Source organism: Helianthus annuus, chromosome 3 (genome assembly GCF_002127325.2).
Source record: "Helianthus annuus cultivar XRQ/B chromosome 3, HanXRQr2.0-SUNRISE, whole genome shotgun sequence".
In the NCBI taxonomy this organism is placed as follows: domain Eukaryota; kingdom Viridiplantae; phylum Streptophyta; class Magnoliopsida; order Asterales; family Asteraceae; genus Helianthus; species Helianthus annuus.
Window position 1 is genome coordinate 157,601,823 of NC_035435.2, and position 72,089 is coordinate 157,673,911.

The 72,089-nt window shown below is 36.7% G+C and overlaps 2 protein-coding genes and 4 long non-coding RNA genes across 7 annotated transcripts; 3 read left to right on the forward strand and 3 right to left on the reverse strand.

Annotated features, from left to right (window-relative positions):
• Positions 1–4,857: 4,857 nt before the first annotated feature.
• Positions 4,858–21,531, reverse strand: LOC110928143. Its single transcript, XR_002586168.1, has 3 exons — positions 21,429–21,531; positions 5,398–5,443; positions 4,858–5,090 (listed from the first exon to the last, which is right to left on the reverse strand). It is a non-coding gene; the product is annotated as an uncharacterized LOC110928143 (long non-coding RNA).
• Positions 21,532–22,626: 1,095 nt separating this feature from the next.
• Positions 22,627–23,467, reverse strand: LOC110928145. The gene is made up of 2 exons (XR_002586169.2): positions 23,157–23,467; positions 22,627–23,060 (listed from the first exon to the last, which is right to left on the reverse strand). It is a non-coding gene; the product is annotated as an uncharacterized LOC110928145 (long non-coding RNA).
• A 331-nt stretch (positions 23,468–23,798) lies between these two features.
• On the forward strand, positions 23,799–25,323 carry LOC110930228 (putative pentatricopeptide repeat-containing protein At1g12700, mitochondrial). Its single transcript, XM_022173494.2, has 2 exons — positions 23,799–24,949; positions 25,036–25,323. Exon 1 carries the CDS (start codon positions 24,195–24,197, stop codon positions 24,939–24,941), a length of 747 nt encoding a protein of 248 aa, XP_022029186.1. The 5' UTR covers positions 23,799–24,194; the 3' UTR covers positions 24,942–24,949; positions 25,036–25,323.
• An 8,095-nt stretch (positions 25,324–33,418) lies between these two features.
• Positions 33,419–35,671, forward strand: LOC110930229. Its single transcript, XR_002587720.2, has 4 exons — positions 33,419–33,750; positions 33,834–34,779; positions 35,137–35,208; positions 35,419–35,671. It is a non-coding gene; the product is annotated as an uncharacterized LOC110930229 (long non-coding RNA).
• An 882-nt stretch (positions 35,672–36,553) lies between these two features.
• LOC110930230 (lysine-specific demethylase JMJ706) lies at positions 36,554–43,058 on the reverse strand. Of its 2 annotated transcripts, none has more exons than XM_022173495.2 (11): positions 42,628–43,058; positions 41,487–41,841; positions 41,248–41,404; positions 40,944–41,163; positions 40,460–40,513; positions 40,293–40,372; positions 39,941–40,218; positions 39,069–39,458; positions 38,279–38,589; positions 38,035–38,193; positions 36,554–37,239 (listed from the first exon to the last, which is right to left on the reverse strand). In XM_022173495.2, the coding sequence occupies exons 1-11, from the start codon at positions 42,628–42,630 to the stop codon at positions 36,934–36,936; spliced, it is 2,313 nt and encodes a 770-aa protein (XP_022029187.1). In that variant the 5' UTR covers positions 42,631–43,058; the 3' UTR covers positions 36,554–36,933. The 2 variants fall into 2 exon arrangements, with proteins under 2 accessions (XP_022029187.1, XP_022029188.1); XM_022173496.2 differs by having other exon boundaries at positions 36,592–37,239; positions 38,035–38,190; positions 42,628–43,057.
• Positions 43,059–48,463: 5,405 nt separating this feature from the next.
• On the forward strand, positions 48,464–50,784 carry LOC110928146. The gene is made up of 2 exons (XR_002586170.2): positions 48,464–49,956; positions 50,516–50,784. It is a non-coding gene; the product is annotated as an uncharacterized LOC110928146 (long non-coding RNA).
• The last annotated feature ends 21,305 nt before the right edge of the window (positions 50,785–72,089 follow it).

Here is a 72,089-nt window from a genome sequence, read left to right on the forward strand (position 1 = left end):
ATTTTCATGTGCTAATAATTAAGGAAATAATAGTTTTATAGAAAATGGTCAAAAATACTTGCCACACACTGCGATTGCTTCCAAGACAAGGCCAATGTTGAGAAACGTGGCGAGACAATATTACCCCAATTAGAGGTTTTTTTTTTACGTAGTTAATATCGAATGCTATTGATTATGATTTTTTATTGATGTTTGCTTTTTGTCTTCTGGTTTTTAATTGGTTTTCTTTTGATCTCAACGTGATAGAAACTCAACTCAAAAACGATGAAGACTCTTGATTGTACAAAAAAGGGTTATGCTGGTATGTCAACTCGCCAAGATAGAAACTATGTACTCTTATAGTGTTAAAAGAAGGCATTACATTGCTTTTATTTTTGAAATTTGAACATGCATATATATATATATATACACTACATTTATATATAGACAAGACACTGCACTCTGCACAGAACAGAAGGCTCATACGCTCTGCGAGAGTCAAAAGAGTCAAGATGGCAAAATTTACGGGTCAGGCGGGGTTGGTAACGGGTCAACAGGTTCCGGTTCAAGCTGGTCATTATGGTAGAAGTCAACATAACTAAGTCAAGTTGTTTTGACCCACATACTTTTTGTCCTTTATTTTATCTTTTTTATAAATAATGCATCATTTTCATACATATCTCGATTGAAATTTTCTTGATTCTTTGTTTCTTTTCAGAATGTTCGAATAACACCATCACCAATGGAGACCACATTCTTATACAACTCCACTGACAAAAGGCTGCTGAAAGATTTTGGGGGTATAGAATTTTGAGTTTAGGGAAGTCAGGACTTGATTTTTGGTTATATTGCTAGATGTCATTTTTTTTGTGTATAACATCTGTTGATTGATATGGGTTTAGCTAAAGCTTGAATCTTTTAGAAAATTTGATGATTAAATGCTGCTGATTTTCTGTGAAGAGAGTTTTGGTTTTTTTTTTTCCTTTTTTTTTTTTTTTGCGTTTTATTGGTGTTGAGAGGCCGCGGAAAGTGTTATAAATGATGAAAAGAGATCTTTATCTAGCATTCGACAAACCTGCGCACGCTTCACCAAAACTAGTTACATTTTTATAAATAAAAAATAATAATTCAGTTATGCCTGGTAACGCTACCGAACCGATGTTGTAAACGATTGATGTCGTAACGAATGACGCATTGTTTTAGGCCCCCCGCCGCAACGCGGGGGTGCTTAATACTAGTTCTATCTAATGAGTTTATTGTTCAACATATTTGTATTTTTTTATAGTAGCAGTCACATTTCATCGACTTTATATATGAATTCCGGTTTGATATCTACAAAGTGGATATGACAGCGTTGATCAGAAGCAATGTTTTGTAAAAATCAGTCCTGTATTAGAACTCGTCTCCATATTACTCAAAACATTACTGAATTCTGCAGTGGATGTCCCCCAGAATCCCCATACTTGTTTAGTTTTTGCACATTCTTCCTGCCCAACGGTTGTGGGTAATCACATTCATTTCTATTTCTACATATGTACCCATACGCATTATGAATCTGCAAATGCTTGTTAGTTGCCGAGTTCGATCAGACCTGAGCTAGGGAAAAAAGGAAGGAAGTAAATCATGATTGTGATTATCATAATGGTGATGCGAACCGATGGGCTCGAGAAGCAAGAAACTAGGTTGCCGAGAGGGCATAAAAAGCAAAGAATATATGATTCTTATTGGCAGGTACAAGAAATCAAGGATCATGAAGCGGTCAGTCAGTGCATTGCGAGGTGTTAGTGTTTCTATAAACCTAACGCCTAATGATAGAATAAAAACCATGGATTTGGTGACCTAACTCTCTGTTTCTCTTCTTCTTGATTTGTTCGTATAAGATCAGAGTTCAATAGTTTGGGTTGGGTTATTCGGGTTTTTGTGTATGATATAGCATCCGACATTCAATTCGTATCACAATGCTAGGGTTTTTTTTTTTATTTTATTGTGGGTGGGGGTAGCTTGTTTGTGTGCCGTGCTGATATGGCACTTCTATGTGTGGTTTTGACTTTGGAGTTGAAGTCTCATTGGAAATAGCCACTCTATCCCTAGGATAGAGGTAAGGCTTGCCTACATTCCATCATTCCAGACCATACCAATAAGACCAAGCGGTATGGGGGCCGACTTAGGCCCGGCGAAGCCCGGCGCCGACCCCCCACACCGCCCCCTCGCCCCATCGTGTGAAACCCGGCTCCCAAGACGATGATGACGGGCTGCTTTCTTTCTCTCTCTCTCATCTTTGTCTCTCCTCTCTCTCTATCTCTCTCTAAAATCAAATAAAGTTTTATATTGGGGTAATCACGAAAATAGCCAAAATTTGGTCAATTTTCAAAAATAGCCAGTTGACAGCCCTTAAAATGCCGTTTCACGAATTCCAACCCAGCTCAAGACATAGGGTAAGAACTTTCTTCAAAGGCCAATCACATTTTGCCACGTATTAAGTGTCAAACATCTCCTATCACCTTTTGTCACCTTTCTCTCTCCTGTTTCTCTCTCCACTGTCATCTCCCATCACCTTTTGTCACCTTTGTAGTCAAGACAGTAGAGGGAAAAGAACTTCACCTTCCTCCTCCTCCATGTCTCCATATCTCTTCAAACTTCACCGAGCACCACCACCACCCTCACCTCCCACCACCGTCCTGCAACCTCCCACCACCCTCACCGAGCACCACCAACCTGCAACCAACCACCACCCTCACCGAGCACCACCTCCCTCCACCCATCACAACCCACCACAACCGTGTCAGTGAACGTGCACCTCTGTTCAGCCATATCAGAGGTGTTTCGAGTTCCTTCAACATATCAGAGGTTCCGACTCACACTGTTCCGACTCACAACCACTTACACCACCACCAACTTTCTTGTCCGATCATCTTCACCAACGTTCATCACTGTCGCGATACATCGTCTTCTCCACTTCATCATTCATTATCACATTAACCTCCATCACCAAACATCTGTCAATCTTCGTTCACCACCATTATTCTCCGCTCATCGCTACAACTCCGTCACATCCAACACCACCTTCGTTCAACACCTCCTGAACGACCACCGTGCAACATCATCATCATTCACCTTCTCCGATGCAACCTCCGGTCCGATGCAACCTCCGGTTACCATCACCATCATCCACCTCCTCCGATCACCACTCATCGAATCACCATCATACATCAGCCATTCGTTTTTTTTAAACTTGAAGCAACTGATATGTAAGTGAAAGGAATAATTTAATTGCTTTTAAAAGGACATGGTAATATGTAAGTGAAAGTAATAATTTAATTGCTTTTAAAAGTGGTGGGTGTTGAGAAGAAAGACAAAAGTTTTGTTGGTGACAGATTCTAGTGTCAGGAAAGAACTAAAGAAGACAGGGACTGAACAGTCAAAGAAGACAGGTGGACACGTGGCAAAAGCTAAGTGGTTGCCGAGGAAACCTCTTATAAGCCCTGTCAGAATTTGTGAAAAGGCTCGTGGAGCCGTTTCAGTTGGCCATTTTTGAAAAGTTGACCAAATGTTGGCTATTCTCGTGATTAGCCCTTTTATATTTTTTTAATTGTTGTGGGGCCCCATCCTCCACCCCCTAGGTCCATCCCTTGCAAGCCCCTCCTACGTGGCGGCCCATCCTCATGGGGATGAGCCTCCCCACACCCACTAGTCTAACTTTCGCTATGAGTGAGAAATCACCGGGTATGTTGTTTTTGGTTATGATTTCAAACTATATTATTTAATGTAATTAAAACTGTTTATTGAGAATTACAATCTTGTTGTATGCCAATGAGGTAGTGGTGAAGAGCGAATACGGGTGGTGCCGGTTCGACTTGGATGGGAGGCGAGGTTTTACCGATTATTTCACTGTCATGCCTTCGGGCGGGTGGAGGTCAAGTTTCCGTGCATCTGGGGAGAGCCAAGGCGCTGGTGGCGGTCGAGTAGTCGACCTTGTCCACAGCGTCTGGTGTCACAGTGGTTGACACGTCGTTCCTTGCCGTTAAAAAAACAAGCAAATATATATTGCAATCCTTATAAACCATTCAATACAGAGAATTTGGAAATCTATATTATTTATTATTATGTGTTTATATGGGATGAAATTTATATATTTTAATGAATTTTATTTCAAGAATATGTCTGAATAATAAAATTATGAAATCAACTATTTGGCTAATGTCTCCAAATATGAAAAATAATCATAGTTATGAAATTTGATTTTTGGAGATCAAGAAGGTGGTGTTCAATGACACCATGAGCCTTCAGGATAAATGACATTAATACGAGATCACAAGTCATGAGAAAATTATACTCACTATTTTGAGACTTTGAGTGGAGGATTAAACGGGGTATTGAACCTCAAAAGAATATATGTAGTACTATTAAATTAGTAAACGAGGTCTTGAACCTCAGGGATATATTTAGTACTATTAAATGGATATTGATGATAGTTTACTGTCTGCAATTTTTTTTTTAATTATTAAGAGATTTAGTTACAATAAGATCATAAAGTTGAAACGGGCTTATCACAGTAAGTGATAACTTAGCAATGTTGTAAAGCTTTTGTATATGAGTTTTAGATAAGGTTACCTCTTTTGAATAAACTAACGTAAAGAGCAAGAATGTTAGAAAAGTTATTATTGATGAATTGTAAAAACTATCATCAAACTGAAGATGTAACATTCTACCATACCAGTACTAGTACTGTAACGCCCAACATTTTTCTTTTAAATTATCTAAATAACAACGTACTTTTTCTATCGAAATTTGGGCATGATCCGTTTGTAAAAGGAGTGGTCCCCTGTTTTTCATAATCAAAATATCTTTAACATGCACTACATTTCAAAAGACATAATATACTACATCAAAACGGACCTTGTTTCACATACGAAACCATCAAGCTAAGGTACTTACAACCGACTAAGTTTTTAAAAGGCAAACAAGATAAAACTTAAGTTTTTAACTACTAAACATAAACTAAAGAGACAAAACATATTGACATTGTCTTATTTACAAAAGTTGCGGAACGCATGACGGGCTTGAAGTGTGTTCGAACCGGGCGAAGCTTGTTAGCTAAACTTGAGATTTACCTACATTGCCACAACAAAATAAACTTTATTAGAACTAAAATTCTTTCCTTTAATTCAAGTATCCATCTTCGGACTTATAGCCATTATGACATCCGCAAACTTGTAAATTACTACATACTTTCATTCTTGCACACAAATATGTTCCAAATGGAACTTCATACCATTCCTTCTATTCTTGCATTCTAATTCTTCGACCCATTCATAAAAAGGGTCCACACAAATACCTTTTTCATACTTGATTCATTTCGACACATCTAATGTTAAACACAACAATATAATCACATCATGAATTGTACAAGTAGCGTACCTCGATCTTGAATCCCTTGTTGCTTCGCTTGACTTGAACTCTCTTCCTTAACACCTATACATAACCGTTCATACTTTTAATTTATGTCTCATACCCGTTTACACACACCAATGGATAAGACATCATAAACTTACACTTACTTCAAAATACATTCAATTCATATGGAGTTTATAACTAACAATGCTGAAATCTTTGTTAAGGCATTTCATCAAACACTTGGTGTGCACTACATCAACAATGCACATAGTACAAGTATTCATAACATATTTTTACTTATACACCATCTAGCCTAACAAGACTCAATCAAATTCATATTTTTCATTCATCATACATTAACTTATCTAATTTCTCTATCTCAATTCATGATCATAAAACAATTCTCATCTATTAACATTCATTTAAATCATCATGTTCTTCGTACTTTCACAACAAATTGGTGTAGGGCTTAAATCAACTAAACAATCGAAATCAAGCTAACATTTCAACTATTATGAAATCCTAGCTCTGAATCGCATAAGATTTCAACAAAAATTCATGATTAGGTTAAAACCCACTTTTTTCAAATCATTAAAATCAGAAATTTCTACTTACCAATCGTAGAGCAAGCTTAGATTATTCGATTTTTGAGTTCATGCATCCATTTGGGCTCTTAATTCCCTTTTGATTTTGAGAATTTCATGAAGTTAGGGTTCTTCCCTTTGGTCCCTTGCTCTGGTCGATCCACACAAACACACCGGAATGTGTGTTTGTGTTGGGATTGAACTTTGCCAAAGGAACAGATAATAAAAGCCAAAACTGGATCAGAGCAGTGGATCCAGAATAAGCAGATGTTATGCATACAAGTCTCTCCCCTTGAAAGTGGTTTCAACATCTGCTGACCTCCTATCCACTGGTCATACAAACTGCTGACCTATAACTGCTGATCAAGTCAAAGACTGATGAAGAACTAAAGCTCTGCTGCCCAATCTACTGCCTTGGTTCAAGCACTGCTGATCATGACAAGTATTGCTGGGTTCACAGCAGTGGAAGGATGCAGCAGTAGTTTTGTTTACTTTATGTAATGAAATGTAATATCAGTAGTTAGCATAGCAGTGTTTGTATAGGTCAGAGGTTAGAGTTTGTTAGGAGGTTAGATGTCACTTTCATGGTGACGTCAGCTTAGATGCTCAGTGGTTTGTTGCGTGCCTATAAATAGAACAGTGCTCTGTACTGTTCTATTAGCTCTTTCACCATCTTCTTCCTGCACGAACAAATTACTGAGCTCGGGCTGAGGGGGAGTTTGTAAGCATACATGCAAGTGTAATCAAAGTTTGAAATAAATTTAAGCATTTGATTCTCTGTTGAAAATGTATGTTTGAAAGCATTTCTCCTGTTTGATTGTGAAAAGTTTGCTTCCATTTAATTTCCGTTGCACTACTCTTTCATTGTTCATCTTAATTCAAACACAAATCACAATCAATCCAAACTCAGATCCTAATAGTTTGTGTTTTCCTTTTTCTTTTATTTGTTTTTTTATTAAAACTTCCATCATTTTTAACAAGTTTAGTCCCTCTAATTACTTAGATTGTTTATTTGTTATATAACCTTCCTTCTAATCAAGTTACTAACATATATACTTAACTAGGTTAAATATAACATGACTAGACATTTTAGGTAACATAAATAAATTGCATATTTTGGGGTGTTACAAGTCTACCCCCTTAAAAGAGGTTTCGTCCCCGAAACCTTAATACGTACCAAATAATGTCGGGTAGTGCTCCCTCATTTCATCTTCTAACTCCCATGTAAGATCCGATCCTTTCCGATGTTGCCATTGCACCAAGACTTGCTTTATAGTTTTGTTCCGAAGGTGGGTTACCTTGAAGTCCTTGATAGCTATCGGTCTTTCAACGTAATTCAATCTTTCGTCCAATTCAATATCATCGAGGGGCACGTATGCCGTCTCATCCGCTAAGCACTTTCTCAATTGTGACACATGGAATGTGTCATGTATTCCATCTAAGGTTGGCGGTAATTCCAACCGATATGCTACCTTCCCAAGCCGGGCTAAAATCTTGAAAGGTCCTATGTAACGGGGGCCTAGCTTTCCACGCTTACGGAAACGGATTATACCTTTCCATGGGAAAACCTTTAATAACACGTGATCACCTATCTGGAACTCGATAGGTCGTCTTCTTCGATCTGCGTAGGCCTTTTGTCGATCTTGAGCCGCCTTTAAACGAGCTCGCACAAGATCGATCTTTTCGTTAGTTTTAGCTACTACATCATTGGGCGCAATTTCTCTTTGCCCTACCTCACCCCAACAAATTGGAGTTCTACACTTCCTTCCGTACAACATTTCATACGGTGCCATTTGAATGCTATTATGGTAGCTATTGTTGTATGAAAATTCCACCAATGGCAAGTGGTCATCCCAGCTTCCCCCGAAATCTATCGCACACGCTCGCAGCATGTCGATGAGTGTTTGAATGGTTCGCTCAGACTGACCATCCGTTTGGGGGTGGTAGGCAGTACTGAAATGTAATTTTGTACCCATACTCTCATGAAAACCTTGCCAATATCGAGATGTGAATTGGGTATCTCGATCCGACACAATAGATACAGGGACTCCGTGTCGAGATATTATCTCGTTAACATAGATCCCCGCCATCCTTTCAGAAGAGAAAGTCTCCCGAATGGGTAAGAAGTGCGCGCTCTTGGTGAGGCGGTCCACGATCACCCGTATAGCATCGTGACCTTTCCTTGTCTTAGGAAGCTTGGTCACTAGGTCCATCGTCACTTCTTCCTATTTCCATACCGGAATTTATGACGGTTGCAACTTTCCGTATGGTTTCTGATGTTCTGCCTTTACTTGCAAACAGGTCAAACATTTTGCAGCATACTTGACGATATCCCGTTTCATACCGGGCCACCAATAACTTCTCTTCAAATCCAAATACATTTTTGTAGCTCCTGGATGAACCGAAAATCGGGATTTGTGAGCTTCTTCGAGTAACACGTCTTTTGCTTCACTAAACCAAGGTATCCATATTCGGCCATACATTGATTTAATTCCACTAGGTCCTTCTTCTAATTTATCAAAAAACCCCTTTGTTCTTTCCTTTCTTGAATCCATTTTGCTCAGCGACTTGACTTGGGCTTCCTTAATCATTTCGAGAAATCAAGGTGTAACCACCATTTTCATGGATTTTACTTGAATTGGAGGCGGATAATCCTTTCGGCTCAGGGCGTCGGCCACTACATTTGCCTTGCCCGGATGGTAAAGGATTTCACAATCATAATGTTTAAGAAGTTCTAACCACCTTCGTTGCCTCATATTTAAATCTTTTTGCTCGAAAAAGTATTTAAGGCTTTTGTGGTCAGAATAAATTGTGCTTTTCGTACCGAATAGATAATGCCTCCATATCTTCAAAGCGAACACTACTGCTGCTAATTCTAAGTCATGGGTTGGATAATTACTTTCATGTGTTTTCAATTACCTTGAAGCATAAGCAATGACTCTACCCCTTTGCATTAAAACACATCCTAACCCTTGGTGTGATGCATCAGTAAACACCACCAAGTCTTCCGTTCCATCAGGTAAGGTTAGTACTGGGGAGCTCGAGAACTTTTCCTTCAAAGTTTGAAACGCCTTTTCTTGATCTGTACCCCATGTAAACTTCTCATTCTTCTTGGTTAACTTGGTCAACGGCAGGGCCAATTTAGAAAAGTTTTGAATAAACCTCCTATAATAGCCCGCTAAACCCAAAAGCTTCTCACTTCACTTGGGTTCTTTGGAGGTACCCATTTCATAACAGCTTCCACTTTTGACGGATCCACTAAGATACCATCCACATTAATCACATGACCGAGAAATTGTACTTCTCTAAGCCAGAAAGCACACTTAGAGTATTTCGTGTATAATTTCTCCTTACGGAGCACTTCAAGAATTTCGCGCAAATGGCATGCATGTTCGACTTTACTTCGGGAATAAACCAAGATATCATCAATAAAAACTATAATGAATTTGTCTAACATGGCCCAAAAAACTCGATTCATAAGATCCATGAATGCGGCGGACGCGTTCGTTAATCCAAAGGACATTACTAAGAACTCGTAATGTCCGTATCGCGTTCTAAATGCCGTCTTCGCCACATCCTCATCCCATACCCTTAACTGATGGTATCCGGACCATAAATCAATTTTTGAAAACCAACTTTCCCCTTGTAACTGATCAAAGTGATCATCGATTCGGGGCAACGGATATCGGTTTTTCACTGTCAGCTTATTCAACTCTCGATAGTCGATGCACATGCGCATCGAACCATCTTTCTTTTTGACAAAAAGTACAGGCGCACCCCAGGGCGATACGCTCGGGCGTATAAATCCCTTGTCAAGTAACTCTTGTATCTGAACCATTAACTCCCGCATTTCAGTTGGGGCCAACCTATAAGGAGCTTTGGCTACAGGTTTGGCATCGGGATACAATTCAATCTTAAAATCCACCTCACGTTCTGGTGGAAGCCCTGGCAAATCTTCCGGAAATACATCAAGAAACTCGTTCACAACTTCAACCTCTTCTATCTTAGGGGTATTCTGCTTAGTATCCACCACGTAGGCTAGAAACGCTTTGCTTCCATTTCGCACATACTTGAATGCTTGGACTATAGAACAAAGCTTCGAATTAACATTCCTTTCCCCTTGTATACTCACTCATTTTCCTCCCAGTGTTAACACATGAATTACTTTTTTCTCGCATTGAATTTCGGCATGATGTTTGGCTAGCCAATCCATGCCAACTACAACCTTGAATTCTCCCAAAACCATGGGAATAAGGTCAATGGTAAACTTCTTATCTTCAATGATAATTTCACAATCTCTAGAAACTTCGTGCAACAAATAACTCTTACTATCCGCTATCTCAACTTCTAATGGCACATGCATTCTTTCGATTCTAAAAGCGGGGTGTGACACTAATTCACTTGACACAAACGATCTACTGGCTCCAGTATCAAACAACACATACGTAGGCATCAAGTTCAATAAGAATATACCTGACACAACATTCGGGTGGTCCTTTGCTTCTTCAGGCGAGATCTGAAACATCATCCCCTTAGCTTTTGGGGCTTCCTTCTTTCTTGCTTCCTTATCGGTTTTTTGTTGAAGCTTGGGACATTCAGCCTTAATATGACCCGGTTGGAAACAATTATAGCACGTTCTGGTAGGATTAGGACATCTATAGTATGGATGTCCCTCTTGGCCACAATTGTAACAACCCTTCTTCCCTTTCAAGCACTCCTCCATGTGTAACTTTCCACAAGTTTTGCATTTCAGAATACTACCCTTCGCCTTATGCTTCCTGCCCTAATCTTGAAATTTCTGTTTCTTTGACGGGCTTGAGCTGGGAACATTCTCAGACATTCTCTTCTCACCTCTTTCTGCCTATCTTCTTAGTTCAATCTCCCTATCTCGGGTCAAGTTAATAAGCTCATTCAAGGTTTCACATTTAGCAGGAATTATGAACTCCCGATATTCAGCCTTCAACATACCATGATAGCGGTTTATCTTCATTCTTTCCGTCCCCGCTATTTCTTTACAGAATTTCAGCTTGTCAAGAAAAGTGTTGGTGATTTCATTAATGGTTTCATCTTTTTGACGAAGAGGTAAGAAATCTTCTTGGATCATGTCAATGGCAGATTGCGGACAGTGGTACTTTAGGAAAGGTTCCTTGAACTCTTGCCACGTCAAGTCTTGAACCTTATCTTCACCGATTTCTTTACTATAAGCATCCCACCAATCTTTAGCTTGGAGTTATAAACAACCGGTGGCAAACATTACTTGGTCTTCCTTTTCACAGTGGATCCTTACAAACACCGCCTCCATACTTGCGATCCACCTTTGACATGCTATAGGGTCAATCTCTCTTTTATAGGGTAAAGGATTGCACGCCATAAATTCCTTGTACGTGCATTTGCGAGCCCCCTTCTTTCCTTGTATTTCATCAATCTTCCCTTTCAACTCGTCCATCTTACTTATCATCATCGTTTCTACCACTTCTAGCACATGACTCTCCACTTCTTGGGCTAAACGAGGAATATTTGCCTGCATTGCCTTTCCGGTCTCTTCCGAAATCATAGTTTTCAATTGTTCTTGTTGTGTCGATTCATCCTCATTCGTATCCGCCATCTACACATAAACATCATTCTTTATTTCAAGCATTCATTCATCCTTTCCATCATAATATCATACTAGTAATACATAACTTCCTTTGAAAGCTCAACATTCATACATAATATCATTCTTTAGGGTCTTATTATAACGTTTTCGATACTCCCCGTGTGTTAAAAACATCAAACAGAACAATACATTTGAATTTGGCTGAAAATGGCCCCCATCGTAAGCTACGGTGGCTACCGTAGCTTACGGTGGCGTCTTTTTCCTTACGCCACAAAGCTACTATGTTACGGTGGGAATTCTGTCTCGGGGCCTACCGTAAGCTACGGTAGCCACCGTAGCTTACGGTGACGCCCAGCATACTATGGGTGATTTTTATATTTTTGCAGCCATTTTCCGACCCGTTCTAACCCAAACTGATCTGATCCATCCCACACCCTTCCACATCATCCCGTAACAATTCCATAGCATTTTGTAACTAAATTATTCATAATGTAAAATTCTAAGTTTATAGGTACTTACTTGCTTCGCGCTGCGGAACGAACACACACTTCACACGAGCCTTCGGTTTGAGTTCAAGCATTTGATGCTTAAATCCCTCAAACCTAGGCTCTGATACCAACTTGTAACGCCCAAAATTTTTCTTTTAAATTATCTAAATAACAACGAACTTTTTCTATCGAAATTTGGGCATGACCCGTTCGTAAAAGGAGCGGTCCCCTGTTTTTCATAATCAAAATATCTTTAACATACGCTACATTTCAAAAGACATAATATATTACATCAAAACGGACCTTGTTTCACATAAGAAACCATCAAGCTAAGGTACTTACAACCGACTAAGTTTTTAAAAGGCAAACAAGATAAAACTTAAGTTTTTAACTACTAAACATAAACTAAAGAGACAAAACATATTGACATTGTCTTCTTTACAAAAGTTGCGAAACGCATGACGGGCTTGAAGTGTGTTCGAACCGGGCGAAGCTTGTTAGCTAAACTTGAGATTTACCTACATTGCCACAACAAAATAAACTTCATTAGAACTAAAATTCTTTCCTTTAATTCAAGTATCCATCTTCGGAGTTATAGCCATTATGACATCTGCAAACTTGTAAATTACTACATACTTTCATTCTTGCACATAAATATGTTCCAAATGGAACTTCATACCATTCCTTCTATTCTTGCATTCTAATTCTTTGACCCATTCATTAAAAGGGTCCACACAAATACCTTTTTCATACTTGATTCATTTCGACACATCTAATGTTAAACACAACAATATAATCAAATCATGAATTGTACAAGTAGCGTACCTCGATCTTGAAATCCCTTGTTGCTTCGCTTCGCTTGACTTGAACTCTCTTCCTTAACACCTATACATAACCGTTCATAGTTTTAATTTATGTCTCATACCCGTTTACACACACCAATGGATAAGACATCATAAACTTACACTTACTTCAAAATACATTCAATTCATATGGAGTTTATAACTAACAAGGCTGAAATCTTTGTCAAGGCATTTCATCAAACACTTGGTGTGCACTACATCAACAATGCACATAGTACAAGTATTCATAACATATTTTTACTTATACACCATCTAGCCTAACAAGACTCAATCAAATTCATATTTTTCATTCATCATACATTAACTTATCTAATTTCTCTATCTCAATTCATGATCATAAAACAATTCTCATCTATTAACATTCATTTAAATCATCATGTTCTTCATACTTTCACAACAAATGGGTGTAGGGCTTAAATCAACTAAACAATCGAAATCAAGCTAACATTTCAATTATTATGAAATCCTAGCTCTGAATCACATAAGATTTCAACGAAAATTCATGATTAGGTTAAAACCCACTGTTAGTGCATTATGTCTATTGACTTCGTCTTATATCGAGTCATGTAATGAGATAGGATAGGATAATCAGTGCTCGGGTTGCTAGAAACTGATTTTAGTGGTATTGTTAGTGATTCCGCTTGAAATTGTCAAGTGCCATTTCAAGCGAAATCAAAATCAATTGATTCCGCTTGAAAGTGTCTTGGTCATTTCAAGCGGAACCTCATCAACTATATATAGGGCACATGTCCGTTTCATTTGAAGCGGAATCAGGATTGTGTTTTCGGTAACGAAGTGCTGCCGAATTGTCTCCAGGTGCTGTAATCATTATTATATCAATATACGAGACATTTAAATTGAATCGAGCGTCCGTGTCATTGATTCCGCCTATGATTCGGATAAACAACTCTTCTGATCTACTCGGTCAGGTCGTACAACGATCCTACAAGTGGTATCAGAGCTCAGGAAGAAGAGTTCAGCTTGATTGCATCTATTTTCTGACTTCTACACCTTCTTTTTCAAATTAGACAAGATTTCACGGTCAAAATGGATTGAATTTTTCACAGTACATGCGAAACAGTGTTTTAACAAAGCCTTGAAAGAATCAGACCAAAATTCAGCTTAAAAGTTACAAAAACAGGCCAAAAACTTGATTCCGCTTGAACGAACCTCATGATTCCGCTTGAAAAGTTTAGTTGATTCCGCTTGAAAAGTACTATTCCGCTTGAAAATAACAGGTTATTCCGCTTGAAACAGCTATCTCGCTTGAAAAATCCATCTGATTTCGCTTCAAGTCATATTTCGCTTGAAAAGTGCACCTGATCTCGCTTGAATTCAGTATTCCGCTTGAAAGATTAGTTCTGATTTCGCTTGAAGTTGTCATCTAAGTGATATCGCTTCAAATTCTGATTTCGCTTGAAGTGTCATCCAAGTGATTCAGCTTGAAATTGTCAAGTGCCATTTCAAGCGAAATCAATATTCTTATTTCGCTTGAAAGAGGATTTTTGTGTCAAGATCATTTCACATCAACCGAGTGTCAGTCTATTTCAAGTTGTTTGATATTGTTTGTACTGATTATGTTTGTTTGTTTGTCTCCAGGATCACATCATGGCTGAAGAATTTTTCAATACGTTCTACAATGCGTTTACCTCGGATACAGTGGATGCTTCAGAGGTTACACCAAAAGCGATAACAAAAACCATCAAAGACAACATTGAACATGACAACTTTTATGGAACTTATTCAAAACCTCCGAAGCTGGATAACATTGAGAATTATGTTTGGTGGAAGGAGAGGTTTGTCAATTGGACGAAGGCATATGCACATGAGAGTTGGTTTTGTTTGAAATTTGGATATGATAGCCCAGTAAATGACAAAGGAGAAGAAATTCTAATCAAAGATTTTTCAGAGGAAGACAAAAAGAAATTTTCATACGAACAGAAGATGATTGCTTTGATCCAGCAATCAGTTCGAGATGACATTTTTTCATTGTTAATACATGATGGGTCATCGAAGTCTGTGTGGAAAGCTTTGAAGGCGAAAGCTAAGGGGGGTAAACAAATTCAAAAAAAACAAAATCGCGTTATTAAAAAAAGAATTTGATTTATTTGATAATTTAAAAGGAGAGACAGTGAGGCAAATGACTGAGAGCTTTTGTCATTTAAAGATTGAACTAGAAAGATTTAAAATTGTGAAAACTAGAGAAGAAGTTGTTGATAAAGTAATTGAAGCGTTACCACGAGCTGATCAGTGGCAAACGTTTGTTTTTATCTTGAAAAATGATGCTTTATATGATACGATTTCTCTTGATGTGTTGTTAGAAAAGATTGAGAGTCATGATCTGGAGCTACAAAAGCAAAACAAGATGAGTGGTTCGTCGCATCATCAGAATGTTGGTCTATACTACAAAGGCAATGTACCTTCGGAGAAAGTTATTAGTGCACCAAAGACAGCATTCAGTAGTGAGAAGATGAAGGAACCACAAACAACCTCATCAAGTTACCATTCTGGATATCATTCATCTTCAAAATCAAGTTCTAATGAAGCTGAGGAGATTCTGTGCAACATTGCTCTCAAACTGAAGAATTATCCATCGATGAGCATCAATGCAGCTAAACAACAAATGAGTTTTCTAGCATCTGTTCTGGAATCGTATGAAGGTCTTGTAGCTGGTAAAATTGGAAACTCGGATTTAACCAAAGAAGACTACGACCAGATTGATCCAGAAGAAATGGAGCTCATAGACATTCGCTGGTGTTTGGCAAGTTGCATTCGCAGAGCTCAAAGATATATGGAGATTACCGGGAAGCAATCGTTAGGTGGTCCGTCAACGAAGCTTGGATTCGACAAATCCAAAGTGACCTGCTTCAGATGCAAGCAAAAGGGTCATTTCAAAAGAGAATGTAGAAATTCTGAAGTTGCTGAATCTGAGAGACCTTTCAACGATGACTATTACCGAAAGGCGATTTATCATCGTAGTAAAGAAGAGCCGAAAATGATTGAAGATAAACCCAAGTCAAGGGCTTATGCAGTAATTCATGACGATGAAGGTTTTGACTGGAGTCAGATTTTTCCAGATGAAGATCGTCCTGTAACAACTCATGGCAGAAAAGCATCAAAAGTCCAGCATCATGTTCTTGTTGCTGAAATTCGTGAAAAAAAACAAAGAAAAAGATACAGAGATAAAAGAGAAAACTCGAGAAGAGATTCTAAGTGAGAAAACTGAGAGAGAAAGATTCATTGTGGGATGCAGAATGGAGAAAATGCAGGAAGAATATGAGAATGTTGTTGCGAACAAAAGATGGGATAAGAAACAAGAATGTTTTGTCAACAAACAAGGCGAACCAGTTGTTCCTAGAAGTGACATAGTTCATGATTATGTTCTTCTAGTAATTCCTCGATCCGGCGAATATTATTCTAATGTTGCAAAAGACAAGACATATGTAAAAAGGTTGGATAAAATCATCAGGGATGCTATGACAACAAAACTGAGGAAGAGGAATGAAGAGAGAATGAAGAAGAATGGTGAGTGTATGGTGAACGATTTGAAGAAGGTCGCTGAGGAAGTCAAAGTCGAAGCTGTGAAAGAAGCTGTTACTGAAAAACAGCAGGATCTTGAAGAAGAAATGAAGGAAAAAGAAGAAGGAGAAGTGAAGGATGAGATTTTGGAAGTTGCTGCTGATGTTGGTGTTGATGCTGATGATGAGAAGAAGAGTGATGCTGATCAGAAGCAGATGGAAGCAAACACCGAAGTGCCAATCACTGAGGTAAAATCTGATTCTGAAGTCTTAATCGAAACTGTTGAACAGTGCAAGAAATGCATGGAACCATGCAGTGGTTGTATTGAAAAAGACGAAAAATTCAGAACAAGAAATCTTGAATTCACTAAAATCAAAGAAGTTTTCAAAAATAAATACAAAGAAATGTTAGAAAACGAAAAGGTTTTAAAAGAAAATGATGAAAACCTTTTAGAAAAATGTAAAAAATTAGAAAAAGAAAATGAAGTTTTGAAAGAAAATATTTCGAAAATGACAGAAGAATGTTCACAAAAAGAAAATATTTGCCAAGAAATGAAAAAGGAATATGATTCAATGAAATTGGCTTATCACATTACAAAAGAATTATATGAAAAAGTAAAAAGTGAAATGAAACTTGTTCAATCAAGATTGAAATACTGTTCTGAAACATCAAAGGAACTAAAACGAATGTATGAAATAAAACAACAAGTTGTGAATTCTTATATTGAAGATGTTGCTAAACTTAAGCGCCAGATTGCTGATTTAGAACAGGATAATAACAAGTTAAAAAGTTATCACGCGTCGTCATATGTGCTTGAACGTATTTTCAACATAAAACCGGGTGGGAAAGATTCTGAGCAAAACACAAAAGGTATTGGCTCAGAGTTTCATCAAGTTCCACCACCGGAAAAGTTTGCATTTTATGATGAAGAAAAGGTCGAAAAAGCTTTCAACATGGTAGATCAATTGCCAGATAACATTGACATAACCTATTCCAAATCTGATGATTCTCATGATTCAGAGGTGGTAGGTAAAGTCGTTGAAAGTGTGTTCAAAGAAGAGTCGGTTGATACAGGTAATTCTGAATCACAGGATGAAAATGAAGGTAATTTTCATGATGGATATTTGAAAAACGCAAAATCCGAGAAAAAATTGAATGATGATTCAAAGGGATTGGTTTATACCATGATTGGATCGGACAAATTGTTCTTAGATGTTGTATTCCCGATTCAGAATGTGATTTCAGAAAAGGTTGATAAAGTTTTCAAAATGGTTGAGATTGAGAAATCTGATATTTCAAAGTTTGCTGGTAAAGGTTACAAAGGTTCTTATAATAAACCTGGTTTCAAGAAGAAAAACATGAAGGCTGGGTTGGGTTATAAGAAGAAACAGAATCGAAACAAAAATGAAACGACAAATTATCAGGCAAAGACGAACTTTGTTCAAGGAATATGTTTAGCAGAAGAAAAAGAACTCAAATTGAGACAGTCTAATGATGAGTTCTTAGCTCAAAAGAAAAAGCAACAACCACAGGTCAAAGATATGTCCAAGAGAACATGTTTCAAATGTGATCAAATTGGACATCTTGCACGAAAGTGTCCAAATCTCAAACCTGTTGATGTTGACAAAATGAAATCTGAAAATGTGGAAACACAGAAATCTGAGGATGTGAAACAAAGGTCAACCAGATTTGATTCAAAACAAACTTGGAGGTACAATACAAACAAGTTTGCTTCAAATCAAACTTGGAAGTCAAACCCGAACAGGTTCGATTCAAGACAGACCTGGAATTCTCACACACCCAGATTCAGAACAACGCAAAGTTTGAAAACATCAGTTGATATGACAAAACCCCAACAGTTTTGGAAACAAAATGTTGTTCAAAAACAAAGGTGCTCAAAAAGATTCACATTTTTACAAACGTGGTACTCCAAAAGGTCAAACATGGAGTGTTAAGAAACAAGTGACTTTGGTAAAAGATGAGAAAGTTGAAGTCAAAGTTGAAAAAATCTTTGATGACAAAGATTTTCCGCCATTGAATGAAGTTTATTGTGTTAAAATGCCTAAGGTCAAGCAGGCCTGGGCTAAATTGTTCAAGTAATTGAGTTAGTTGAATGTGCAGGTGCTCAAGAAAAATCAAGACTGTGAAAATGGAAACTGGAGCAGCCTGGCACATGGAGAGGAAGAAGAGGCTGCTGGACCCTGTGTTGGTTGAAACAGGGAGTTTATTTTGTTTGTTTTTCTGTACATAAATAAACAACATTTCAAAACCCTAAAAATTTGAAAAATTAAAAACCAAAAATATGTTTTTAGTTTGTTAAAAAATTTGAAAAACCAAAAATATGTTTGTTTTTAAGTTTTTTTTGTCAAAAATAGAAAATTACAAAAATATGTGTTGATTGAATATGTCGAAACCCTCACGGCGGAACAAACATGATTACTTTCACAAGATTGAAAAACGGTTTTCAAACTGTAAAAGATCAATGTGTTGTAAATCATGGGGGTATTTACTGCTTTTCGTGCAATATGGTTCACAGTTAGCAGAAAATGGATGGCGAGACAAAGCTATCAGTATCAGTTTGTCAAATTTTCTTTAAATGTTTTTGCATTTTAGGGGGAGTATTGTTGTCAGAAAATAACAAAAACATTAGAAAATTTGAAAAAGCCAAAAACATGATAAAATTCGAAAATTGAGTTTTTGCGTAAAAAGAGGAAATGATAGTACATCAGTAGACAGTTACAGTATGCTAAAGAAATGTAATGATTAAATAGCATTAAACAGTCTCACTGATGATATGCCGATAGGTTTTTATACATTTAGTAAACTTTTTTGGGATATAAACCTAAATTCAACTTGCCTATTTCGTGGGGAACACTACTTGGATATATAGGTAACCCCTGAAATCTCGTTTGAAGGACCCCTCTTTCTGACATACTAGGTCTTTATGCTTAGTGATATCTGGGGTATTATCCCGGGACTTCTGATTTTGCGAAAGCAATGGCCTAGTCCCCATATAATACTTTCTGCTTGCTTGAAATATAGCATCGCCCTCAGCATAAAAAATGATGAAACATTGAAAAATGCTAATCATGTGTTGTTGTAAAAAAGATCCTCTAAAGGGGACACACCAAAAGTCAAAGCCGTCATCTCTCTGCTGAACGGAAGTTCTGACCTAAGCTCTCACGGTTTTCGAAATTTAACCCCTTACATATATCATCTAGGTATATTCACCTGTAAGACTGAATAGTGGGATCTGGATACGGGAGTATATTCAAGAGGTGGGACACATGAATGAGTTTAAGTTCTTAAAACACCTAATTCGTATCCTGAATCAGTTGAAGTTTGTGTGAAAATTTAAGTGGATCAGTATATCGACAATCTAAGTGAATTGTTTAATTCTTAATGTGTAACTAAGCTCAACGGTACTTGTGACTTGTCAAAAAACTGATATGATCCTCTGACGCATACTCAAACAAAAATATTGTCTGTAAATATGTTTGTATATATTTCTTTACTGCTTTACATTTTCAGAAAAATACAAAAAGATTTTTTATTCTGCTTTATTTTCGACAACTGATGTCTAAATGCTGAGTTTCAAAATCTAAGTAAGCTGATTGTGTTTCTGAAAATAAAATAAGTTCATTAATTTGAAACTTGAATCTTAAAAACAAAAATAAAAAACAATTTGTGATATCTCCAAGGTCATTAGTTTGGACTTGGATGATTAACTGTGAGGGATTTTGGATACTTAATGTTGCCAAATCTGTAAAGATTGTTGATAGGGGGATTGATTTAGAAAGTTTGAATTGCCAGGTTACGATTCCTGGAAGTCTAAAATGTTGTTACTTATAAACGTATGAGTGTTGCAGATAGTGTACCAGACTACTATCCCGAAAGCATAGTCTAAGGGGGAGTCTGAAGACGAGCTCAAAGCAAGGGGGAGCTTGTAAACCGGAAAGCTAGGTGTCGATCCCTAAAGCACGGAAGCTTGATGAAAGGGGGAGCCTGAAGAAGCTCATCAAGTAAGAGTCAGAGTCAGAGTCAGATTCTGGTAGGATGATAAAGATAGAGCCAAGATGGGATTCTGAACCTGTGAAGAAAAGAGAAAGATTGATAGATGCTTACAGTGTTAGACAATTTGGAAAGAGCATGAAGACTGATCAAGACTGAAGATGTGTCATGATAAAGACTCGACACTGAAGACTTCGTCAGCATCCAAGGGGGAGTCTGTTAGTGCATTATGTCTATTGACTTCATCTTGTATCGAGTCATATAATGAGATAGGATTGGATAATCAGTGCTCGGGTTGCTAGAAACTGATTTTAGTGGTATTGTTAGTGATTCCGCTTGAAATTGTCAAGTGCCATTTCAAGCGAAATCAAAATCAATTGATTCCGCTTGAAAGTGTCTTGGTCATTTCAAGCGGAACCTCATCAACTATATAAAGGGCACATGTCCGTTTCATTTGAAGCGGAATCAGGATTGTGTTTTCGGTAACGAAGTGCTGCCGAATTGTCTCCAGGTGCTGTAATCATTATTATATCAATATACAAGACATTTAAATTGAATCGAGCGTCCGTGTCATTGATTCCGCCTATGATTCTCTATTGACTTCGTCTTGTATCGAGTTATGTAATGAGATAGGATAGGATAATCAGTGCTCGGGTTGCTAGAAACTGATATTAGTGGTATTGTTAGTGATTCCGCTTGAAAGTGTCTTGGTCATTTCAAGCGGAACCTCATCAACTATATATAGGGCACATGTCCGTTTCATTTGAAGCGGAATCAGGATTGTGTTTTCGGTAACGAAGTGCTGCCGAATTGTCTCCAGGTGCTGTAATCATTATTATATCAATATACGAGACATTTAAATTGAATCGAGCGTCCGTGTCATTGATTCCGCCTATGATTCGGATAAACAACTCTTCTGATCGACTCAGTCAGGTCGTACAACGATCCTACACCCACTTTCTTCAAATCATTAAAATCAGAAATTTCTACTTACCAATCGTTGAGCAAGCTTAGATTATTCGATTTTTGAGTTCATGCATCCATTTGGGCTCTTAATTCCCTTTTGATTTTGAGAATTTCATGAAGTTAGGGTTCTTCCCTTTGTTCCCTTGCTCTGGTCGATCCACACAAACACACTAGAATGTGTGTTTGTGTTTTCCTTTTTCTTTTATTTGTTTTTATTAAAACTTCCATCCTTTTTAACAAGTTTAGTCCCTCTAATTACTTAGATTGTTTATTTGTCATATAACCTTCCTTCTAATCAAGTTACTAACATATATATACTTAACTAGGATAAATATAACATGACTAGACATTTTAGGTAACATAAATAAATTGCATATTTTGGGGTGTTACAAGTACGTTCGGATTGTAGCATCCGAACAATCACACATGGAACGCCACATCCGGACCAACGTGTTCAATTAGAATATGTATATTTGTTAGCAGTGGCGGACCTATGATTTTTTTTTCATTGGGGTCCATTTTTTGTGTAAGGATTTTTCACAACCAAACATTAAAATTTTCGGGTCGGTTATCGTAGTCGGGTCGGGGATATGAAATAATGTAGAAGCATTTAGTGGACATGAAACCGCTACATTATATGTTGGAAGTTTTATTTGGTAATCAAGTGTTAAATAAAATCGACATTCAACTTATCATTTTAAAGAAGCAAATTAGAGGGTCAATGTGAACTTAGGATCTATTTGTTGGAACACAAAGGAATTTACCACGACACCATCTTTGCTTTTAATATTATGGGGTCCAATTAATTTATTTTATGGGGTTCTTGAAAATTTGAACATACCGGTTCTACTATTTTCTAAAAAAAATTATTGGGGTCCGTGGACCCGACCCGGACCATATGGGTCCACCCCTGTTTGTTAGTGTGTTACTCTACTTTCATAAACCAAACAGAGTAGAATAAAAGTTGGTGACTTTTTGGTTTAATGACAACAAGTGTTTATCTCTATTAAAATTACATGGTTCGAGTGTTGCAAAGTTAGGTAAATTTTAAATCATGTATAAACTAACGTAAAGAGCAAGAATGTTAAAAAAGTTATTATGATAACTTGCCCTAAACAAGTATGTTGAAATGATGTTAATAATATAAAAAACTATATATGCTAAGCATTATTAATTTGTGTTCAAAATCATATTGGCCATTTTGACCAATATACATAAAGAAAACATTGCAAACCATATTGGCCATTTTGACTAATGATTTCAAAAGTTTGACATTTTATCAAAATTTGTGTTAAAAATCAAAGCTCATCCTAGGTCAAAATATATCAATATAGAGTTTTGAAACGGGCTACCATTTGATTACCACTTTGGTGATTTTCACAGTAGCTCCCAAGAATTATGCATGTGAAAAAGGCTATGGTACTGGGCTTTAAGTAGTTTGTATGCTTCCGTAGTGACATCGGTATCGCTTGAACCATTTGCTCTATTACGATTTTTCATAAGACGGTTGTAAATGTTGTTAAATTGCTTATTTTGGTCTGAATCAACTTCCACTTCCTCGAAAATAAATCTTGACTACTGTATTCACCGTGGTGGCCTGTAGCAACGAAAAACTTTTCATGAATACGCTTCCAAAAAATGGTCGCCACTTGGTCGGTACCTTTGAAAAAAAACATAAATAAAACAATAATTCTAGTTGACAAAAATAATTATACAGATAAAAAAATAGTTTTAGTTAGTAAAAAGTAAAAATTACCGATGTTGGGATATTTGGGAACGTCAAGCCACGCTCGTGATAATGAGAATTCCTCCGTGGATGTCCACCTCTCGATGGTCTTTGAGCAAGCTCTTCTTACGGTTTCTTTCTACGGTGTCTATGTTTGGTGGTAGTCAGTTAAGTTTCGGGATGGTTTGCACCATTAGTGAGATTTATACCACACCCTGTAGCCTCATAATGGAAATAATGGTAGGGTAGAAAATATATTGTTTTATTTTTTATTTTCTTAACAAGTAAGGGTATTATAATTATTTAAAACATACTTAATTAAGATATTTAACATAGGTTAGTGATAAGAATCACGCGAGTACAAAAATTACAACCATCGAAATCAAATGTGTAATTATTGAATCAATGCAAAATATACATTTTTTGCTGAATTTTTCCATGCTATATATTTTTGTACTAGATTTTTTTATGCTATATTTTTTTTTGCACTAGATCTTTTTGTAATAGATTTTTTTTTGTTGTATTTTTAAAAATAAAAAGGGTGCCACATGTCATTTTCACTCCTATTTATAAGGACCAAAATACCCTTCAGTCCTACTTATTAGGAGTTCCACATACCAAACCATAAAAACTGAGTGTAATTAATCAGAAGAAATTATGAAATTAGAGGCGTGTTTCCTCGCATTTCTTACCAAACAGGAGAAGAAGAATACCATCAATTTCCTTCTCCGTTAGAGGCTGCGACAATGATGATGATTCGCACCAATTCTCATCTTCATCACGCTTTCTTCAAACTCAGATGTAATTTCATCACCAATTCTTTAACAACCCCTCTTCGTCTTCCCGATTAGGTTTAGATTTCAGTCCTCACTCCACTTCTTTAGCTTCTCTTCTTCACTCCACTTCCTTTTCAAATAATGGGGATCCTCCTCTGTCTAGGTATCAAAAAGTTACCAGCTTGGATGATGCCTTTAACCTGTTCGATGAAATGATCCAGAGAAAACCCCTCCCATCTGTTATCAAGTTTAATCAGTTGTTGAATGCTGTTTTCTTATAGCAGTTTACTGAATGGGTATTATCCAGAGAAAGAGTTTGAATGGGTATTGCAAGAGTTTGAAAATAGAAGAGGCCATGCATATGTTTCATGAGATAACAAGAAAAGGTTTGAAACCTGATATAGTCAGTTACAGCACCATGTTACAGGGATTGTTTAGGGTTGCACGCTGTGGAGATGCACGAAAGCTCTTTGATGAGATGCGAGCAGCAGGCCAGATTCCAAATGAATACACATATGGAGTAATTTTAGATGGCCTTTGCAACAACCATCAAGTAGGAGAGGCGCTCTCTATGTTTCATTTGGTGGGTGAGAGCAAGCTAAATTATAATGTCGTGGTGTACACAATCCTTATTGAAGGTGCAAGCAAATGTGGGAAGCTTGATACTGCGAAGACTCTTTTCCATGACCTAACTTTAAAAGGTTTGCAGCCTAACGTGCGAACATTTAACATAATGATCAGTGGCCTCTGTAGAGAAGGTCAGCTAAAGGAAGCAAAGCTCTTGTTTCTTAAAATGGATGAGAGTGGCTGCCCACCAGATAGTGTTACCTACAATGTTCTTCTCCAAGGATATCTTAGGAACAAGCGCTTTGATGATGTAGAGATGCTTTTACATGAAATGGATGGAAGGAGTTACTCACTTGATGCTTCGAGTTTATCTTTGTTGATAGATCAAATCGCAGCTGGTTCACTAGATCGACGTATGATTGAGTTGATAGGTAGGCTTGTGCCAAAAGAAATGATGAGCATTCCTGCCTAGATCTGTTGGTAAGTTGTTCACCTATCACAATTTCCGACTTGTCATGCTATTTTATCTGCTTCATCTATCAGATCTGTTGACTATCTCTTCTTAGGAGATTCTGTTGATCCAGGTCAACACATTTTAGAAACCATCATTCTTCCGTTCGCTCCAAAGGTATCACTCGCGTATGTGACTGTTGTAGAAAGTTGCTTTTAGTTTGGTAAGAATCATGATTCACCATGTATCTTGCAACTGTTTGACTTTTCAAGGTTGACTATCCACAAAACAACCTGTTGGACTTTTCAAGGTTGACTATCCACAAAATGTTATATGTAATACATGGGAATCTTGAGGGGATGGTAATGCCATATTATTTATATTGCTTATGCAAATTTAATTCTGAGGTTGTTGATTTTGGGTACAGGGTAAAATGGGAATTTTACATGGGTCAAAACAGGGTTGAGTTGGTTTTCAAAACTTTTTGTTCAATATTATCATCTTTTTTGCTTTTTAAAATATTTGTACGTCTATTATTCTTTTAATGAGTTCAAAACCTTGACATATATGTATTTCGTTAATACTAGAAGTAACATTTCATTGACTTTATATGTTGCTTCCAGTTTTATAACAAAGGGGATATGGTAGCTTTGATCGCAAGCGTCTTTTAGTTTAATCAGCCGTATATTATATTTCAACTTGAGATTACAAACATTTTTGGGCTACTAGTGTAGGCTGCAGCATTGCTTTTGTTGATCAGCCCTAAAGTCGTGCCTCGGTGAATCTGTCCTCATAAACAGAATCACCATATTTGCAGTGTTTTGGTAATTTTTAGTAGAAATAGTAAGAGTAGGATCAGATGGCAAATGACGTGTGCCAGGCAGTCGCCTGACACGAATAAATATTACACCGAGTCAACCAATTAAAACAAAACAGTACCATAATTTTGTAAAAAAAACTAAAATAATGACATGACTATAATTTTACACTAGGGGCAAAATCGTAATTTGACTGAGAGAACAAACAAAAACGATGGTAAACTGTAAATTTGAACTGAGTGCAAAATTGTAATTTGGCTGGGAGGGAAAAAGACAAAACTAATGACAAAACTTTAAATTTAAGCGAGGTAAAATCGTAATTTGGCTGGACCAATAGTGAAGTGTCAGGCAGCTGTCTGACACTATTCCCCTCATGTAAAATGTATAGTACTAGTTATTGCCACGCCCGCATTGCGAGGCACTAAGCCGAATATTTCTATCTCATAACATGTATGTCTGTGTTTCAGTTACGTGTACCTACTACTCACAACACGTTCTCAAAAAAAAATTACATCGAGTCAATCAATTAAAAACACTGTGATACTTTTGCAAAAGAAAAAAAAACAAAGAAACTAAAACGATGGAAAGACTAAATTTTTAAACTGTGGCAAAATTGTAATTGATCAGGACAAATGAGTGTTTGCCAGGCAGCCGCCTAGCACGAATAAAAATTACACAGAGTCTACCAATTAAAACAAAACAATACCATAGTTTTGTCTCAAAAAAAAAACCTAAAACGATGGCATGACTGTAATTTTACACTGGGGTCAAATTCGTAATTTGACAGTGAAAAAAACAAACGATGGCAGAACTTCAAATTTGAACTGAGGGCAAATTCGTAACTTGGCTGGGAGGAAAAAAAAACAAAACTAATGGCAAGATTGTAAATTCATACGTTGCAAAATCGTAATTTAGTTGGACCAATGGAGAAGTGCTGCCTGGCACTATTCCCAAGAAAAAACTAAAACAACGGCATGACTGTAATTATACAGTAGGGGCAAATTTGTAATTTGATAGGAAAAAATAAACAAAACCGATGGCAAAACTGTAAATTTGAACTGAGGCCAAAAACGTAATTTGGCTCTAAGGAAAAAAAAACAAAACGAATGGCAAAACGATAAATTTGACCGGGATTTGGCTGGACCAATGGGGAAGTGCCACGCGGCTGCCTGACACTATTAAAAAAAACTAAAACGATGGCATGACTGTAATTTTACACTGGGGGCAAATTCGTAATTTGACAGGAAAAAAAAACAAAAACTATGACAAAACTATAAATTTGAATTGAGGGCAAAATCGTAATTTGGCTGGGAGGAGAAAAAACAAAATCAATAGCAAAACCGTAAATTTAAACGGAACAAAATCGTAATTTTGGTGGACCAATAGAGAAATGTTAGACAGCTGCCTGACACTATTCCCCTCCATAGGAATTGTAAGATACTAGTTATTGCCCCGCCCGCGTTGCGGGACACTAAGCCGAATATTTTTCTCTCATAACATGTACGTATGTGTTTCAGTTACTTGTACAAACTACTCATAAAACGAACTTAAAAAAAAACTAAAACGATCACATGACTAACTTTTCACTTGGGGGGGGGGGGGATCGTAATATGACACGGGAAAAAAAAAACAAAAACGATGATAAAACTGTAAATTAAACTGGGGATTATCCGCATGGCCGGCCCTAAGGTTGGGCGGGGAGGACCACTGGCCAGGGCCCGATACTTCGAAGGACACGTTATTTTAAAAAAAAAATCAGATATGTAAATGTAAAAATAAATAAATTAATAGGGTATACTCATACAAACACCAACATTGGCCCACTTACAAAACTATTTTTATGGTTTAGATTAGTTATTAGCCCATTGTCATTAGTTTAAACCTATAATGAGTCCAATACCCAATTTCGTTAAAGCCTAAGGGCACGTTTTTTCGAGCTCGAACAAAGTATATGAATTCTTAAGACCGGCCCTGATTATCCGTGTAATTAACTCTTACCAATTTATTACTAACAGGTCTTATGTATCATAATTAAAAAAATATATTAGGTTTTATACTCGTATTAAAATATACCTTCATGACACATCTAAAAAGTATTTTTATTATTTATTTAATATACTTAACAAATCAAATTTTAGATATGTAGAACTGATAACAAATTAACAATTACTTGATTTGAATTTAAGCTCTAAGTTAGTAAGTGGCCTAATAGATAAGAATGGCTAGAAAACATAATTGAATATTTTTGTACTTATATTTAACATTATCTTTCGTTTTCTAATGATATTGTCATAAAATAAATCAACTGATAGATTAGATACATTGTTAATTAATATTTAACTAGTGTTTACCCAGCCGCACATTGTGGTGAAGATGTCGTATGTACACGAAACTGTTATAACAAAATGTATTCAACACGTAAAAAAATCAATAAACCAAATCAAACTACAGTTTAATATGATGTAAAAATAACATAACTTGGGAAAGAAATATGTATGAGATCTCTTGAAACAATTAAGTTAGAATTTTCGTTTACTAATTGTTGGCCATTGTTCAATCTTCTTATCTAGGATTCTAGTACAAAACTATAAATTGTTCAATCTTCTTATCTAGGATTCTAATACAAAACGGCCTGTTTGGTTGACAGGAATCCATAGGATTTCAAGGGAATTGGAATTTAAATTCCATTCCTTTGTTTGTTTGGTTGGACAAATTAGTTGAAGAGAATTGGATTTCAATTCCAACAAAATCCCTCATTTAATAGAATTCAGATTCCTTCTAAATTTCAAAGGAAAGTTTAAAAAACCACGGAAACGTTTCCAAAGTTACGGAAATAGCCCCTTGCCTCTTTCATTTTTGTCTAAAAACCAAAAATAATAAAAAAATCAAAAAAATTCTAAAAAATCCAAAAAAAATAATAAAATAATAAAAAATCCAAAAAATTCTATAAAATAAAAAAATTCTAAAAAATCAAAAAAAAATAAAAAATCGAAACTATTTAAAAAATCAAAAAAATTTCTAAAAAATAAAAAATAATAATAAAAAATTCATAAAATCCTAAAAAATAAAAAAAATCTAAAAAATCAAAAGAATAATAAAAATCTTAAAAAAAACCCAAAAAAAATATAAAAAACCAAAAAAAAATTTAAAAATAAAAAAATCTAAAAAATAACAAAAAATACAAAATATTCTAAAAAATCAAAAAAATAATAAAAAAATCCAAAATATTAAAAAATCCAAAAAATAATAAAAATCCAAAAAATTCTAAAAAATCAAAAAAAAATAATAAAAAATCCAAAATATTCTAAAAAATCAAAAAAACTTCTAAAAATCAAAAAAATAATAAAAAATCTAAAAAAATCCAAAAAATTCTGAAAAATCAAAAAATTCCAAAAATAAAAAAATAATAAAAATCCAAAAAAATCTTAAAAATCAAAAAAATTAATAAAAAATCTAAAAAACCCCAAAAATAAATCTAAAAAGCCAAAAAAAATAAGAAAATCAAAAAAATCTAAAAAATCAAAAAAATTCTAAAAAATAATAAAAAATTCTAAAAATCGAAAAAAATTCTAAAAATCTAAAAAACCCAAAAAAAATTCTAAAAAAACCAAAAAAAAATTTAAAATTAAAAAAAATTAAAAAGTCAAAAAATAATAAAAAAATCCAAAAAATCAAAAAAAATTCAAAAAATAATTTTTTGAATTTTTTTGATTTTATAATTTTTTCGATTTTTTTTTATTTTTTAGAATTTTTTGGATTTTTTAATTATTTTCTAGATTTTTTTATTTTTAGGATTTTTATTATTTTTTAGAATTTTTTTGATTTTTTAAAATATTTTTGACTTTTTAGAATTTTTTGAACTTTTTAATAATTTTTAGAATTTTTTTGATTTTTTAGAATTTTTTGGATTTTTTATTAATTTTTAGATGTTTTTTGAATTTTTAGGATTTTTTTGGATTTTTTATTATTTGTTAATTTTTTTTTTTGATTTTTTAGAAGTTTTTTTTGAACTTTTTTTGATTTTTTAGATTTTTTTTGTTTTAAATTTTTTTATACTTTTGAATTTTTTGGATTTTTTTATAATTTTTTTAGAATTTTTTATAATTTTTTGTGATTTTTTATGATTTTTAGAATTTTTAGAATTTTTATATTTTTTATAATTTTTTGGATTTTTTGGATTTTTTGTATTTTTTATTATTTTTTAGAATATTTTTGATTTTTTAGATTTTTTTTTTTTTGATTTTTTAGAATTTTTTGAACTTTTTATTATTTTTTAGATTTTTTTTATTTTTTAATTTTTTATACTTTTTAATTTTTTGGATTTTTTTTAGATTTTTTTTTTGAATTTTTATGATTTTTAGAATTTTTTTGAATTTTTATAATTTATTATTGGATTTTTTTAAATTTTTATCTAAGATGGTTGTTTTTAAAACTTTTGACAATTGTTTATAACTAGGGGTAATTTTGTCTTTTTAGGTATTTTTAAATTCTAATTCCATTAATACATTTATCAACCAAACACATATATGGATTTCAAAGGAATCCATCAAATTCCAAATCAAATTCCAATTCCCATCGGGATTCCAATTCCAATTCCTACACATTCCGCGAACCAATGCCCCCTTATATCTTGGTTGGATTCCTTAGGGTTGTCTAAGCAAAGGAAGTTGTTGGTGCATGGAATGGTGGGTCATTTGGAGGTCTCGTAATGACACAATTTTTGGCAGTAAGGATCAGCAAAAAGGAAGCATTCTTTATTTCTATTTTTATGTTTTTTTTTTTGTGGACCATAATAGAAATAGGAAAATAGACGTAAGTTGGGTGGGCTGATTACAAAATCCGCTCTTCTTTGTGTAATTTTTTTCGTTCTAAGTTAGCTTTTGGCTAGCCGTTTTATAATATTCCGCTGTTATAAAAAAATTGACCACCCAAGGTTCATTTTGTATTATAAATCATATTAAATATTGCATAATATATTTCGTAAATGACAATGTTGTGGTCGATGATGACGTTGAGGTTGTGGCGGATGAGTAGATTGTAGAGAACGATGACGGTGAGAGCGGGAGACGCTCGACTTAAGGACAGTGAGTCGATGAGCAAACTGTCTAGGCTAGTATGTATAAACATGATTGTATTTTTGTACATAAATATACACACATAATATTATATATATATATATATAATAAATTAAAAAACAATTTGACCCGAACCGAGTCGAGTGAACATTTGCTCATGCTTGGCTTGTTTACAAACCTAACCAAGTTGATCGGTTCGTTTACAACCAAGACGAAAAAACGAACGAACATTTTCTAAGTATTTTCCGAGCGAACGTGACCGGCTTAGGAGTCCTACACATGACAATCAGACAACCTATAAGGTGTAAACACGCAGGTTTTAATATTTATGACAAATTTATAAACTTAAAGAAAATAATATTTATTATATATTTTTTCACCAAGTCCTTAAAGAAAATAATATTTATGAAAAAATAGACTTGGAGAAACGGTTTTAATTTCTACAAAAACCGTTTTTATAATTTTTTCCTTTCATAAAAATTTCTTCAAAAAACTAATTTACCATTTTACTTTATTATTTCATAAGTTAGTATCATTAACAAATTGCTTCTCGAAAATTATTTTATCGAATAAGTTGATTATCTTTAATGTTATTAAATACACAATTATTCATTATTCATTATTATATATATACAATTTACGTATGCTCTTAGCTACAGTTCAAGTTTTCAAGTTATATGACCTACATCTGTCGGTCATAACTTAAGTACATGGTATTCCATTTTTTTACGACAAGATGATTATCTGCTTTGGGGTTACGGAGCCTAGACATGGGGGAACGGACATCCAGCCACCACGTCTCCATCTTTCTGCCCGGCAACAACCGAAGGTGCAGGTGGGTTGGGGTTGGAGTCCGACAGGACGTTTCAGATATTGAGACGGACAGACGGTCAAGTTTTTGAGAAGCGGAAACAGTTAGCAATGTGATACGAGGAGGAATGTGGAGCGAGATGGAAGTGCGGCGGAGGATGACAGATGCTTGGTAATGCGATGATTTGGTGAACAGAGAACCTGGGCTTGGCGATGTCTCACCCTGGAGGTGGGCTGTGCCTTTTAGTCACCACTGGTCCACTGTTGTCGCCGATCGTGATGAAGACGAGTGGAGGAGTCCATTGCCGTCGCCGGTAGCCGTCTGACGATTGTTGATCTCGCCTGAGAACCATAAGCTTCTAATCTTTCTGTCTCCGGTGGGATAAGGACAAGATGATGGGTTAATGTGTCAATTTAAGGTTTGAAATGAAAATGCAAATGCAAATATCTATGTATTGAACACGTGGTTTAAAAGTGAGTTATAGTAAGGGTGTACCTATTGGCACACCAATGGGCCTATATGCACACCAAAAAGTAGTTTTTTGTCCTATATGCACACCCTGCAGTGTTGAGCTGTGGCTAAATTGCGGTGTTTTGGTCTGGTTGAAACAGACAAAGACTGACGGGTCTGTTGACCGGACCAAAACGCCGAGCTTTGGCCGCGTTTTGGTCATGTCAACCAGACACCCAGTCAGTCTTTTGTCTGGTTGACCGGACCAAAACGCGGCCAAAGCTCGGCGTTTTGGTCCGGTCAACAGACCCGTCAGACACCCGTCAGTCTTTGTCTGGTTAACCGGATCAAAACGCCGCGCTTTGACCACAGCTCGACACTGCAAGATATGCATATAAGACAAAAAAACACTTTTTGAGGTGGCTATCTACACACCAAGTGTGTAGATGAGCCTATAGAGATAATCAAATGTTTATTTAAAAAAAAATATAAATAAAAAATTGGATTAACATACAAAGTTTTATTATATTTTTCCGATTATGAATACACCTAACTACAAAATTGCAGACAGATTAATAACCTGACATTGGTACGATGCTTAAAAAGACACAGGAGGCATTACAACTTTAACTTGGGTATAGCCATATAGGTAATTATTCAGTGCATCAAAAAGTGAGTTAAAGCTAAACAATGATCCAGTCATATTGCATAGACTCAAACTAAAAAGGATAACTTGTAAATGGTTTCACAATTATGGACACACACAAGGGCGTAGCTTTCAAGGGGCCGGGAGGGGCGTCCGACCCCCCGAACTTTTCGTTCAGTAGTGTTATGTATGTACGTTTTGTGTAGAATTTTTTAGGTATATACGTTTTCGACCCCCCGGTTTTATAAAAAAAAGTTTACTATATAGAATTTTTAGGTTCGGTGATTTCCGACCCCCCGGTGGAAATTTTCAAGCTTCGCCACTGGACACACAAATAACTTGTGTTCGTTAAGAAAAAGTACATAACTGTTTTTAATTTTGCCCTTGGTATTTCGATGCTGAAATGAAGTTCTATTTAAAACAAGAGTATTTGTTTATGTCGTAAGCTACACGAGTAAAGTACTGTGACGAACCTAACAACATCCGTTGGTAATTATGATAACCGTTACCAGTATATGTCTATTTTAAAGTAAGTTATGGTTCTCGGTTGATGTAAAACACGTTTGATATCACGTAGGCTATACAAGGACTTTGTTTTTTTCTTTTTCGGCAGAGTGTGTCGATACCGAAATGAATCAAACTGATATAGCCGTTCCCGCCGCGAAGCGGCGGGAAATCCCGCTAGTTCAATATATACAATTTGGGTATGTTCTTAGGAACAGTTCCCGTTTTCCGGTTTTCATGACCTACACTTGCCAGTCATAGTTCTTGGCTCATAGCGGCTAGAGAGAGAGAAAGAGCAGAAAGTTCCCGTCGCCGACGTTATGTTGGTCCGTAGGCTAGAGAGCCACCGTCACCGGCGGTGTTTGTCAGTCCAAGGGTTCCTATGGCGTTCTCTAGTGGCATAGCAACTGGATTTTAGGGCACCGTTCGTCGGAGCTCAAGATCATCGCATGCCTTCTGGATTTTGGGGGTTTTCACTGTGGCCAGAATGGTTGGTTGTTGCCGGCGTCGTTCAAGGGCACTTATGGTAGCGACTATTATTTCCTCTCTCTGATCACCTTCTTTGTTTTCTATTGTTGACCGTGGCTATTTTTGGCTTTTCGTTGTTAGGTGTCGATGATGGCTAGGGTTTCCTATGCTGAGACTCTAACCGACTTTAATGGGTGGTGATTGCTTTTATCTATGATTATCAATGACTATGGGTGTCTTCATCTGAGATGTTCTTGATTTGAATTTTGAAACCGTGAGTTCGCTTATGTGTTTACTTTGTTGGCTAGGATTTCTGAAGACCACGTATATTGTATATATATAAATTTGTGACTTGTAGAGTTCCTTTGATAATATAGGAGCTACATCATTTGGTCTATGATTCTGTTTTTGGCATTGATTTTATGCAACCATTGTTTGGCGTTTTGGTTATTGAGTTAGGTAATGATGATTGCGCGGGTGTAAACCGAGATGAGGATTTAACCATGGCGTGGCGTGGCATGTTTGAGAGATGGTAGATATTCATTTGTAACCTCCAATGCAGCCACAATTATCTCCTTCGTTTACACCCTCTGAGTCTATCCATTGGGCTGTATTGATGGTTGTACCCATTGCTTAAAGTTTTGTTTATGGTAAAGTTTTGATGCTTGTACTCATATTTGTGAACCGTGGGTATGTGATATCAGTATTGTATCTACTTCTGGGCTATGATGATGCGTTTTTGTTTGAAGAAACTAAGATTTTAGTGTTTATTGGCGTGGCATATGAGGTCTTTAACCTCTTAGTGTGCAGCCAACACGCGTAAATTCTGTTTCTTCAACATGTCTGAGCCTATATAACTATACTACTGCTGGTGTGCAACATGTGAAGGACCACTTGACTCTTTAATTGAAGAGAGCTTATGTTCTTCTGGTAATGATGGTGTTGAGTGGTTATGGACTAAGCACGGCGTCAGAGAGGGTTTTCGGCCGAGTTGAACTTCCGGCGACCAAACCTAGGGTTCCGGCAAAGTTCCGATGAACCTCCACCAACCGGCGAACTTCCACTTCTTCGCGAACGGAATGCATCTGTATAGTCCTATCTTATATTTTTTTATTGCTTTGCTTCATTAAGCTTCTTCAAGTTCCGTTTTGTATTTCTCAGTTTCATTTTTAATTTCAGTGATGTTATTTATGAGTTTGTGCCTATTTTTGAATTAGGGTTTATTGCCTATTATAGTCTACATTATCATGATGGATTCAATGTTCTTTACATTATGATGAATCAAGTAACAAGCTTTGAATTTAGTGTGTTTGCATTATGATCCACTGATGTTTTCATATATTGTTGGAATTGTATTTTGCACTCTAGGCAGTGTTTCATACATTTACATAGTGTCATTCTGCAGATTGGCTACTGAATGATTGGCTCATTTGTGTATATTTAGGGTGATTTGGGCTACCGAGCGCTTTCTACGGTCGCGGGCGGTGGGGTGACCTTTGGCCATTGGGTTAACCAGGTAGCCAGGAATTTATTCGTTAACATGGAATGCTTTTATGTATTCATAAATTGCTAAAAGTATGTTCGTTCTTAAAGTTAATAATGTTGTTGATACTTGAATTGCTTTTTAATGAAATCTGCATGTATCTACACTTTGATTTCCACATTACACCATTACTATACCCTTTGTAATTCTAATTGTCTTTTTCACAACTACAATTACATGCAGATGTATATGAAGGGGTATGTCTTGATGGTTTATAGTGATTACTTGAAGAAAATGGTCGAGTAACACTCTGCCTTTACAGTCTGTTGTGTTTCATCGGAGCAACAAATCGTAGTACCCGCCGCAACGCCGCGGGGTGCTATTTCTAGTTTGATTAAATTAAAGTATGTATAAAGAAAAGAAGAATATTCCACCCAAGTTGCAATGGGTTATTCTTAGAAGTCTCGAAATAATATATAACCTTTCTTTTATTACACCCTTCTCATATTAAAATTAAGATTCGCTATACAATGAGTTGATCTTAATTGTTTTCATTTCAAAAGTCCCACATAAATAACTTGAGTTACTAAAAATAAAATAGCGAAAATAAATTTATGTTTAAAACCTACCCAAATTATATTTGAATGCTAAAAGGGAAAAAAACATCATTATCTTTTATTGAAAAATACAGATTGTTACAATTATTGACAAGACGGTTCGTTATTCATTCAACTCAACCCAACTTGGCTCGGAATGACCCGTTATCCAATCAACTTAACCCACCGGTCATTTAATCCACCAATCCATGCGTTATTGATTATCTTAACACATTAATTAGCCAGATTCTTAAAACATAAGCGTTTATCAAATTTAAGATGTTAATAGGCATCGTAACATATTAATTAGCTAGATTGTTTTTATTTATACATAATCACTTTCAAAATTAAAATGTTTACTTGTTCCATGATCCAAGTTTTGGCAAAGCTAGTGTGATTCTTACACGATCCTTTCTCTTCTACAACCCAAAGAACCACATTCTTACTTCCCTTCAAACCAAAGAATCAAACTCAAAAAATAATAATAATAATTCGCCATCAGTATGTTAGAATAAAAATTATTTGTTAGAGCAGTTGCAATGGGCTCCGCTCAAGAATCACTCAAGGATGTCATCAAAATTTGATTCACAAGCATCAGAACACATTCAATCAAATTTTATACCCATTTTCATCCCAGCATCTTCATTTCTTTTTGATTCGGCACGTGCATTTGTTTCACGTCGATTACATCCAATAAAGCGTAAAGTACAACCTTTATCAATATGCTTTTAACTTGTAAAGTATCAAGACATTCAAAAAATGGATACTTTGGAACAAAGTGGTTAAAAAATATCTGAATTTTTTATTGCTGGAAAAAGAATGAAAGAAGCAGACTTTGTGACACTTTCCATCTCACAAAAAAATTAATCAACAGTTAATAACAAGATGTACATCAAAAGAAACTGCTAAAATCACGACTACTTTTACCTTCAAATTTTGCAGAAACTGATAGAAAAGAAAAATCTGCTGCCGAATTCTTTAAAATGAACCCGGCCCAAGAAACGTTACATATTCGCCACCGTGCAAATCACACCCCAATTTGAGGTCTGCACAAAAAAAAAATGTACTTTTCTTTCATCTAAAAATTTGTGGGTCAATTCTCTGCTGCTTTCCCTTGTTTGTTAGAAATTAGAAAAAAGTCAACGCTCTAAGAAATCAGTAGTCAACGTGTGAAGTGTAAGTAGTCCGACCCTGTAATTGAAGGGCCTTTAATTTTTAGTCGTTTTGGACCTTTCTCTTGATGCGGTGGTTCCCTTGTGGTTTTTCCAGGTTCATGGTTCAAGTTGCAATCTTTATATTTACTCACAGCTTCTTCATTTCCCGTCTTGTTGTACTTAATTGAGATGTGAGTGGTGGATCCTCTATTTGATACAATTTGATCCGCTTCTTTATAGTGAATAGAACGCTCGGATGCTGAATCATGCCGAGATCTTACTTCGGGTTGTACTCTCTTCAACCGTTTTAGCCCCTGAGGATACAAATGTCGGTCACTAATCGAAAATCTCAAGTGTGTTACAAAAACTAGAATTTGACCCATCTACTTATCATTGTTTATGTTATAATAGTAACGGGTCAAATAGATAACGTTAAAATAAATGGAATGAACAAAACGCCCCTGAGGTTTGGCCACCTTTGCGACTTTCGTCCAAAGGTTTGTTTTTCCGCATCCAATTCGTTAACTTCATCCATTTTTCTCCGTTGAATGAGGGGCATTTTCGGCCTTTTAGACATTTTTATTAAAATAAAGAATACTAAAAGAAATAAAGATCCACCTCTGTTGACTTTCTTCCCACCGAAACCCTTTAATCATCACAAAAAAAATGTCTAAAAAGACGACAATACCCATTGGCGAAGCATAGTGGGGGCGGGAGGGGGCGGCCGACCCCCCGAACTTTTCGCTCAGTAGTGGAGAGTATGTAGTTTTCGGATAGAAATTTTTGGGTATATACGTTTTCGACCTCCCGGTCGGAAATTTCAAGCTTCGCCACTGACAATACCCCTAACTTAACGTTAAAAATGGATGGGGTTAACGAGTTGGATGAAAATGGCAAGATTTTAAACCTTTTGGATCCAGATGCGGAAAAACAAACCTTTAAACGAAAGTCGCAACCAAACCTCAGGGACGAAAGTCGCAACCAAACCTCAGGGACGAAAGTCGCAAAGTAACCAAACGTCCAAACCTCAGGGACGAAAGTCGCAAAAGTAACCAAACCTCAGGGACGAAAATGGCTTTTTACTCAAAAAAAAAAAACAATATCATTACCTGATTTTCAAAACCTGGAGGGACAGAATCATATGCATTTCTGTTCTCTGACTTTGAAGATGCACGGCGTTTGACCCTAAACGTTCCCGAGTCAGAATCATCACTTTCTTGACACGTATTTCTAACCTCCACAGTATAATTACTATCACCATGTACCTGCTAAAACGAAAACCGATCTCATTAGATCCCGAATTCCGTGTGATGTGTGTTCTCCCTAAGCCATTAGAGATTAATCTAATCTTACATGGTTAGTTAAAGATAAACTTTCTGATGAAGAACAGACTGTAGACGCATCCAGAATCTCCGAACCACACCGCTTGTTCAGATCAGGTCCAAAAGAGATTTTGCAATATGGATTATACGCTTCGTGTTCAGTTATCGGATACAATTTAGATAGTAGAATCATGTCAGTGGAAACTTTAGATTGCCGTTGAACCTCATATATAATATCTTTTTCTTGCTCAAACATTTTCGCTACATCCTCCATGTCTAAGATATCGTCCTTTACCGAGATTGTAAATTTGTCTCCACAAGGTAGGTTAAGTAGCTTAAACTCTGAAATGGAAAAGTACATGATATCATAATTTTTTTAAAAAAAAATCACATAAATGCTACCGTGGGACTTTTTGTCAATGTTTTGAAAACCGGACCGGACTGCCCATTCAGACCGGTCCGGTTCACCCTATCGGACCGCTTTTGAGTCGAACCGGCCGGTTGGACCAGGAACCGGCGGTCGGACCGGGGTAACCGGGTGCTCGGACCGGTCGGATTTACCCTATTTATTTTTGTAATATTTACGGCATAACCTGGTTCTTACATCCGATCCGACCGGTTCGACCGGCCCGACCAGTGTAACACTAAGGGGACCAATTCGACGTCCAGTCCGGTCCTAAAAATATTGCTTTTTTTACACATTTACATGTTCATATGGGTCAACTTCCTAAACCCTTTTATTCAAAGATTCAGATTATTTTTTTAATCATATTTAATGCCTTTAAGATTATAATGGATAAAAGAATTGTTTCTAGGCATACCATGGCGAAGGCATACAGGATGTAGATAGCAACCACAGTTAATATACGCCACATAACAGTCGCGTTTGCAAACACTGCAGAGAATAGTTCCATGAGAATGCGTGGAAGCACCCATGTATCCTCTTGATTTCATTAGACACCAACGTATACGGTGTTGAAAACGGATCAAATTCACGAATGCTGCTTTAATGTGTCTATGAGATATTCCATCCTCACAAGATCGATCTTCATATTCCATACTTGAATGGAGAATCATGGATTCTTTGCACAAAAGTTCCTCGTGAGGAAGAAGCGGTATACGGTTTAAAAGTGCGTAACGATGACTAGCGACTGATCCCAACAAGAACCAATCACCGATTGCAAAATTTACAGCCTCGGTGCAATTGAAACCTAAGGTTTTTAGACAATACAAATATTAGAAACAGAAAGTAGTAGATATTTTATATTGGGAAGAGTAAAATGTCATATTCGTCCCCGAGGTTTGACCACTTTCTCGACTTTTGTCCAAAGGTTTGAAATCTCGCCATTTTCATCCGACTCGTTAACTCCATCCATTTCTCCGTTAAATGAGGGGCATTTCCGTCTTTTTAGACATTTTTATTAGAATAAAAAAACACAATAAGTAATAAAGAAGCACCTCTGTTGACTTTCTCGTTTCTCCCCACCCAAACCCTTTAATCAACACAAACTTAAAAGTTAAAAAATAGATGGAGTTAACGAGTTGGATGAAAATGGCAAGATTTCAAACCTTTTGGATCCAAATGCAGAAAAAGTAAAAACAAACCTTTGGACGAAAGTCGCAAAAGTTGCCAAACCTCAGGGACGAAAATGACATTTTAATTTTACTCTATTGGGAATTATGGACATTATACCATGGCTAAATCCCGCATGATATGCTCGTGGGAAGGTTACGATAAATTCTCCAGGTTTTTGAACAGCTTTATAAACCGGAACATTGTGTTGCGATAATATATTTGGAGGAAATAAGGTTGTCTTTCCTAAAAGAACATCGAAAGCACCATCTTCCCCATCTGCTGATAAAATGTCGTTAGTGTACACTTTTTCTCGAACCACCTTTTCGAAATCCAGAGCGGCATGACCGGGAACACCGTACCATGTTTTTGCAGCTCCACAATGATGATAATTCACACTACAAAGTGTAAACATGTAATGAGACAAATGTGGGAGAATTATACAACATAGCAACAAAATTAAATTAAATACCTATATAAGTAATGATCTTCTACATGCCAGGCAAACATGCTAAATAGCATACCAATGTAAAGCATAGGCTCGGTAACTCCCTGAAAAATACAAACGATAGTTAGGAGAATGGATATGCGAAAATTTTCAGAATCAAAGGAAGGAGTTGTATCTATAATTCTGAATACCGGAATCGTTGTTTCAAGCAGACGTAGAGTAGAATGGGACAGTCTTGAGACTTTCTGAATTTAAAAAAGGAACAAAACAATGTGTTGATTAATAAAGATGTGAAGTAAGAGCATTCACATCCAATCCATCAAATTATACATACATTCCACTAAAAAACAACTCCTATATCAATATATTTTCACTAAAAACAAATATTTTTTCTCTCTCCTTTTCAATTAAATAATATTATCATTACATTTTTCTCTCTCCTTCACTCACAACCATTTTCAATATATATTAAAAAAATTATAGTGGGTGAACAGTGTCCCCTCAAATATACAGATGAACAGTAACATTTTCTCTCTCCTCCACTCACAACCACTTTTTATACCCTTTATAATATAAAAACTCCCCCTCACATATTTTGATGGATAGAATGTGAATGCTCTAAGAAACATGTAACAACAATCATTAAAAGTTGAATGACCGAAACAAAATGAAAACCTTTAAATTCCATTTGCTACTTGCAAGTTGATCAGTGGGAGAAGAAGAAAAAGCACTGCCATCAACATCGCAAGCATATTCAACACTTTCTGTCTTTCCACATGCTATCTCATGCCAGAACTCTTTTTCCATATATGAAACAGGAAGATACCCAGTGCTGTAATATCTACGAGCAAATATCTTGTTCGCCAGTTTCTCATAATCACGGAATGTATAATTTCTAATGAATGAAAACCATTACTCAAGCTGAATAAGATACGTATACTAAGAATAATACGTAAAATATCATAAAGGGGGTACCCACCTTCCACTCATGAAGAAGGTGACTTTATCATCAGTATTCCACTCAGCAAGACGAAGAGGTTGCACTCGTGTAGTAAACTTAAAACCAACTTTCTCTCTTGTCAAAACTGTACCAGCAGAAACTGAAGCACTCAAAGGCGAAACAATCTTGCATATACCTGAAAGTACAAACATTCAAGGGGAAAACGTTTAATTAGAGATAATCCTCTAATCTTTATAAATGAATTGAGGAAGTATTACCAAATCTTGAAGCTTCTGAAGCTATCTTTTGGAGATAAACCAAAGGATCCTCAAACTCTTCTTTACTTGGAAAGTATACAGGGCACTCTGGAACCTTATCTGTCCAATCAAGATCGTTTAAATCGAACTTTTCAACTGTGGGTTTTGACGTATTATCTCGCCCACATGAATCCAGATTGCTGAATAATCCATCACTTGAAGATGCAGAACCTCTTAATGCATCTCCTCCACTTCGAGTCATTAGGTTAGACACAAATGCAGCATCGTTCACAGTGCCGGATTTCATCCGCTGAAGCCTCTTATGCTTCAGATATTTTAACGTGTCTTCTCTGGTGAAACAAACCCTTCCTTCCACCTGTCAAAACCATATCATAAGTCAGATATTCCAGGTCACATCTGTCAACACGTCATATGAGTTCTTAATCACAAATTTAAAATAAATCAGTCTTGTTGCCTCGCGGCTCATATCCTCGGTAATTAAACCTAACTTGTCTAGGAACCTCAACTGATTGACAAATCAGAACGTAACCGGAACGAAATTATTAAAATTATAAGCACTTAACTGCCCTCTTTGAACCAATTTCTCTTCGTAGTAGATCCCTACATACGGCTATTACGAGTTACGACTGTTCAACAATTTTGAACTGTTTCATCCTTCAAAGTTCAATTACCACTATGTAACAAAACCTTTGAACTATTCAACAATTTTGGACTGTTTCATCCTTCATAAATTCAATTTTAGCTTAAAAACTCCTTATGTAGACAACTAGAATCCAACCAAACAAAGTCAACCTCCTTTGAACAGTTAACCTAACTAATTCCTAACAGATATCTAACAGAAAAAAAACAAGTGAACAGTATCATCACATAGTAGGTCAATAAAACATTAAAACCTAAAGTAAATATAAAACTCCAATAAAAACTTATAAAAACACATATGGAGTTATAATTAAAGATATATCATACAATTTTGTAGCTAATCAGCCATTACAATGTACAATTACTAGAAAATTAACAAAACGCTAGAGATCTCAGGATGCATTATTCATATATTCCACAACGCATAAGCATCACAGAGTTAGAATTAAAATTAAATTAAAATAAATAATAAAATAAAAACAAAATAATGACGTAATCATACCATCTCATTCCGAACTTTCTCACCGGAAGCCTCCGTCTTCTCTCACTTCACGAACGAAACAGAATAACAGAATCAGTTACACCGCAACAAACTTCAACCGCAAATCACGATCTCGTCACGTATCACCGCCACATTATCTCGAAACCGTCTCTAACGCAAAGATCGGACAGTTTCCACCGGTTAAACCGCCTTAGGCTCTAGAAACAAACAATTTCCACCGGTTAAATAGCTCCTGTGCGTGTGTGTAACTGCTCGTGCCGCGAACTGTTCACCGGAAAGGATGAACGGAACTAATACCGGCAAACAAGCGGTTTACCGGCGACAACAGAGAGGTTTTCCGGCGGTTTTGAGAGAGAAAGAGAGAGGAATAAACAGTAGATGAAATCCGGAAAGAGTATGGCTTTAGGAAACCGAAAAAGAAAGAGAGAGAGAGGATAACTTACATGTGTATATATATAATATTTTTTTGCCAATTGTAGCTTGTATGCACTTTATTTGTTTTTAATAGTTTTATGATTTAATTACAAAAAGAAAAAAGTAAAAATAATAATAAAGGAAATTGGTGGTTAGTTAGGAGCTTGTTCAACCAAACGCACCCTTTGTTGCCGCCTCGTAACGCGTCGTTTTGATGCCTAACGTTTTTTATATTTTTTCTCTACCCAAACTACCCTCCAAGAAAGGGAATGGTTATTGAAAGAGTTGTTTACAATGTACATGTTTTTTCTAACGACGCACGGTTAGAGTATCGTTAACTGGATTAGTAGTTAGTATCATCAAATTAGTATTAAAATCCTCGTTGCCTGGCTTACAATGTAGATGTGATTTAAGAATATTAATTTTGATGACGATTTCTTTTAAGACGATATCATCTTGAGAATTGTAATAACTGCATTTCTATGTAACGCATTCATGATTTAGTGGATTAGTTTTTTTATTGTTCAACATAGCCAAGTAATCCTGGTATACTCATTGGCAACAATCACCCACGCCTATGATCGTAAACAAATACTGGTGACCCGGCCCGTCACTGGTTCCATAGAAAACCCATCGTCCGAATGCCCATTGTGGTAAAACATCTGGCATGCATTGTCACGAGCGAGACTCCAACTTGCGATTTATCTCAAAAAGAGTCATCTGAGTACCGCTAAAGCACTAGCCCCTTTGGTATTTAGGGGGGTGTTTGAGATTGAGGTTGGAAATGACTTATTAACTTATTGAAGCCAATAAGTCATTTGAAAAAGCTTCAAATCATGACTTTTGAAAATGATTTATTAGCTTTTTCAAAAAGCTATTAAGTCAATAAGTCATACGAATATAAACCGGTCATCTGTTAAAATGGATTATACCTTTGTAGTTAAACAAATTCAGTTAAACTCATATTGAGAAGAGATAGCGTATGGAAGGTTGGTTAGTGAGGATGGTGATCTTGACCTTTAAGTCACCTTAATAAGTGCAAAGTTCTTACGAATCACAAGATTACTCAATTCTTTTGGTTGGTTCGTAACGTCTTGAATAACTAGTTATATGATTGGTGACATGTCTCGTGATTATTGATATGTGGTTAGTAGAACTTTTGTATTATAGTGGCTACAATGTACTTTTAAAAAGGTGTACATCATGTTTTGTCCATCTCAAAAATGGTATATTGTCTATAAGTAAGTAGGTTAAGATGAATAAACAATACATTACAACTACACACTCATTATCACATACAAAGAAAGACACCCAATTTAATGTTTCTAACGCCATACAAAGAAAGACACCCAATTTAATGTTTCTAACGCCTTATTAGGACGATTGCTCCGTCTAATCTCACATATGACTTTATTTGTTGTGTGATGTTCGTATTGCGACATTGACTTATCATATGACGTGAGCATAATGATGGTAATGAAATTCCATTTGCATGATGGGCAGTGGCGGACTTAGATGTTGTGGTGGGTGGCAGGCACACCACCCTCTGAAAAAAAAAATTAGCGTATTTTAAAGGCAAAAATCCCTATTGCACTACTAGAAAAGTTAGTTGAAACCCTCGTTCATATTCCTATAAAATAATTCCTAAGTTCGCCACTAACGATGGGACATGTTGTGCTACACAACCATTTGATTCAACATGCTTGTTTAGTTTCAATAAGGGTTAGTTTCAATAAGGGTGTCCGGAGTGGGGGCGGCAAACCCACCCGGCACCGATCTTTCGTCAATCGGCAACCAATGCCAAGCCCTTTGCCGCATGAGTGTTTGACGAAATGGGGTTTGATTCGGTGAAGCATAACCGATTCGGCGAAGGGAGTGAAGAGGAGAGAGAGGGAGGTGTGTGGTGGGGTCCATGTCATCTCAACCTAGGGGTGTTCAGAATTCCTTTCGAATTCGAAAAACTCGAAATTCGTTTAAATTCGATTCGATTATCAAGAATTCGTTTCGATTAAAAGAATTCGAATTCGAATTCGATTCAATTCGAGTCAAGTAAATCAAATACGAATCGAATACGAATTTATAATTCCAAATTCGATTCGATTCGAAATTCGAATAAAAATTATACATTTTTATTTATTATTTTTATATATAATGCATGTATTACTTTTATTAAGCTATACTATAAATTATTATCAATTTTTTTCCAAGTATTAAAATTACCCATTACCAAACCTACTACATGGGTCATAACTAAAACTTAAGTAACAAATCTATCAATAAATTTATAACCCTAAAAATATTAACTTGTAATGTGGAGTGGTTATTCCCGACTTCTCGTTTTGAATTTTAGACTTATGGTACTTTATTTGGAACTTTTTAATGTGATATCTTGCTTTATGACTGCTTTAAAATTTATGTTTCATTTTGATAGTTTTTTACATGTTTTTACAGAATCTGAATTAAATCGAATTTATGCGAATTCGATTCGAATTCGAATTTTAGTCTAATACGAATTGGGTTTTTTATTCGAATACGAATTCGAATCGAATTCGGTAAGTTTTAATCGAATTCGAATCGAATAAAATTCAAGGGAAAATAAAAATTATTCAAATAATTCAAAAATTCGATATTCGATTCGATGAACACCCCTGTCTCAACCAATCACACCTTTTTTTATTTAAAAAGTTTATCACTTCACCAAATGTCTAAACCATTGCCAACACTTTTCACCAAAGTTTAAACACTTTTCACTGATTGACGTGACGCACTCTGATTGGTTGATTTTTTAGTTTGCCAGGTTAAACACCCTAAGTTTCAACGAGATGATCTAAAACATTGGCGTAGCTTAGTGGGGGCGGGAGGGGGCGGCCGACCCCCGCGAACTTTTCACTCAGGAGTGGAGAATATGTAGTTTTTGTATAGAAATTTTGGGTATATACGTTTTTTACCTTCCGGTTTTATAGAAATTTTTGAGTATATATGTTTTCAACTTCCGGTCGGAAATCTCAAGCTTCGTCACTGATCTAAAAGACGGTTACACCAATAGCACCTAGTTTTCCACACAAAAGTATTAAATCTGACGAAAAGAATGCTAGACCACTGTGTGAGATAACAAGACATGTTACTGTTCATAAATCATTAAGTAAAAAAATACGGCCGAAAGAATGACAGCCCACTGTAAAATAACAAGACACGTTAGTTTTTTTAACACGGCCCACTGTAAAATAACAAGACACGTTAGTCTTTTTAACAGTGAATCATTGCTTTTTTTGGATTTATGGATCTAAAGTAGCCACGATTTTCTTTTAGATAGTTAATATATAAAGGTGTTAATATGTACATGGTCTTTAATAAAAGAAAAGGTTTTATATTTAATTAGCCTTCGTACAATTATAATTGTCGATTTAGAATCGATACGATTCAAAAAAGAAAAGATTTTTGTTTTAAGTTTTAGCTTATAAGTTATTTAAATGATTTGTGGCCTAATGATAAGAGGCTTGGTTTTTCCAGTGACGACCCAAGTTTGATCCCCACTTGTGTCACTTTTAGTAGATTAAGGCAATGGAAGATTTGAGTTAGGTTTTGTGCGAGGTTGCAGTTCGAATCTCGAGGCCAGCCGGGTTTTCGTCCCATCATGTGTTACGTCAGAGAGTTCTGCTTTTATGGTGGCACAACGACTGTCAAGTGGCAGCCGACGATATGGTTTTCTGGAGGAACGCCCAAGCCAAACTCTAAAGCCAATGTGAGCCCGGTTACAACATAGTTTGGCGGAAGTGGGGCAACGGGACTCTCCGATTTAGGGGGTGCGGTGGCCAAACACAAGAAAGTCACCATTCGAAAAATAACAGATATTAGGGGGGGGGGGGTACCTTATAATAAGGGGTAGCCCATGCTACGCCTTGATCAAACGACGGTAGTGTAAATTTTTTGAAAAATTTGACCTTTTTTGATGTTTTTTTGATTTCGTTAATCATCTTTTTTTGAAACGTTACCTCTGTAAAGGTTTTCTAGATGATAAATACCGAGTTGATTATCATAAAGTACATTGTTCAAAACAACATGTATAAAATATGATGCATGTCTTCATTATTATTTAAATTTTTTATTGCCGTTTAAGAATCGATGTGATTCAAAAAAGAAAAGATTTTTGTTGTAAGTTTTAGCCTAAAAGTTATTTTAATAGATACTTGAGATTATGAGCTGATTACTTCAAAGTACATTGTAGAAAACATGTATATATCTTTATTATTATTTAGTGACTTTTTATAACTAATTTTTATATATTGTAATATATATTAAAAAAGGTTAGTTGCGATGTTGGTTGATAGTTTCGCTTTAGGAAAGCTAGAAAATCAATAACATAATAAAAAGTTAGGTGCTAACAAATGCACTAGTGGATATGCAAGACTCTTGTTGTATAGTGGTAAGGAGATTTGAGTTCTTTAATGGAAACTTAAGTTCAATTCATACTTTTGTAATTTAGGTGGATTAGGCAATTATGGATAGAGCCTAGCCTTCTTGTATAGGTGTTCTATCCAGAGCTCACTGGGGTTTTCGTCCCACTATATGTTATGCCAGAGAATTCTACTTTTGTGGTATCACGACTATCAAGTGACAGTCGACAATATGGTTTTCCAGAGGACGCCCAAGCCAAACTCTGAAGCCAGCGTGGATCCAGTTAAGACAACATGGTCTGGCTGGAGTGGGACAGCGAGGCTCTCTAATTTAAAGAGTGCGGTAGCCTAATAAAAGAAAGTCGCCTTTCCAAAAAAAAAAAAAAAAAAAAACCCTTGAGGAGTCTATGCAGGCTACTAGTACTCTACTATAAGGCGATTGATAAATTTCATGGAAATGGTTTAGATAGTATGAGAAACAACTGTTATGTTAGTTTTTTTTTATCATCCAATCTATTGATTCAACTTAACTTACTTAATGAGTTAATTCAAAGTCAGTTGTATTTGGCTTCACCCCTGTCAAAATAATAATTTGAATTGATTAAAGTTTATTTTTAAGTACGTGATATTAGTTTGCACATGGAGGGTTGACTTGCACTAGTTATTTTTTATTTATCAACGCTAATAATATGCTCATCTATAAAATATTAGTTCCTCTATAATTTATTTCACAAATGGATTATAAATTTCTTATTTTATTTTGAAAGTTGAGTTTATTTCGATTATATTATGAAAAAAAAAAAAACTTGAGCAAGTTGGTATCTCAATAATTCATGGTAGACAAAAGTGCACAAAATATTTTAAGCTCTTATATGGGAATTTATATACTCTTAAAGAGAAAGGTCGGTGCCACCGACCAAAAAGACAAAACTACCCTCCAGCGCTTCCCCCTTTGTTATTCACTGTGTTTCATTCGTGGCCTTCAATATCTAGGTTTCTTCCATGGTATTCTTTTCGATATATAGAGATCTTATGTCGGTTATGGAATCTAAGCGCCGATTTGATTCTTTTTATTCTGCGTCAATCTGTTGCTCCGACATCAATTCTCCGGCTCTACAGCATCCAAGTAAGTTTAGTTTTAGTTGGTAACTGATACCCAAATGCTCAGTTATAGCTTAGTTTTGGTTTTTATTGAGTAATTATACTACGGTCATGATATATCATCCTGTTGTTTCTAGGGTTAAGGTTTCTTCTTGAAGCTTTGGGGACGTTAATTTAGGGTTTCTTATCGAAAATCATGAAGAGAACGTTCGTATGCAGTGAAGTCACTAATTTAGGGGTTTAATCAAAGTATCGAACAAAGAACTGAACAATGAAGATAAAAAAATTATTTACAAAATAAGTTTGAAAGATGAAACCTGGCACCAGATTAGGTCTATTTATGTAGTTTCTTACACTATGCGTAGTCGTTTAAGGGGAGCTCTCAACTTCTTACCAACTTTTTTCCTCATAAGTAAAAGTTTAAGTAGTGTGAGAAACATGATTTGATTGTGAGTTGACCCCACACCCCAAGCTCTTCGCGCCCGTTAAAGCCGCAACACCCCCACCCCACAATAATGTCCCAGGCGCGGTGTGTGGCACCTTGAATAGGTGAGGTGGCGGCAGGCGGCAGGCGCTAGCCAACTACACAGTCTTAAGGTATGTTTGTTCTACAGTTAATAATGTAGTTCAATCATTCACTTCAGTCTTAAGAGTTCACTTTAGTCTTAAGAAGACACAATGTAAAAATACACGGGGCTGAGCCATGATGAGGTGAGGGGTTCAGCTAACCTACTAAGAACAATTTTTAACAACCGAGTTGGGTTTGCTTTTTGAAGTAGTTTTTGATTTTCGGAACTGCTAAAATTATATCCTTTGCTCTGTCATGATCTAGCTAATGTCGTTCTTTGCAAGTACATCATCATGGAATCTATAAATTCAAGGAACAATTTCAATATTATGGCAAAGCTATTCATTGTTACTATAGTCGGCATATTACTGACCATTCCAACAACAGAGTCCACTTTCAGAGAAGTGTTTAGCAAATTAAATTTCCGTGAAGAACCAGGGTTACTTCAGTTTCAGCCACACAACACACCTAATTCTGAGGACAATGGATGCAATCTTATCTTGACATATCAAACCTATATATTAAGTATTAACTCGAGATCATGAAGGACTTCTGCAGGATTATAGGAGGACATGCGAAAGTAATTATCCTTTTGTTGGATTAGAAACAAGGGTGGGCAGCTGGTTACCTGGTCGGGCAACTAAAAAAAGGATCGCAGACCATCAGACAATACATCATGCGTTTAATCAAGAAGATCAACATTCTGCAGACGTAGGAGGCAATGGGTAGTTAGTTTTGCCTTTGTTTCATGACCTGGGTACTGGGAGTAAAACTGTGGGAATCATTGACTTTGTCACGCCTGTGCCAAAAGAAAGTAATGTTGAAGATAAACAAATACACAATCTACTAAAGGTTAGTGTTTTTTCGTTAATCTTACTTGCATGTACAGTATAATCATATTAATGGATATGAGTCCCAACATATTTTCACATTTGAATTAGACACCACAAAAGTTTACCCAAGCTAAAATATAATAAGAGTTCTCAAGGCTCCTATTTACCTGCAATTTTTTGACTCCCTGAGAACTTCTTAAAACAACTTAAATAGCCCCTAATTAAAGTTTGGATTAATTTTGAAAAGGGTCTCATTGATGAGGTATAATTTTACATCATTCATTATTTTTTTTTTCCTGTTGTGACAGTTTGAAATAAACCATTTAACAAGTGTGGTATAGTAGTATAAAATATTTAGAAGGTTTTATTTTATTTCGGACAATTGTAACTGCTATTTATTATGATTCCGTTTCATTAATCGACGATAAGTCACCATGTATGTAATAACTGAACATGCCCCTCTACACAAAGGTATTGTTTATAGATACTCTATAATCTATACTAATGTACATAATACATATGTTGACATTGCATTTTGGTTATTTTATTTACATGGTAAAAGAATGTATATTTTTCAGGTGGAATTAGCAAAGATATTTTTCAAAGATGGAACGTTTCGATTCAACGGTATTAATTTGAGTTAGTTTGCGTTTAAACCCGCCGCATTGGTGATATGTACGTTTTCTTTATCTTTAATTTGGTCTAACTTTCGATGTAAATTTTGCTTGGTTACCACATATGCACGTTTTAAGTTGGTGTACATTTCAACATAGATTTTGTTCGGGTAAAATGTAATACGTTTTCATTCGACCGTGTAAATTCCAGTTATCGCACGTTTCATCGTAAATTTAGTTGGAACAAGTCGGGTACGCCGCCGCAACGCGCGGCAGGTAAAATTACTAGTTATTAACTAATAATCAAAGGTGATTATTTTTTAATTATAAAATTCTAATTCATATGTGATTATTTTGTAATTATAAAATTCTAATTCATATGGTTGTAGACATATAGTATTATAGTTAATATTTCGGTCATGTAATGAATTATGCAACATGAGTCGGTGGTCTCTCTGCAAGCAGTCTCTCTATCCTTAGGGATGGAAGCAAAGTCTGTCTACATCCCACCCTTCCCAGACCCTATAAGTAGCTTTGCTATTTGTGAGATATACTAGGTATGGTGGTTGTTGTTGTTGTAATGAATTATGCAACATTGCGATTCCAGGTAAATTAAAATTTTGAAAATTTAGGTAAAGTTATATAATCGTAAGATAGTTACTTACAAGATTAATAATAATATCTAGCTCTATACAACAAAAATAAAAAGTTTAACATATATATAATAAATCTGAACTATTATAGTTCTTATTTTGTTGTGTGCATCGATCTCTCCTTTCTTGTTCTTTTATTTAGGGTTCAAAATTATCAAAATTATTATGGGTAGTGCTAGATTTGTAATTGATATCGTGAATGAGTATAGTGCTTCTCAAGATGTTGACGATTAGATAACAAATCTCGGGCTTGATCTAAGGAAATAGGAAACGATGTACTCAAGTGAGTGTAGCCATATATTGATTGTAGGTCATAAATGGAGATGGTGGTAGTGTTGTTGAAAAATAAGAGGTTACTGATAATTGTTGATGATAGTGGTTTATGGTGATTCTTAGGAACATTTAAAGAGTCTCATGAGCATTCATGCACACCACAACTCTTCTAATATTAATTAAAAAAATATCAAAAGTAAATATAACAAAAAGTTACATCACACTTATTCTATATGTTATAATACTTGTTCTCATGATATTGTTACAATGGTAAGGAGGTATGAACATGTTATGGAGGTATGACGTTCAAACCTCGACATAATCTGATGTATTCTTAGATACGTGATTTACCTCTCTAATGTTGGTTGCAGGGGCGGACCTTTAGTTATGTGGGGCGTAGCCCGGGCTACGGCTCAAGTTTTTACTAGTAGTGTTAAATTTTTTATTTTTTTTCGATTTTTATACATATGACACCCCTGAACAAGTACGAGGACACCCCTCAATTTTTTTTTTTTTACAAAATAATAAGATGTTGGTAAGCCCAAATAAGTAAATAATAACACATTAGGTAAGCCCAAATAAGTAAATAATACACGTTTGCTAAGCCCAAATAAGTAAAGAATAGCCCAAAATTGAATGATTATTGATTTGGGCAATTGGGCGGCATGTTTTTTTAATATTGTATGATTGCACGATAAAAAAAAATTTGGGATACCCCTGAGTTAATGTTCTAGTTCCGCCACTGGTTGATTGTGAGACAGGTCAGTGAGAGATGCCAAGTGGTAGTCGGTAGCGTACACCATATGTTATAACACACTTGATATCACAACTTGAAAACATATGGAACTCGTATTTCTATGTATAAGAAAAGCCAAAATATTTCTTTGTATAACAAAGCCAAAGCTCACATAAAAGGCTACATACGTTAGTATTGGCCTAGTGGCAAAGGTGCATATCCGGTGTTGTGTTCTAGCCTCATTTAAAGCGTGTAGTAGTTTTGGATTGGAGCAAGGAATATATTAGGTCTGTTAAAATAATATAGGTAAATAAAGTTCAAAACTTTTTATACAATTTACCGTTGTTTTAAATGGCTAAAGGGCATTATAAATTTTAATTTCTTATATTACAAAGAAGAGAAAATGATGGTGCATTGATATACAATATACATACCAAAGACTTTCTCTTTAGTCAATTAGTTTTATTGTCTTCCATGGATATTGTTAATGCAACAAATAATAGATCAAACGTAGTAGCGAAGGTGGTTAGGCAGAAGGGTTAAAGGGTTTAACCTTGCCTAACGCAGGTCGTGGGGTCCCCCCACGTTTGCAAGACGTGGAAGGAGGTTCACTAGTTTGTTTTTGTTGTTTGAGGATCCTATTCTGAAGTGTGTTCAGAAAAGGATGAAGAAACAAAGAGAATAAGCGTGAGTTGGATGAGAGCAACTTGCATGAAGCAAGTACACGATGTGAAGGACCGGATTTTAAGGAAACAAGTCTGATCGGAATGTCTCCACTCAGTAAATGAAGTGTCAATTATATAGGAGAAGATGTCTCCCAAAGAAGAGTGCTTTTGACTAGTGACCTCACTTGCAGTGAGGGGCTTACCCTTTCGGGGGTTGAAGCCTTTTGTCCCCCGGATAATAGCATGTGTTCTGCTGACATGCATTGCTTTTACGGCTGGTGGGTTGGTGAAGCAATCCAGGGATGTGACTGGTTACTGTTCACGTATTGCTTTTCCCCACCTCACAGCTTTTTAACCTTTGAACCATCTAACCTTTCGGACGTGTGTGTACTTAAGTCATTTTATTTGATCTTGGGCTACCCCCGTCATCAGCCCCCCAAGTCAGAGGTTTTTGGGGAATGAGCTCAAAGACTTCTGACTTTTATACATCTATTTTATTGCCTGAAGGTTTTAAGGGTTCAATGCTTGAAGGCTTGGAAGGTTGTCGGCAGTTAATGTTTAAATTTTGAATAACTGACAACTGATTTGATTGACATATGGCAGTTCATAGGGTGGCGGTTTTTGCAGGAGTTACTGTTTTACCATTATTACCCCTACATTAGGTTGTTTTCTTTTTTATATTTACATTTTCTCATTTACTTTCCTCATAACTTCATCAAGTTCCTCTCTGCAATTCCCTTCCTTTTTTCCAAGGTTAGTCTCGGTCTCCTTTGTATTTCCTTACATTCTACATATTTTCTTTGCAAAAATGGGTGCTCGTAAGGATTTGGTAAAATCCTTTTCCCGATTAACACAAGAGGAGGTAGACTTATTTTGTATGGAATATGGTATCGATAGAAAGTTTAAACCCGCTGCCCCTGCTTGTGATGTTCCCGTTGATAAACCGACTTCTGGTTCGATTGCTCTTTATTGTCGCCACTTTGAGTTTTCGAACCTTCGTTATCCCTTTTCTCTCTTTGTTTTGAATTTGTTGGAGTATTATCGGGTTTCCTTTGGGCAGGTTCATCCGAAGGGCATGGATAGGGTTTTACATTTTGAGGTTTTGTGCCGTGCCCTCGGATATGATCCTTCATTATTGCTTTTTCGCCGTTTTTTCCGTTTGGCCAAAAATGACGATTGGTTTACCTTTGAAACTTTCAAGGTTGATTCTTGCCTTATTTCGTCTATGGTTACAACACTTGGGACTTGGAAGGATCGTTTTTTCTGGGTTTCCGATACTATTGTTCCGTTTAAAATGGTGTGGAGGCACCCAGATGCCGTTCTCAATGATCTGGAGCCCTCTGAATCGGAGTTGAATGATGTTTTTCTCAAAGCCATCCGGGAGTGCCCTTCGAGGGTTCGTCCCTTTCCTGAACATTTACTAGTTCATTTAGGTGTTAGTAAAATCTGGGGAAATGCCGATCGGGATCCGGTTCTAATGAGAGGTGGCATGGGTATGCATTTTCCTTTTTTGCTCTCTTTTGCTTTTTCTTGACTTATGCCTTATGTGTTTTTGTTTTGTTATTTGCAGTTATGTCTGCCCTGGATTTCATTAAGAGTGACGACACCTCTGATGTTGTGTTTGGGGATGCTCCCTCCATTCCGAGTGAAAATGTTGTTGTTAGAACTGCTGAGCAAAGGTTTGAGGGCTCTGGTTATGTTAGTGCTTCCAATGTCAAAGGGTTTTCTAAACCTAGTGCTCCCAAGTCCTCCACCCGTCGATCTACCCGCCGTTTGTTGAAGGCTGCTCCTCAATCCACTTCTACTGAACCAGTGGAATTGAGTGATGATGTTGAGATTTCTGAGGATCAAGGTGTTGAGGCAGGTGTTGAAAAGGAGAAAGGATTGGTTGTTCATGGCAAGAAAGCTTCAGGCAAAAAGGTTGTTATGACTCCCATTCAGGGTTCTTCGAGCAGGGATGTTGAAGGGTTGGATCCCGAAGAGGTCTATGTGCCTGGTTGGTCGGTGAAGAATGATGACAGCTTTAAAGATGCTGTTGTTTGTGAAGATGCTCTGAGTCATCTTGCTCATCCTTCGGTTCACAATACTATTGCTGGGATGGATGATGACTTAATGTTATCTCGTATGATTTTGAGCACCTGTAACCTTGCTTCTATGCTTCCTCAAGGGATTGCTCGTTTTTGTAAGAGAATGCAGGAATATGAGGAATTTTCTAAGAAGAAGGATAAAATGAAATCCTCCATGGCTGTGATGAAAAAAGAGATAGCTGGTTTTGCTGAGAAGGAAGAAACTTGGTCGAAAAAGGTTGAAGATTTGTCGAAGCAGCATGAGATTGAGATGGGTAACTTGAAGAAAAGCTTTGAGGCTGATCGGTTGAAGCTTAAGGCTGATAGGGAAGCCTTATTTGTTCAGCAACGGGTTTTTGATGAGGAAAAGGAGGGGTTGAAGGCTTCGGTTGCTCGGTCTACCCTTGATAATAAATGGTTAATTGAGCAGGGTTTCCAACAGGTTGTTACATACCTTCTTCATTCCAAGGAGTTTAATCCTGCCCTTGGTGAAGTTTATACTAAGTTGCTCAACCTGGGGAAACACAAAGGCCTTATCGCTGGTTATAAGCTTCATGAATCCGACCAACCTTTGGAGAAGTCTCCTTTGTTCCGTCCCGTGGCTTCCGATGTTTTCAAAGGCTCCGTTGAGCAGATGGAGAAGCTGACCTACCCTTACATTCATCAAGTTTCTGCTTGTTTTGGTAAGCCTCTTGCTATGTTGCAGGACTTGAAGCCGGAAGGCCTTAATGAAAAGGTCTGTGCTGAGATATTGGGCTCACTTTCGAAGAAAAGATCCTATTCAGGAGATAGTGATGACACTCTTTCAAGTGTGCCGGATGTTTCGAAGGATGCGAGCTTGGAGGCTTCAGCGGTGGGTGGTGATGGTGGTGCAAAGGCTAAGAAGTCCAAGAAGGCAAAGAAGGCCAAAGCTGAAGGTTCTGGGGTCTCCAAGCCTTCTGCCGCTGTTTAATAGTTATTCGTAGCTTTCTTAGCAAAACAATTCATGTTTTGTAATGTTACTTTAAACAATATTAGGTTTCCAGAAACCCTTAAGGTTCCTGTTGGTTGTGTGTTAGGCCTGTATGGCCGTTTGAACAATAGTTAAACTTGCAAGTTACTAGGACTTGCCTTAACTCTTATTTGAAAGTCTTTCATGGCTTTATTTGCTATGGTATGATGTTTAATTATTTTACTTGTGTTATGTTTTTATACTTATGTCTGTTTTGTTGAGTTAGTTTGGTTGGCTTTAACCCTTCAAGCCTTTTGGCTACTCGTAGGTGGGTTGAAGCCTTCAAGGTTTCGAGATGTCACGTAGGTGGCTTGAAGCCTTGACGACTCTTTATGACTTGATTTGGTTTGTATTTTTTGCCAAAGAATTTTTCTTTTTGCTTGTATTTTTCCTTAGATAATTTTCATTTTCTTGTAACGTTGTCTTTGTCGAGTTTGTGTTGCCTTTATGTTTTTTACACCTTAAAGGGTTCAGTGCTGCAGACACTTAGCCTTGGTGTTTTTTAACAAGAAGACATAGCACCTATCCTTTTTATTATTTCTTTGTGATTTATTTGACTTCGTAAGCCTGTTTGTTGGTTATATTTCTAAGGCTTAAGGAACAGTTGGTGTAGGTTGTTCAGGCCTGTCTATGAGACAATTTTGCTTTGGCTTAATAAGTCTCATGGAGTTGTATTGATTTAGGAACTCACCCCTTATATAGGTTTATTCAACCCTTGAACCTATTGAGCGATGTGGCCTGGGAACTCATCCCCTTATATGGCCCTTGCCATGGAGTTTTTTGCTAGGTTCTCAACCTGACCTTAGGATAGAAAGACAAGTTTGATAAAACAACTTCATTCATTCAAGAAATACTTGCTTTTTACAAAAGGTATTCATAGTGTTGTTCGAAATACATTTTAATACAAACCAAACTTTCCTGTCTAAACATGGAACCTTCTCAGGGTTTTGCCATTCCAATGCCTTGGAAGCCTTTTGCCTTCTGAATCTGCTAGCTTGTAGGATCCACCCTTGTGTGCTTCAAGGATGGTATATGGACCTTCCCATTTTGGGCCAAACCTTCCCTGATTTTCTTTTTTGCTAGCTTCATTGTTTCTAAGGACTAGGTCCCCTGGCTTGAATCATTCATTCTTGACTTTCTTGTTGTAGTAGGCTTCCATTTGTTGCTTATATTTGGCTTCTTGAATTGCGGCTTGATCTCGAGCTTCCTCTAGGAGTTGTAAATTCAACATGGTCTCTTTTTGGTTTGTTTCGGGATCCATGTTGACAATTCGTTGGGTTACAACTCCTATTTCAGCAGGGATTACAGCCTCGGATCCAAATACCAAGCTATAAGGTGTTTTCTTGTGGCTTGTTTTTTCGGTTGTTCTAATTGCCCATAGAACACTAGGTAATTCTTCAAGCCAGTTGCTTTCGTATCTTCTTAATCTTGTCTTGATACCTTCCATTATGCTTCGATTTGCCCTTTCAACCTGGCCATTTGATTGCGGGTAAGCTACTGAGCTGAAGATCTGGTTGATCCTGTACTCTTTACACCAAACGCTGAAAGGCTTTTCAGCAAATTGCTTCCCGTTGTCAGTGACAATCACTCCCGGCAATCCATAACGGCAGATGATGTTTTCCCAAACGAAGTCAATGACCTGTTTGCCTGTGATCTTAGCGAGTGGTTTAACCTCGGGCCACTTGGTAAAATAATCTATTGCCACTAGCAAGAATTTTACCCCACCTTTGCTTGGAGGGAATGGTTCAACAATGTCCATTCCCCACTTATGGAATGGCCATGCCGAGGTTATTGGGACAAGATCATGCTTGGGATTTTTTGGGATTGGTGCATGAATTTGACAAGCATCACATTTCTTCAATTGCTCAGTGGTGTCACGATGCATCGAGGGCCAGAAGTATCCTAGGTTCATGAGTTTTGCAACCACCGACCTAGCTCCAAAATGAGCTCCACATATGCCTTCGTGAATTTCTTTGATCAAATACTTACTTTGCTCGGGACCAACACATCTTAGCAAGGGGGCAAGGTACCCCTTTTTGTAAAGGGTTTCTCCCTGTAACACATATTGCCTTTCTTTGATTTTAACCCTTTCAGCTTCTACTTGATCATTGGGTAGTTCACCATTTTGAAGGAATTTTTTGATGGGAGTCATCCAGTTTGGATCTTCCTCGGTGACTACGTCTTGAACCTCCAATTCATCAATCGATGGAGCCTTCAACACTTCTACCAACACCTTCTTGGTGAGGTGGGCAAAGGTGAGAGATGCTAGCTTACTTAAGGCATCGGCCTTTATGTTTTGGGATCTGGGAATTTGTTTGATGCAGCATGTTTGGAAGGTATTCATCAATTCCTTGGATTTTTCCTTATATCTTCTCATGTTGGGTTCTTTGGCAACATAGCTATCGTTTACTTGGCTTGAGACTAGCAAGGATCTGTGAACACCTCAAGCTTTTGGACGTTCATCTCTTTGGCCAGCCTTAACCCGGCGATTAGTGCCTCGTATTCGGCCTCGTTATTGGTGGTCTGAAAATCAAAACGAAGAGCATATGTGAATTCCAACCCTTCTGGGTTGATTAAAATTAGCCCAGCCCCTGACCCTTCAACGCTTGAAGCTCCGTCGGTAAAGAGCTTTCAGGCTTCAGGGTTGGAGGGTTCAGTGGTGGTAGTGTTTACTTCGTTAATTATTTGGTTTGGGACTTCCACAATGAAGTCGGCCAAGACTTGGGCTTTGATAGCTTTTCGTGGGACGTAGGTGATGTTGTGTTCACCTAGTTCCACTACCCATTTTGCCAACCTTCCTGAGTTCTATGGTTTTTCAAGCACATTCTTAATGGGTTGGTCAGTGACCACTTGTATAGGATGTGCTTGGAAATACCTCCGAAGCCTTCTAGCTGTTTGAACTAGGGCTAGGGCAAGCTTTTCAAGGGGAGGATATTTGGTTTCAGCCAATTTTAAAGTTTTGCTGAAGAAGTAAACAGGTACCTGAGCCGTGTTTCGTTCGATGGTGAGGACTGCACTTATAGCCTCTTCAGCAACCGATAGATAGACTGAAATTAACTCTCCCGTTTCTGGAGCTGCAATGTCTGGCAAGGAAGCAAGATGTTGTTTCATCTGGTTGAAGGCTTCCTCAGCTTCACCAGTCCACTTGAAATCCTTCTTATCAGAACAATTTTTGAGCGTTTTGTAGAAGGGTAGGGACCTTTCAGCCAACTTGGAGGTGAAACGCTTCAAGGCAGCAAGTTTCCCGTTTAAACTTTCAACCTCCTTCTTGGTTTTTGGTGGCTTGGTTTCGAGGACAGCTTTTACTTTGTTTGGGTTGGCCTTGATGCTTTGTTTTCCGACAATGTGGCCTAGGAATTTTCCTTCTTTGAATCCAAATGAGCATTTTTCAGGGTTAAGTTTCATGTTAACCTTTCTTAGATTTTTGAAAGTTTCTTGGATGTCGTCAAGCATTTGATATTCCGTCTTGCTTTTGATTACCAAGTCATCGACGTAAGCTTCCATGTTTTTACCAATTTGACTTGCAAAAGCTTTGTCTACCAGACGTTGGTAGGTTGCTCCAGCGTTCTTGAGTCCAAAGGGCATCTTCTTGTAGCAGAAGATTCCTTTATCAGTGTGGAACGCCGTCTTCTCTTCGTCTTCTTTTTTCATAAGTATTTGATGATACCCTTTGTAAGCATCAAGAAAGCATTTGAAAGGGTAACCGGTGAGCGAGTCAACCTTGAGATCGATTTCCGGTAGTGGATAACAGTCCTTTGACAAGCCTTGTTGAGATCCTTGAAGTCTATGCACATCCTCCAAGAGTTGTCTGGCTTCTTGACCATAACCGGGTTTGCAACCCATGTACTTGACTTCTCGGAGAATGTCGGCTGATACGAGCTTTTCAGCCTCCTGGCAAGCAGCAAGGCTTCTTTCGGGTGCTAAGCTTCTTTTCTTTTGGACCACGGGCTTAACATCGGGTGGTATTTTTAACTCATGCTCAGCAATGTTTCGGGGGATTCCTGTCATGTCTTCTGGACACCAAGCGAAGACATCGCTGTAATGTGTCAACAACTTTTCCAGATAAGAGAGAGTTTCCTGTGAAAGGCTTGGATTGACCCTTATTCTTTGTTCAGGGTACTTAGGATTTATGATTAGCCTTTGCTTGTCTTCTTCACTTCTGGAGCTTTCACCTTCAACCAGGTAGGCCTCTTGGGAGGGTTGAAGGGTTGCTATCCCTCTCTCAGTTGGAAATTTTACTGTGCCATGTCCGACAGACACGACCATGTAAAAGGCACACTGTCCTGGTCTTCCTATGATCACATCATAGTTTAAAGGTATGTTGATAACCACAAAGGTGAGTGGCTGGATTCTTTCTTTCTAACCTTTGTTAAAACGGACATTTAGTGTCAGCTGCCCTAAAGGCTTGAGGGGAATATCAGCAATACCTTTTATGGAGGTTCCAGAGGGTTGAAGCCTTGAACGTTCTTCATTACTCAAGCGGTTGAAGAACTTTTCTAACATGATTTCAGTGGCCGCCCCAGTGTCTATGTATGCCCTATATGTTTTCAATGTTCCCACAGTAGCTTCTACAACAAGAGGGCTTGAAAGAGGGTCTTTTTCCGTTGGGGTAAAGTAAACACACTGAAGCTCCAAAGCTTCCAACCGCTATCTTTTATGAGGAACCCTTTCATCAGAGTCCACCATATTGACTTCCTTTCCCTTTCCTTCAGCCATTTTGTCCCGAACCCCTTTTACCAAATGAGCGAGTTCCCCGGACTTAACAGCCTCTTCGATTCTTTTCTTAAGCTGGAAGCAATCGTTGTTATGGTGACCCTTTTCTTCATGGAACTCACAGTACTGTGTGGAGTTCTCGTTTTTCCTGCTTTTGGGGAGAGGCCTAGGAGGCCTAAAGTTCTGTTTGACTTCTTCTGTTGCAAGGATTTCTTGAGGAGTCTTTGTGAGGGTGTGAAGCTCATGCCTTTCTCCCTGGTTGGAGGGTTCCGGCCTTCAGACCTTCGATGGTCTGAACCCTTCTGTCGTCTGTCATAGGAGTTATAGTTCCCTCTTTTTCTGACTGGGCTATTACTTCGCCAGCTAGACCCTCTTTTCCTTTGCTCTTTAATGTCAACCGCCTCCTCTCCCCGAATATGGGCTTCTGCCCTTTCGAGAGCTTCTTCCAAGGTCTTGGGCAGGGACTTGTTGAAATCTCTTGTGAGATATTTCGAGGTGATAGCGTTCATGAAACCGGCTACCCTCATTTTTTCATCTGCCCCTACATAGGTCAGACCTTCCTTCTTGTATCGTTCGATAAACTCGCGATGACTTTCATTGTCACGTTGTTTTATTTGAAAAATTACTGTCGCATCTTTGACATATCGTCTTTGCTGGGAGAAGTTGGCCAGAAAACCCTTGCTAAGATCATCGAAGCTTCGAATGCTTCGAGCAGGTAAGTCATTGAACCAGATTCTGGCTGACCCCACAAGGGTTTGCATGAACATTAGACAACATTCAGCATTCAACCACTTCTCAATTCTTGCTGCACCGGTAAATATCTGAAGATGGTCTTCAGGATCTTCCGTCCCATCATATGTTCTAATGTGGGCCGGCATCTTGATTTTCGTTTGGAAGTCATAATCGGCTATCTGTTGTGAAAAGCATGAGAGGTTACTTGGCTTATAGGGTTTGGCCAAGTCTTCTTCGGCCCTTGTACCCACATTGTTATTACCATTGTTGTTCCCTTGAGTGGCTAGCACTTGATTGATGAAGTGCTGCCACGGGAAGCTGGCCATCATCTAGGTCATCATCTGGGACATAGGGTTGAAGCCTTGAAGGCTTCCAGGTACAACTGGGCAGCTAACTCCAAGGGGGGTGCTCATAACTGCACTCCGTGCCAATGGAAGCACGGACAGGGTTTGTTCCCATAAGGTTGCTGTAGAAGCTGGAAAGCTTGTTACCGGGGACTGTAGGAGCTGATCTAGGGTCAGCTCATGACCCAGAGGAGCACCACTCATGACCGGCTGAGATGAAAAGAGAGGACGTGCCCTTTCGGGGGTTGAAGCCTTTTGTTCCCCGGATAATAGCATGTGTTCTGCTGACCTGCATTGCTTTTACGGCTGGTGGGTTGGTGAAGCAATCCAGGGATGTGACTGGTTACTGTTCCCGTATTGCTTTTCCCCACCTCACAGCTTTTTAACATTTGAACCATCTAACCTTCGGACGTGTGTGTACTTAAGTCATTTTATTTGATCTTGGGCTACCCCCGTCATCAGATAGTGATATTGACACTAATATATCCGACTCCCTAAGTCTTTTAACTTAAACGATTTCAACACGTGAGAAAACAAAGTATAACACAACTTTTTTGGGGTTGTTTGGTAGCCTCTGAATGGTCATTAAGATGCTACCTCTTAATGGAACCATTAAGAATTTTACCAATGAGAAGGTAGAAGAATATGACATGTGATGATTTACCATTCAGAGGTTACCTCTTAACCATTAGACTTGAGGCTACCTCTTATTCATTCAGAGGTTTTAAACCATTAAGAGGTAGCATCTGAATGATCATTAAGAGGCTACCAAACAGCTCCAATTGTTGCATAATAAACACTTTGTTTTTTCTCTTTTTTTGATAGAAAAACAAGCGTGCAATATTTGAATTGAGACTTGTGAGTAATGTGTGTTACAAGTGATTTTCACTTGTTTTTCCAAGTACAACATTGTGTCGTTATAACATTCTTTAAAAAGTGTTTTTTTTTTTTTCAAACTAGTATTGGTGGAGAAAAGATTTACCATTTTAATGTTTCTTAAAAACTATTTACCAAAATAATGTTCTTCATTTATTTTTTCTATTTAGTTAATTCAACATTTAATTTTATTATTTTCTTCAATCAACCCAATGTAGTTTTTTACCATTTTGATGTTCCTTGAAAACTATTTACCAAAATAATATTCTTTATTTATTTTTTCTATTTAGTTAATTCAACATTTAATTTTATTATTTTCTTCAATCAACCCAATGTAGTTTTTTATTAACTTGTAATTATTTTACTTTTGTTTTTTTAATTGACTCAACTCAAATACGAACTATGAAACATAAAAAAATAATCAAATATTAAAACTTAGACTCCTTAACGTTTTTTTAATTGACTCAACTCAAATACGAGCTATGAAACATAAAAAAATAATCAAATATTAAAACTTAGACTCCTTAACAAATCATTCACTTCGGTTTAAGTGTTATCAACATCAACAATTATTAACAACCATTTGAGACTTTGTGTTGAAATCCACATTTTAAATTCGTATGTAATACTCCAATAACCTGTTTCATCATGCAAATAAAAAGCATTTTGCTTCAAATTCAAGATTATACAACTCTGGACCTCTATAACTTCAACTTTACAAGTAAATAAAACAAAAAAGTTTCTGAAGTTCTATTAAGCAGGGGTTGGTTCCGATACTAACCATATTTATCCTACAAACCGTAAGAATAGATCCCAGCACTTAAAAAAATGTTAAATTAGCACATACTAAAACAATACATACATAAAAGTAGCACTTTTAAATTATATTAACACATAAAAATTAATCAAAATAATTGATTTTAGCACATATGTGAAATGATATTATAACTTTTCTTTATCAGCACATTAAAAACAAAAGAAAGATCCAAATAAAGGATTAATTGCTTGTTAGCGTAATTATAAAGAATTCAAGATAATTGATATTATTTAGGTTATCATTTTATCATTTCTCTATAATTGGTTGGATGCTACATGTCAGTTTTTAAATGGTTCTTACAGTTTGTATACGAAATGTGGTTTATATTTGATCCTACTCTCTATTAAACATTCTCTAGGAATTCTATACCTCTCTACATTTTTTTATTAAAGTCATTAAGTTCTATAAAACCTTTTGCTTCAACACTATGCGAGTTTATGCTTTTAAAAAATTCTACACGAAGACTTTTGTAAAATTCTATGAAATCACCAACAAAAAATCAATTTGGCAAAGACTGAGTTTCGCTTTCCAAAAAAGTCAATGATGATTGTTTTTGATTTAGAGATTCAACCGATTATGATTCTAATGCTTGCTTCTGATTCTGATTCAATCGGTTGGTTTCTTGATTGTATGCGTCGAGCGTCGGCTGGCATCTGATTAACTGAAACGTCGGGCTTACATCTAAAGAAAAAAAACATAGAATTAATGAAGGGGCTTACATCTAAAAAAAAAAAAAAAAACGCACACAGAATGAAGAAAATAATAGAACTAGATGTTGGATTAATTGGATAAAAACATATAAAAGTAGCAATGAATTAACTAAATAGAAAAAAAAAATGAAGAACACTATTGTGAGAATATGAAACTGTGTTTTATTCTATTGATTTTGTAAACATATATACATTGAGATATTACATGATTATAGGAGAGATTATCTCTACACAATATTCCATGGTTATATTATTGTAATATGTATTATAAAAACATTCTTGTATGTAAGTAACTATCCTATCAAAGTTTGACGTTCAGGAGGAGATGATCCCTACCTAATCTAGTGAGTACTCATAAGGTGATCATGACTTAACTTATGTTTGGCAAAACTAGCTGAAAGCTGATGGTTGCAAGCTGAAAGCTGGTAGCTAGTAGCTGGAAGCTGTAAGCTGATAAGATATTTAGGTGTTTGGCAGAGTAGCTGAAGCTTTTAATAAAATGTATAAAATGACCAAAATGAGCATAACTAAAAAAACATAATACTAAACGTAATCTCACACACACACATATATATATCATAGTTATTTCTCAAATGAATAAAACATGGTTATTTTCAATTAAATAAAACATAGTTATTAACAAACAGTCATAACATAATACAATACCATTAAATCATTAATATCGTGCATTCCATATCAAAGTAGCAATTTCGTTACGAACATGTTTCATCTCATTCGATGTTCCTTCAAATACACTGCTAGTGCTTGTGTCATGGTTACGAACATCATGCAGTTCAACTCGTGGTATGTAGTTAGGATGTTGCTCCATTGCAGTAAACATTAAATCTTCTTGAGAATTACGTATATAGTTATGCAATGCAAATGTAGCCATGATAACATCAATTTGTGTTTGCACGCTATACTTGGGCATTTTACCAAGTATCTTAAATCGTTTCTTCAAAATTCCAAATGACCTCTCAATATGACTTCGTAAAGATGAATGCGAACGGTTGAAAGCTTCTTGCATATTATTCGGGGGCACTCTTTGAAATTGAGATTGATGGTATCTTGTCTTGGAATATGGAACAAGGTATCCTTTTCTATCTGGATATCCTTTATCAACCAAATAATATCTACCTGATAAAGGAGTTGAAAAACAAAAGGTGTTAGAATTTATTAAAAGTAACATGAAACAATTCCAAATATATGTGTAAGTAATTCGAAATATTACCTTCAGGTGGCTGTGGGAAGTTGAATTTACTATTTTGGGTCGCGTTAATGAAAACACGCGTGTCATGTGCTGATCCCTCCCATCCGATCGATACGAATGTGAAACACATATCGAAATCACATGTTGCCATTATGTGAAAGTTGGTACCCCTTTTCTACCAATATAAGGTAGTTGCTGACTCTCTGGGATGCAGGCCCCTATGTGTGTACCATCAGTACATCCAATACAATCCTATATATAATTTGAACATTAGTCAAGTAACAAAGTACACAAGTAGGAATGACATTAATCAATTTAATACCTTGAAATACGGCATGTATCTTTTGTCATTCAAGATTTGAGGTGGTACGAATTGAAAAGTTGGATCTTTTGGTTTTATAATGTCACGTGCTAGACCTTGAAAACCTTTACCTCTACCAGCTATTGCCTCTAGAACTTCATGAAAGGCTCTACTAATAGTCTCCCCGGAACGTTGAAAACGCTCCCCAACTGTCACGACCCTTGGCCCCGGTTTGACCCGGTCCTAGAGCCGCGGGACAGGAATCCCGTGGTATTTAATTTAAGCGACAACGGAAGTCTTTTTAATACAGGATCTTTTAATATTAAAACTGCCCATTTTTATAATTTAGGGATAAAACCCCACAATTTACAATAAGGTGATTTCACTGGGAAATCTTTATTTCTCAAAACATGTTTCTTTATTTATTTACATTGAGCCACTTCTCTAAGCTTGTAGTGCTCCACGGCACTTCTTCTTTTGCTCACAACAGATCACCTGAAACATGTTTTAAAAAGATTTTTTGTCAGCGGGGAAATACTGAGTGAATCATTCAATTTACTAAAAACGACCCATTTGTTATAACTGACAGTATCAAGACTGATTACAATGTTTCTGATATCAAACCAACTACCCACGGTACTTTGTCACTCGACCCATTGGCCCTCTCATTGTCCAATGGTGTCGGTGATTATGGTCATATCACCCATTGGCTGCCCCAATGGTGAAGATTATCAAGTAATGTATACAAAACCCCACATACCGGCTGTAACTTGGTGATTACAAAGACTTAATCCCTGTAATTATAACTTTGAAAATAATTTGGAGTTTTGTAAAACAGTTGATAAAAAGAGAATGACTCACATTGCAGATTTAACGAGCAGAGTATAAGCCTACTGATTAGCCTTCTTTAACCTAATTTAAATAACAATGCACACAAACTGGGTTTGTAACTAATACAACATTTACGACAATTCACGAGATTAAACCCTCACAACGATTGACAAAGTGCAATACTTAAATATCCAGCGGATTCACAACGAATGACAGAGCATAGCCCGAGTTCGGCCAGTACTCAAACATTCAAGTCGAAATCACGATGAATAACAAAGTATAAACCCAATTTGAGCAGCACTCAAACAACCGTTGGATAGTTACAATCGATCGGACGTTGAATCGTAATAGCGATCGAGTTATTACCCTGTTTTGCGGCAACGATTCGTGAATCGTGTGTGTTTAGGACTGTTTCTACGATATCTCAGTGTGTATAACGAATTTCTTCGTCGTTTTAGTGCCAGAAATCAAGTCCCAATGTCTACTATTTATACACAAAATTTGACCCCCCTCGCGTGACGCGAGGGGTACCCCTTGGGGCTTCGCGTAGCGCGAGGGGTCACCCTACTCCATAGGGTAGCCCTTTGCGTGTATAGCCTTGCTGAGTTGACAGTTTCTCAAAATTCGAATTTGACAACAAGTTATTTAGATAATCGTTAGCTAGGGTTTACCCCCCCCCCTGAGTTTTAGGGGCCCTGATCCTGATTCTGATTGTTCTGAAAATTTTAGGGTTTATGCAGAATCACTTGGGTTTCTCAATTAGGGTTTCCTTAATAGATAATTAACATACTAAGTATTAATTTTAGTGAGAGTTGTTACATCCTCCCCACCTTAAGAAAAATCTCGTCCTTGAGATTTACTGGAATAGATGAGGGTATTTTCGCTTCATTTCTGATTCCAGCTCCCAAGTGTATTCTAGTCCTCTATTTGAATCCCATTTGACTAGCACTAGTCGCTTGTGTTTGAGAAACTTGACTTTTCTATCTTCTATCTGTAGTGGTTTCTCTACAAATTTTAACTTTTCATTTACCTCTACATCTTGAAGAGGTACTACCAGGGATTCGTCGGATAAACATTTCTTGAGATTGGATATATGAAACACATCATGTACTCTAGCTAGCTCTTCTAGTAGTTGTAATCGATAAGCAACTGGTCCTATTCGTTGCATTACTAGAAATGGTCCTACGTATCTTGGACTTAGCTTTCCTTTCTTACCGAATCGTTCTACTCCTTTCCAAGGAGAGACTTTCAAAAGTACTTTGTCTCAGACTTGAAACTCTAATGGCTTGCGGCGATTGTCTGCATAGCTTTTCTGGCGATCTCGAGCCGTCTCCAGTCTTTCCTTGATTTGAGTTATCTTGTCAGTAGTTTCTTGCACAATTTCAGGACCTGATAATTGACTTTCTCCTATTTCTGCCCAACAAACTGGAGTTCGGCACTTGCGTCCATACAGTGCTTCGAATGGAGCAGCTTCGATGCTTGAATGATAACTATTGTTATAGGAGAATTCAATTAAGGGTAAGTGGTTATCCCAATTACCACCAAAATCAATTACACATGCTCGGAGCATATCTTCCAAGGTTTGTATTGTCCTTTCACTTTGTCCGTCTGTTTGAGGATGATATGCAGTACTTAAATTTAGTCGGGTTCCCAGTGCTTCCTGGAAACTAGTCAAGAAATGGGAAGTGAAACGACTATCCCTATCCGATACAATGGAGAGTGGAACTCCATGTAAAGATACTACTTCGTCTACGTACAATTTGGCTAATCTTTCCATGCTAAAAGTTTCTTTCATTGGTAGAAAATGAGCTGATTTGGTTAATCGATCCACAATTACCCAAATTGCATCATTACCTTTTCTGGTTTTGGGTAACTTAGTAACAAAATCCATTGTTATGAGTTCCCATTTCCATACAGGCATTTCTAACTGTTGTAGTAGTCCTGGAGGTTTCTGATGTTCTGCCTTAACTTGTGAACAAGTAAGACACTTAGATACATAACTAGCTATATCCTTTTTCATTCCTATCCACCAGAAATTATTTCTTAAATCTTGGTACATCTTATTGTTACCTAGGTGCATGGTATACCTAGATTTATGAGCTTCTTCTAAAATCTTATTTCTTAATTCTCCCTGCTTAGATACCCAAATTCGTTTCTTGTGGAATCTCCAAATTCCATCATTTCCTTGCTCTAGTTCTTTTATGTAACCTTTCATTCCTTCAGCATCGTCCTTGATTGCTGTTTCCTGAACTTTCTTCAATTGTTCCATTAAATCTACCTGTAGATTTAATCTAAGCATACGAACTCGTCGTTGCTTCTCATGATACTTACGACTTAAGGCGTCTGCAACTACGTTTGCCTTTCCCTCGTGATATTGAATATCGCAGTCGTAATCGCTTAGGATTTCCATCCATCTTATTTGCCTCATATTTAGCTCTTTTTGCCCAAATATGTACTTTAGACTTTTATGATCTGTATAAACAGTAAATTTACTTCCATACAGATAATGTCTCCAGATTTTAAGGGCAAAAATTATAGCTCCTAATTCCAAATCATGAGTCGTATAATTTTCCTCATGTTTCTTTAATTGCCTAGAGGCATACGCAATTACCTTTTTGCGTTGCATTAACACACATCCGAATCCTAATTTTGAAGCATCACAATATACTTCAAAATCTTCAGTTCCTTCGGGTAAAGCTAAAATTGGAGCATTTGTCAACCTTTGTTTTAAAATCTTAAAAGCTTCCTCTTGTCTAGGTCCCCATTCAAACTTAACTGCTTTACAGGTTAGCTTAGTCAAGGGTACAGCTATTTTGGAAAAATCCTTAATAAATCGTCTGTAGTGTCCAGCTAAGCCTAGAAAACTTCTAATTTCCATAGCTGTTTGTGGGACCTTCCATTTGGTGATTGCTTCTATTTTAGCAGGATCTACGTGAATTCCTTCGTGATTCACCATGTGACCTAAAAATTGTACTTCTTGCAGCCAGAATTCACACTTCGAGAATTTGGCGTATAGCTTTTCCTTTCTTAACAAAGTTAAGAGTGCATGTAGATGCTTACAATGTTCTTCCTGACTTTTGGAATAAATAAGTATATCGTCGATGAAAACGATTACAAATTTATCCAAGTATGGCTTACAGATCCGATTCATCATTTCCATAAATGCTGCTGGAGCATTTGTTAGTCCAAAGGGCATGACTGTAAACTCATAATGGCCATACCTAGTTCTGAAAGCAGTTTTAGGTATGTCTTCTTCTTGTACTTTCAGCTGGTGATATCCGAATCTTAAGTCTATCTTAGAAAAATACCTAGCGCCTTGGAGTTGATAAAAAAGATCGTCAATCCTAGGTAATGGGTATCGATTCTTAATTGTAATCTTATTTAGCTCTCTATAATCAATACACATCCTCATCGATCCATCTTTCTTTTTCACAAACAACACTGGTGCTCCCCAAGGGGATGAACTAGGTTGTATAAATCCCTTGCTTAATAATTCATCTAACTGCTTCTTCAATTCTAGCATTTCGGAGGGTGCTAATCGATAAGGTGCCTTGGCTATTGGTGTAGTACCAGGAATTAGATGAATTCTAAATTCTACTTCCCTGTCGGGTGGTAATCCAGGTAATTCTTCTGGAAAGACATCTGGGTATTTCGAGACTACATGGATGTCTTGAAGTTCCTTGCTTTTAGTGTTAATGATTACAGAAATCATATACACTACCTCTTGTTTTCTTGAATAACTAGCCAACTTCATTACTGAAATGAATTTCAGTGGCTTTCGAGGTCTATCTCCTGTGATTAAAATTACCTCTCCTGTAGGGGTACGGATTTCTACTGAATTCTTATCACAAACGATTCAAGCATGGTTGGCTACTAACCAATCCATTCCTAACACTACATCGAATCCAGCTAATTTCATAGGTAACATGTTTGCAGAGAACTTATGACCTAAAAGTTCTATCTTTCCTTCTTGCAAAATTTTATCTATGTTAATAGAATTCCCATCTGCCGTTTCGACTGTAAAAATCTGTCTAAGGGTGGTTAAGGGTAACTTAAGAGCTTGGTAAAATGAGGTATTGATAAAACTTTGGTTTGCACCAGAGTCAAATAATACTTTTGCAAACACGTCTTGAACTAAGAACGTACCAGCTATCACATCTGGAATGAGTTCTGCTTCCTGGGTGGTCAACTGAAATGCTCTTGCGTTCTTCTTGGTATTTCCTTCTGCAGGTTTAGCCCTGTTGTCCTGTTGTTTAACCAATTTAGGACATTCTATTTTGAAATGTCCTGTTTCTCCACAGTTATAGCAAACTATGGTTTTCTTTTTGCAGTTTTCTTCACTATGTCCTACAGATTTACAAAAATTGCAGGTTATATTGCATCTTCCAAAATGTTTTCTTTTGCAATTTCTGCAGAATGGCGGGGATGAAGATTGCCCTGTTCCTCTTCTTTTGAAGCTGCTATTATTACCCGTACGAAATCCTTGGGTAATTTTCTGAGCTAATTCCTTCTTCATGTTTTCATCTCTTGTGCGTACCAGTTCATCAGTTAGGGTATTAGCTAATTCCACAGTATCGTCAATAGTGCGTGGTCTCGCAGCTTTAACGATGTTACGGATTTCACCAACTAATCCCCAAATATAACGGGAAATGAGTACCGGTTCTGGCGAAGCCAGGGTTGGTACCACTCTCGCATATTCAAAGAATGTCGAAGTATATCCTCGACAATCTATTCCTATCATACGATGGCTTAGGAACTTATTTGCCATTTGTTCTTTTTCGTATTCGGGACAGAATTTTCTTTCTACAAGACTCTTAAATTCTTCCCAGTTCATAGCATAGGCCATCCTTCTTCCTTTTGCTTGTAATACCGTGTTCCACCATTCTAGCGCCCCTTCTTTGAACAAATTTGACGCATACATGACCTGATCTTCTTCGGCACATTTACTTATTGCAATTACTGCTTCGGTTTTCTCTAACCAACGCAGTGTTGCAGTTGCCCCTTCATTACCTGCAAATTCTGCTGGTTTACAGACAAGGAATTCTTTGTAAGTGCAACCAGGAGTTGCAGCTTTCATTTTCTTAGTGAGTGGGGCCTGTCGTGGATTATTATTGTCATGATTGCCGCCTCCATTTATGTTGTTACTATCGTTATCTTCCGGAGTACGTTTACTAGGGATGATTTGTTGAGGTTCAGCAGGTTTCTGAGCAGCAGCCATAATTGCTGGAATAGCATTAGCTATCTCTTGAGCAACAATATTCTCGATATCTTGCCTAGTCATATACTGATTTTCCTGATTTTGCTCAGATTGGTTTACTTTTTTCCATCTGATAATTATTATAAGTGTAAAGTATTAGTATCCAATAATTGATAGTTAAATGTAACAAGACAATTACATATAAGCACATAACACATATAGCCAAAATTGTCGATTTCTCGACTTCTATTTTCTTTTATATAACTTATATATGCATCCATACACACTGTTTATCTTACAATGTTTTATTTCCTATTTTACAGAGTTATGTTTTACTACTACTGTTATTATACAGATATACTTCCCACCCCACTATTCTTTGGTCAACTGGCAGTTTAGTAGCGACGCTCCCTCTCGTCGTAT

Bases quoted from the DNA above. Each gene is read 5' to 3' on its own strand.
- LOC110930230 (XM_022173495.2), bottom strand. The intron at 41,405-41,486 runs GTAATACTTCCT...TTGTACTTTCAG, and splicing joins TTCAGAAGCTTCAAGATTTG to GTATATGCAAGATTGTTTCG. The intron at 41,164-41,247 runs GTGGGTACCCCC...TTCATTCATTAG, and splicing joins ACCTTCTTCATGAGTGGAAG to AAATTATACATTCCGTGATT.
- LOC110930228 (XM_022173494.2), top strand. From the start codon at position 24,195: ATGGGTATTATCCAGAGAAAGAGTTTGAATGGGTATTGCAAGAGTTTG.